Raw genomic sequence first — 51,094 nt, forward strand, 5'->3', positions numbered from 1 at the left:
CACTTACGATCAACACTTCAAAGTTGTTCTCGCTATCTGTAATCATGAAGTATATATTAACACACAAATGATCACACATATATTATTTAAATTGATATACTAATTAACTACATATACCATCATGCGTAAATATGTGTATATTTAAGGTTCGGACTAGCATGCATACATACCTATCGTGCGAACCTCGTCAATCTCCAATGCTGGCCAAGCAGAGTCATTGTGCTGTTCATTGTCTGCGCCACCTGTACCATCATCCATGTCATCAGCGGCCTGTGCCTCAGTATCATCCACATGTGTGCTGCTGTGTGGCGGCGGATCGAAATAGCTGTGCGGTAATAAACCTATTTATGTGAATCTGGGTGGCGGGGATAGCATATGCGGGGATGCGTTTGTGTCGCAGGGAGTAGGCTCATATCTCTGATACCCTAGCTGGGTAAGCCCCGTCGGACGGGATGGGTCAAGAAAAGCCGTGATATGATCAACCGAAGAGCTAGGAATGTCGTAGTCATAGTCGCCTCCCGCATGTGTATGCCCTTCCACATGTTGTGGAAGTATGGGTCGATACCCTGATTGCTGCTGAAGAAGCATAGCAGCTTCCTGCGCCTCACTATCGGTAAAGCCATGCTGCAATCTTGACCCAGAAGATTGTGCCTTCCGCCCTCTTGACTTCCCCCGAACACTCATTTCAACCTGCAAAATACAGCACACACTCAATTAGTTATGTGTATAGTGCATAGTGCAACCAAATTTCACCACAAAGTCCTAAGAAAAATTGACAATTAATGTACAAATAAATAACAAACCAATCAATATAAAATATTTAATTCAAAAAGTCTGACATACGCCTCAATTGGTGCAAAGCCGGGTCGGACATATTGGATGTCATCATGCGGATCGCACAACTGATTATTATTTAAAGTGAGTGGCTCACTCTCATGATAGTTGGCATGATCATCATCAGGCACTTGGCCCTGACCAACGTCGTATATGTTTCTTGGTTTAATCCTCACCGCACAAGCCCAATCTGGGTTCCTTTCATCTTTGACATAAAAAACTTGTTCCACTTGGGAAACTAGTACATACGGTTCATCACTAATCAGCTCCCCCTTATGGACAAGGTTTTTGAAGTTGACAAGTGTTATGTCATACTCGTCGACCTTGTATCCTCTGTCCCTTGTGGTGTCCGCCCAATCACACTTGAACATAACATACTTTGTCCTGTCGTAATACTCCACCTCGAGTATTTGAGTTACCTTCCCATAGTATGTTTCGCCATCAACAGTCGGCACACACACGCCACTATTCTGAGACCGCTTTCCAATATCATGCTCGACAGTGCAAAAAAACTTGCCATTGACCACATATTTGTTATATTGGACTGCTGAAACTATCGGCCCTCTACAATGCATTACTAGCTCGTCACCCATATCCTTCCTGCGTCGATCGTCCGAACAATCGACCTACGAGTCATATACAACGACGAAGTGTAATTAGTGCAATGAGGAAACATTATGAAATTCAGTAGGTGTGCATGACATTAGTCTTACGTAGTCACGGTACCAATCGCAGAATTAGTCAAAATGTTGAGTTTCCAACTGATCGTCCGTCATTCGCCCCCCATTTGTGGTTTGTATTATGGAATCCTTGTGCATCCTATATTTTGAAATGAAATCAATTAAACTTAATTCACAACGAACGTTGTTGCGGGATGTAACGACCTAGATTTTAAAACTCTTATTTAAATAATATTAAATATATTAAAAATATAATCGATAAATTAGAACAATGATATGTGGATTAATGATATTAAATAACTATTTAGTGTTAAAGGTATATTACATTGATTTTTGACCTCTTATGTATATTACTTCAATTCTAAAAATTTAGCTTCACTAATATGTTTAGGGCATAATCAAACCCAATCTAGTGAATAAATTATTTATATTGGTGTTTAGCGAAGTCATAAATTAATTTGAAGCTTTTTAGTTTTTTTAGCCTAAAAAGCAGTGTCTTAATTTTCATACTGTCTAAATGAGATTAAAACTGCTAAAGAAAGATACCAAGGCTAGCCACCTTTGTTGAAAGCTTAAAGTCTTCTAGTAATGATGATTATAGTAAATATCATGATTATAATGATTTAATAAGGCAAGTGGCCAAGTGGGAATGCAAATAGTTAAAGCCTAAGTTGAATTGGAAACTTTGTATAGGCCAAAAATAGACTCAAACGAACTCGGATGAAGTCGAACTAAAAATATAAAATGTTTGTCTCGGAGTCCTCTATCTACTCTCAAAATTTCATGTCAATCGGAGTAGGTTTGGACATTGAAAAATGGATCAGAATACACTGCCCTCATTTTGGACGAAAATACTATTTGGTATAGAGCATGAAATATGGACTAGGTTCATTCTTTTGGTTAAATCCATCTCAACCCTTAGATCAAAGGTTTAAAAATAAATCTTAACCATTCATTCTCTTATAAATAGAGCCTAAGCTATAGTCACTTTCACTTTCACTTAAGTTTTTACAATCTTAGAACAAGTAAAATTGTTTGCTCCTCCTTTCATTTTATTTCTTAGTTCTAGTCAAATACCATATAGCCTAGATCTTTCTTGTAGTGTTCAAGCGTTTTTCTAAAACTAGCTACCTAGAGAAGATTTGGTGGAGTTTTACTTCTAAAGGATTATTGGGTAAGTGTTTCTTGTATAAATATCATGATTTATTGCTTTTATTACTTGTCTTCATTTAATTGTTTAAAGACCCAATAAGCGTATAATGTAAAATAAAGTAATGGAACAAGTGAATTAATAATAAAGAGTTAGTGGACAAAATCAATTAAGGACTTATAATATTATCTATATATTATTTACTTTACAGTATTTACATTCAGTCATTTCTTTTATGTCATTTAAATTTCTGTTCATATTTCTGGCGGTAAGGACCATTTGATGTCATCCCCGAAATATGCATTATTTACATTCAGTTATTTCTTTTATGTCATTTAAATTTCTGTTCATATTTCTGGCGGTAAGGACCATTTGATCTCATCCCCGAAATATGCATTATTTACATTCAGTTATTTCTTTTATGTCATTTAAATTTCTGTTCATATTTCTGGCAGTAAGGACCATTTGATCTCATCCCTGAAATATGCATTATTTACATTCAGTTATTTCTTTTATGTCATTTAAATTTTAATTCATATTTTTGGCGGTGATCCCCAGAATATGAATTCAGTATTTACATTCAGTCATTTCTTTTATTATCATTTAAATATTGATTCATACTTTGGTAGGTACGGATCATTGGTCTCATCTCCAAAATATGAGTCATGTTTTATATATATTATTTATAATACTAGTTTGTATTTAGTGATACTGGCCATTAGCCTCGTCACTAAAAATGAATTCAGGCATAAAACTAGTTATAAGTAACTATCTTAGATTAATATAATAAAATGAGTAAGTAAAGATGAAGTGACGGATAATAAATAAATATAAAAAGATGAGGGTCTTTAAACAATGATATTATTGGAGAATGAACTAAGTATTGTTTGTATGTATGTATTATATGCAGAAGTGGAGCAGAATACTACACTAAGGAGAGTAAGTATGGATATACTTACTGAGTACTAGCTTTGTTTTATTGTTATAGAAATTCTTATTTTGTCTTATTGATATAATTTTGCAATACAACTGCTGCATAATGTGTTTAATAAAATAGGCTGATAAGATAGCCACCTTAAGAACAAGCTGGGTGGATTTCCGCGAGGAACTGTCGGAATCTCAGTGGATGGGGGTATATAACCGTCCAACAGGCCTAATATATAACTAAGCTGGGACGGTGTAGTTGCCAGCACTAAACAGGTAAACCTCTAAAGTGTGAGGGACATAACGGACGTAAGCGGGCTGAGAGCTCATGAGAAGAGGTCTGAAGAAAGATTATCATAAAACACAAACTAATTTGTCATTACGCTGCATTCACAACTCATTCATTATTATATATTTTAGTCTTTAATCTTATTTGTTCAAACTAGTCTTTTTAGTCTTTATATCTAGGAAAATAGATTACTCACTTGTTTGCCTATGTAAATATGATAACGTCATCTTTACATAGATCTTGATGCAGGGATAGAAAGTGAGGACGATGGTCCTTTTACTGGTTTTGATGGTTGATAGACCATCTGCTACAGGATTTATACTTACTCTATGGAGCAAGTCTCATTTATGTTAATCGCTTTTATTATGTATGGTGATGTGTGTAAACTTAATAGATATTACTATGTTAATTTAGGTGCCGTCTGTGGCATATATTTGGTACACCTAGTGTGTACATATGTTGTAATGAAAACCATGTTTCTATTTTATTTAATAATATATCACCTCGAGGTATTTCAGTCAGCTCAACTGTGTTGTGTAAGTTATTCCTAGGTCATAGAAAAAGAAAAAAATATACATACTCCACTGTAAGATTGTATTTTCTAAAGTTGCAGCGTCACGACTTCGATATTTGCTAGTTCAAATATCGGGGCGTTACACGGGATATGAGCATACATATCTTTATTACACAATACTCACGTCCGCAATTGGAGGAAGTCATTTGAGTTAAACAGAATGTAACGGTGAATCTGTGTCAACGTGAGTCGGTCGAGGATGGCTCGGGTTCCAGCCCCTTTAGGCCCATCCGGGTTTCGTTGCGGCCTATTGTAAAATGTCGGTGCGTTCTCTAAATACATCGAACAGAACGTCACCAACTCGGTTACTATGTAGCCCTCGGCAATGCAGCCCTCAGGAGCCGCTTTATTGCGAACACTAGATTTGAACACCCCGAGGTTCCTACATATCAAAACTAGTCAATTATTACATCTAATAGTTGTTTTTAAATAAATAAATGTCAAAGAAATTTTAGTTTTAAACTTTTAGGGGAAATGTTACCTCTCTGCCGGATACATCCACCTATATTGTACCGGTCCACCGAGTCGGCATTCACGAACAAGATGTACCACAACATGAACCATGCTGGTGAAAAAACTGGGGGGAAATATCTGTTCCATCTTACACAGAGTGATATAGATGCCAGACTCAAGTCGGGCCATATCCTCTTGGGTCAACGCCGTTGAACATATGCCTCTGAAGAATGCAGACATCTCAACTAGCGGTCTAACCACGTTACCGGGTAGTGATCCACGCAATGCAATCGGAAGAAGTTGTTGCATCAATACGTGATTGTCATGACTCTTCAAACCTGTTATCGTCCGGTCCTTAAGTTTTACACATCTAGAAATATTCGAGACATATCCGTCTGGCACCCTTACATTTCGAAGCACTTTTAGGAAACTAGTTTTATCCTCTTTCGACATCGTGTAGCTTGCATGAGGCATATAGACGTTTGTTTCATGCACATCCAAGGAGGCAGGTTGTACGGTACAAGCATTACAAGCCAAATACTGTGGGATGTGCTCATGTTCCCAAAATGATTAAATCCATCCGAGGCTAGGCCAAGTCTTAAGTTCCTACTGTCCGTTGCAAACTCCGAATGTAAATTGTCGAATGACTTCCATGCTTCGCCGTCGGCTGGATGCTTCAATACGCCGTCCTTAGTGCGGCCTTCTGCATGCCACCTCATATGGGATGCAGTATGCTCTGACATAAAAAGCCTCTGTAGTCGTGGTATGATGGGAAACCACCGCAAAACCTTGACCGGACGTCTCTTACTCGACGTTAAGGGGTGGCCATCCTCGTCCAAATGAATTTCGTCATTCCACTTAGATTTACCACATTTGGCACATGAATCTAAGTCCTTATTGCCCTTCCAGAACAACATACAATCATTGCGACATGCCGGAATCTTCTCATACCCGAGTCCCATGTCCCTTAGAAACCGTTTGGCCTCATATGTATTAATTGGCAGAGCTCCATCATCTACAGGCAGCAACTGATTGATTAGCTCGAGGAAACACGAGAATATCGTATTACTAACTCCACCCACACACTTCAAATTATACAGATGTACAGTAGCACTTAGCTTGCTATGTTTGGTCTTATCATGAAGCGGTTTGTCTGCCTCTTTAAGCAATTCCTTGTACTTTCGTACGTCATCTCCATCGGCTTCGTCATGCACAATGTCTTCTTCCTCTCCGTGCACCTCAACCCGATGCTCACTATTGTCATTTCTAACTTCGTGCATGCCTAATGCATCACGCAACATGGCGTGCATATTTCCACTCTGTTCAGTGTTTGCACCCGCAGCTGTTGCCGGACGTGATGAATTCGAGCCATCAACGGGAGCTCTAACAGGCCTCTCGCCATGATAAATCCAGAACGTGTATTGGGGCCACATTCCTTTCCCCCCTGTCAAATGGTCGTATACCAAATTTGGGGGGTGTCTCTTGTTATAGCGACATGTCTTACAGGGGCACAGAATAAGTTTGTCTGGAGTGTCACAGTTCCTAAATGCGAAGTCCACAAATGCTCTACATCCGTCTCTGTATTCCTTTGTACCCCTAGACTTCTTCATCCAACTCTTATCCATAGTGTTACTACGTACATTAGAAACATAAATATGTAAGAATTCCGCTAAACTTAAACATAAATATGTAAGAATTACGCTAAATTAGGGCCAATGGAGACCCTAACAGTGAATAAGTAAAACTAGGTTCATTACTTTTTTGTTATTCTTTTCTTTCCTTGTTATTTTTTTTTCTTGATTAAAATTTATATGAAGTAAATTTCCAAACCTTAAACCATATTATAATACAAAATTAAAACCATTTGTCATGGGTACCGTACTTAAAAAAGACATCTACGTTCGTTGTTTATTTAATAACATGTACTCTAATATAAAGTTGTAAAACCTAAACCAAATTATATTAAACAAATTGAAAAGGTTGTAATTTGTTAGGGGACTCTAAATAAAATAAATTTAAATTATGTTTTTGTCGCAATTATTTAAAAAATAAATAAAGTTACATAATTTCAACTTCATATGGGGACCCTAAATAAAATTCATCTAACTAGCTACCTAGGTAGGTTTGTTTTTTCTTTTCTTTTTTAGCATTATGTATTGTTTATTATTATTTTCTTTTCTTTTTTAGCATTATGTATTGTTTATTATTATTTGTATCAATTTTTTCAGAGAATATTTCAAACTAAATGATCATTTATATAATAAAAAAAACAACCCCTATATTTGTTTTTTCTTTTCTTTCTTAGCTAGGTTTGTAAAACATACACCAAATTAAAAAAAAAAAAAATTTAGCTAATTTCAAACTACTTACCTAAAGACGTGTCTATAAATATTTTGCATGCATGGTTATATTGAACAATCCTACATTTCTACGTACAAACATAAGACACTAAAAGCAATATATAATTCAACCAAATTAATAAGTTAATTAGCTAACAAAATAAATTGAACATATACATATACAATATTCTATAAACCCATACATTACAAGAATCAAATTTATATACATATACAAAATTGGAAATATGCATTACTGCAAAGAAAATTAAAAACTATCAATATATATTTTTTTTAAAAAAATATATATACATATATACCTGATCGATTGACGCAAAAAACGTGAGATAGAGGTGAGTTGGCGGCCAGAAATATGCTCGCCGGCAGAGAGAGAAGACGGTGGTGATGAGGTGGTGGCCTGCTCCAAAATCCGAATAAGAAGCTGGAAAATGTGAGAGAAATATTGATGAAAATGTGGCTGGAAAATGTTAGAAGAAGAGAGAAAATTTTGACTGGGAAGGTAGAAGAAGCTGCACTACGCGGGGAGAAGAAGCAGATTGATGGCCGGCCAAGGGAAAAAACAGGAGAGAAGGAGAAGAAGGAAAAAAAAGAGAAAAGCTGAGCGTGCGCGTGGTCCCGAGGCAGGTAGTAACGTGCCACATAGGCACGTTACTACAAGAGTAACGTGCCACATGTCGCATGTTACTCTTTTGTAACGTGCCTATGTGGCACGTTACCCTTTTGTAACGTGCCTATGTGGCACGTTACAATTTTTAGATAATATATATATATATAAATTAGTTGATATATATAAAGCCTTATATTAATATATACTTGCAAATTATTAAGCGTTATATCAATTAATTAAGTGCGTACTTAATTGATATATTATAAAGCATATAATACTTGCAATTATTAAGCATTTGTTATATTAAGCTTAGTAATTGATAATTAATTAATTATCAACTTATAAGTTGATATATATATCAACTTAATTATACATAATATTAAATATATATGTGTAATATTACGTATATTTCTACCATGCATATTCAGGGCATGCATCGGACAATTTCCTTAATTTGGTTAATTAATTGATAGTGCATATCCTGACTATATGAAATAAAGCATGGTGTTACTGTTATATAGCTGATAGCGTCTAGCATGCCTTTAGTGTTTTAGAGGCATATCTTAGCCATATCTTTTTTGGGTTTTGATCTTTCTTTGGGACTCACATGCAATCTAGATTATGATCTGTTAGTCACAAAATTCTAAGCCCTAATATTTTTTTCTCAAAGTTATTAATAATAGAATGAATTAATGTCAACAAAATTGTATGATTGTTTATACAATTGTATAAAAATTACAAGATTAATCTTGTTTACAAGTGTAATTACAAGATTACAATAGTATAAAAATTACACCTCTCATATAGCAAATAATGCAAAGAGTGCCTGAAAAAAAATTTTATTATCAAATTTCTGTAAAATTTTGTTTTTTTATTAAGTTAAAATAAATACCAAATGATAACGTGTTAAAATGACACGTTACCATATGGTAACGTGTCATTTTAACACGTTACCATTTGGCAACGTGTTAGAATGACACGTTACCATATGGTAACGTGTTAAACATACCACGTTACCAATAAACATAGTAACGTGTAGTATTTTAACACGTTACAATTTAGTGACGTGGCAAAAACTAATAAACAGTTGCCACGTCACTAAACCCTTGCTTTTTTGTAGTGATCGTAAGAAATTATGAGTTTATATAGATATTGATATTGGTCCCTGATTTTATAATAGATTATATTCTAATGGTATTATTTGGTGTTAATTAGTCAGATCGAATACTTAGAATATTAATTTGGGTTAATATATAATAATAGTAGCCAAGTTAATATAATAATATTGAGGATTATAATGATAGTTAATTAAACTAGTGATTTAGTAGAATAAGTCAAGAGATGTGGGTTTAATCATATTTATAGAATGTATATGTTAAGTTTGGAATTAATGTTTAGTGGGAGGATTAAAACCCAATTAGTGACAGTTTTTCCTATCAAACAAACCCATACCCCTTCAGCAACGCACCTAGGGCCGGCAATTTTGACACGACCCGCGAATCCGACACGAACACGATACGAAGTTAATAGGTATTGGGTTTGGGCTTACCGGGTTCGGGTCTTAATCGGATTTACCCGATTAAGACACGGTTATTTTCGTGTCTGGCGGGTTGACCCCGTGACCCGCCCGACCCATTTAAATTAAAAAAAAAACCTAAAGATTAAAGTTAACTGTAAAGAGTAAATAAGCCCTAAAATTCTAAATCACTATCGCAGGCAGCAGCGCCCCCCCCCCCCCCCCCCCAACACCTCTTTCTCCCTCTTGGCTCTCTCTCTCCCTCTATCGCAGCTTCCCAGGCACCAGGCAGCAGCCCCCCCAGCGCCTCCCTCTCCTTCGCGGCTCTCTCTCTCCCTCTATCGCAGCTTCGCAGAATCGCAGGCAGCAGCCCCCCCCCCCCCCGCGCCTCTCTCTCTCTCTCCCTCTATCGCAGCTTCACAAGCACCACCAAGCAGCAGCCCCCCCCAGCGCTCTCCCTCTCGGTTCTCTCTCTCTCTCTCATCTCTGCCAATGGCATTGGTATATTATTAATATTACATTATTTTTTCCATTTTTCATCAAGGGTATTTTAAACGGGTCATGTTGTGTGACCTGTTTAGAACACGGGTCGTGTCGGGTCATGTTGGATCGTGTCTACCCGATATGACCCAGTAATTTTAAACGGGTTAAGCGGGTCGTATCGGGTTACCCGGATATTTTCCGTGTTATAATCGTGTTTGACCCGCTAACCTGTTTAGCTAAATGGGTTGTGTTCGTGTCTAGGGTAATCGGGTCGCGAGTCTTAACAGGTCGTAATCGTGTCTACCTGATTACTCATTTTGCCAGCCCTAAACGCGCCCACCACTTCCCGTTATTTAAGTATTTTCTCTTTCTGTTTCTTTCTTCCTCTCCTCTCACGCGGCTTGTACCCACTAGCTTCTTTCCTCATTCATTCCTTTTCTTCTATCTCCTTCTTCCTCCTTATATTCATGATGAATCATAGGTTCCAATTTGGGCCAATTTTTTTTTCTTATTTTTTAATTTAAAAAATAATAAAATTAAAAATTAAACAAATTTTTGAAGCAATAATTTTTATTTTGATTTTTTTTGATTTGGTATTTTTAAAAAAAATAAAAATTGTACTTTTATTCACAATAATGACCAAGTTAACTTTTTTAATTTTTAATTTTGTTATTTTTTAAATTAAAAAATAAGAAAAAAGTTTCTGAAGTAAAATATAGTTTTTATTTAAAAAAGATAACAAAAATAAAAATTAGGGTTAAATACCAAATACCCCCCTAGGGTTTGGTAACTTTATTTTTACCCCTCTAGGGTTTTGATAAAGGACCAAGTTAGTCCCTCCGATAGTTGACCGTTAGGACTGACACATGGATCAATCAGATGTTGACACGTGGCACCTATTAAATTTTTTTTAAATTAATTTTTTTTTTTTTTTTTTTTTTTTTTTAAAAAAGAAAAAAGAAAAAAAAATTGGGGGTGGCTCTTGGCCATTTGGGGTTGGCTCGGCCACCCCCTATGGCCATGGGGGTGGCCCCATCTGGCTGGATGGGGGTGGCCATATGGGGGTGGCTCGGCCACCTCTTGGATCCTAAGGGGGTGGCCAAAACCACCCCCAATACCCACTGGGGGGTGGCTCGACCACCCGCATGGAGCCTTGGGGGTGGCTCGTGGGTACTAGGGGTGGTTTCGGCCACCCCCATGGCCAAAGGAGGTGGTCGAGCCACCCCTAAATGGCCAAGCCACCCCCAATTTTTTTTTTTTTTTTAAATACATTTTTTTTAATTTAAAAAAAAATAAAAAAAATTAAATAGGTGCCACGTGTCAACATCTGATTGGTCCACATGTCAGTCCTAACGATCAACTAACGGATGAACTAACTTGGTCTTTTATCAAAACCTAGGGGGGTCCTGTGATAAAAATGAAACCCCAAGGGGTAAAAATAAAGTTACCAAACCCCAGGGGGTATTTGGTATTTAACCCTAAAAATTATTGCTTGAATTATTTATTTATTTTTTAAATTAAAAAATAAGGCGCCCAAAGTTGGACAAAATACTTGGTCCTTTACCATTTTCCTATATTCTTATCCTCTCACCCATCCTTTGCAGCAAAACTAGAGTTAGAAAACAGAGAGAAAACTTGAGAGTGAGGGAGGGAGAGAACAGGAAAGAAAGCGAGAGAGACAGAGAAATGCTCAGAGTCAGAGACAGAGGGCGGAGATAGTGAGATGGAGAGAGAAATGACGGAGAGTGAGATTGAGACGAGGGAGACAGAGAACAGCGAACATGAGAGTGATAATGGAAGAAAGAATAAAAGAGAGCGTGAGATAGAGAGAGGAGCAGAATCTGAAGGAGAGAGAGAGTTTCTGTAAGAGGAACAGAGAAAGTGAAAGTGAGAGAGAGAGAGAGAGACTGAGAGATCAAGAAAGAGACCGTTCCGATTTGGCTCCGGTGAGCTTCTACCGGTGGTCTCTGAACTCCGATTTCCATTTCAGTAAGTATAAATCATATTTCCTTTGGTTTCGATTGGGTATATGATTTTGGGTATAATTTCTAATGTTTGAGGGGTTGTTCTTGAAATATTTTGAGGAATGAGTCGTCGTTGATTTTCCATTAAAATTGAAGAGAGTTTTGAGTGGTTTTATTGGTGAAAAACACTATGCCGACTCCAAAAACTTGTTTATCACAATTTATGCTGAATTAATACTATGAAGCAATAAACAATTCAATTACCCAAAATATATAAAGCAATAAAGAGGCAGACACAGATATTTTGGTTACGAAGAGGAAACCTGTTAGAAACTGATCTAAAAGTAAAACCTCTCCGGGGCAGTCAAACCTAGAAAATCACTATCAAAAGATTATCCAGAGATTACAGATACTAGGAACACTTACAACGCTTTGCAAGACCTTGGCTCTGTAAGATCGACAAGCCTACAACTCATCTCCTTGCTCACAATCTTCTTCAACGTGATTCTCCTTTATCGGACCCTTCCGATAGATTTCTCAACTATAGATTTATCAAAAGGAATAACTAAAACTCACCACATATGATCTCTCATAGCACAGCCTCCGACGAACTCTCTGGGGGCGAATATTCGTGCATCTCTCTTCTATAATGATGTATATATATCAGTACATCAAACCCTATACTTGGGCCCACTAAAAACATGTTTTTGTGCATAATAGGTATGGGGTGTCCGGACAGTTTAATGGGCTGTCCGGACAGGGCTTTAAGGAGCAGAAACAGAGTTTCTAGAGATGCGGTCCGGACCCGGGGAAGGCTTGTCCGGACAGGGCATGCAATGGGTGAAACAACATTTTGGAAATGCTGTCCAACCTTGATCAACGGTTCCGATCGATGGGCGTTTGTGGTTTGATTGAGCTGAAATTTTGTAAGGACATTCATAACACATGAATCTACAGTATGAACAGTGGATATTAGATTATGAGCATTCTATATCAGTGTTTGAGCCCGTGAACAGTAACCTCTGCATTTTATAACTGAATTAAGCCAACACAAGAACTAACAAACTCCCCCTTTGGCAATTCAGTGACAAAACTAAAATGCCAAGCCAATCCTATCATCTCCCCATATTTACTCCCCCTTTTTGTCACAGAATGACGAAAGGTCTTCATGTTTCCTGAAACACTTCACAAAATACATCAAGGCATACGTGGAAAAAGAATACATAAATAAAACTCATAATAAAAAAATGACGTAGAATGCAAGATCATAAAGAAACATCAGCAAAACTCCCCCTCTATGTATGACTCAATTATCAACAAGAAATTGGAAAAGCAAAACATGTTTCTCCCCCTCAAAAGTCAAATGAACACACATGATATACACATCAATGACTCATGTATTGCACAATTAATATTCCAAACATGCTCCAAATATGCAAAATATACATGAGACTAGAAATGGCAAGAAACTCATATTGCTTAACCCAAGTAAAGAAAAGTGTTCCATTCAACCCATGCTTGTGTGGTGTGTGTGTAAGGCATCCAAAGAGAAAAATTTTCAACTTACAAAATAAGGAGAAAGTTTCACCACCATGAGGTTTTGACAAGTATATCAAATCAAAAGTCAAACCTTATCATATTAGGGCCTAGCCACTCTCATCCTATACATTTACATTTTGCACATGTTTGACACATTGAAATAAATTCATTTTGGAATATGATCTTTTCATTTTATTTGTTTCATTATTTTGTTTATTTTTCTCTTTGAGAAAATGTCCTTAAACTTTTGGTGCTTATCACAAAAGAGAAAGCAGGAATTTTTAAGCCTTAGGTTCAACTAGCATATGGTCAATTTGAAAAATATGACTAGTCAAAAACCTCATATGGTTACCTAACAGACCTCACAAATAAAGTGAAACAAAACCTCAATTAAGCTTAAATGTGTACAAGAGAGTAAGCAAAGGCAAAATGTACCACATAAGCTTAGGCTTTAGGTAACCACAAGAACAAGTCCATTGAGCAAATTTTCATCTCATGCGTATTAAGAACATTTCAAGACACAATGAATTAAATCCATGAAAGAAACATGAGAAATTAATGGACTATCTAGGTGCATAAGAGAAAAGAAAGAAAAGAAAACAATCAAAGTAACATATTTTTGTCTTTCGAAAATTTTCACAAAAGAAATGCACACGAACGAAAATAAATGCAAAACAAAAAAAAAATGCAAAAAAAAAAAAAAAACAACATGCTTGAATTGAGATTACAACAGGCAATACATGAATGTCCTTTAGCATTAAACTTTCATCACATCTTATAGGTCCCACTACAACATAATGATTTGGTTTAATAATTACTTCTAGGTCTTCACAAGATATTACACATTCATGAACATTTGATTAGCAAGTAGACAAAAATCTTGGTGATCTGCACACAACATCTCATCTATAAGCCTTTCAAAGATTATGATATATGAATTTCTTGAAAAGTCCTTTATGAATATGCCTCATAACAAGAATCTCAAAACTAACATGTATACACTCTTCATACAAAAAGTGTAACAAAAAAAAATTGCAATGCATAAACTAGAAAGCAAAAAAAAAAAAAAAAAAAAAAAAATGCAAAGCAAAGAAAATAACATGCTCTAGGATATTCAAAAATAGGCAAAACACTCAATCCTAGGTCTGTTAATGACTCACCTAATTCTAGGAGAGATCACTACCACTCCCCCTCAATGGGTGAATGTTATAACCCTTCCTAACCCACTCTTGAACAATCTTAGGACTAGATTTATGACGCACAGGGGGTCTCAATTTAAAACAATTTGCCAAATGGGGAGTTTGTTAGTTCTTGTGTTGGCTTAATTCAATTCCAAAATGCGGAGGCTACTGTTCACAGGCTCAAACACTAATATAGAATTCTCAGAATCCAATCTCCTCTGTTCATAATGTAGATTCATGTGTCATGAACGTTCCTGCAAAATTTTAGCTCAATCGGACCACAAATGCCCATCGATCGGAACTGTTGATCAAGATTGGACAACATTTCCAAAATGATGTTTTCTCCCCACAGAAGGCCCTGTTCGGACCTCCAGAAGCCGGGTCCGGACCCAATATCCAGAGAACACACTTTGAAGGGCCTGTTCGGACCGTCAAAAGCCGGGTCCAAACACTATATATATCCAACAAGCTGTTTTTGAGGGGCATGTTCATACCGCCAAAAGTTGGGTCCGGACCCAATTTCCAGCAAGCCCATTTTGCATGGCCTGTTCGGACACATGACTTGGCTGTTCGGACACCACGTAGTTACGCATAGGTAACCCTAGCCGTGTCCGGACACCCACTTATCCCTGTCCTGACATGGCTGCTGAATTGCTGTTTTATTTTCTATTTAAACAAATTGTTTTGCTGAATAGACGTACGTATTTTTTAGAGCAAAAACAGAGAGCTTAGAGAGAGATATTGTTCTAGTTTATGTGAGTAAAGATTAAATACGTGAAGCCAATCGGAGTTCCGGTGAAAGGAAATCTTATAGAAGAATTGTGTCAGATGTTCTGAAAAGGGTTACTGCGGTAGAAGTCAAGTGGGTCGCTTGTCGTGTACAAGGAAGAGTAAATTGCAAAGGTTTTGTAATTCTTCTTGTATTCCTTATTCTTCTTATAGTGGATTGATTTCCTGGGTTTGGCTGCCTCGAAGAGGTTTCCTTTTTCGTAACCAAATATCTGTGTTCTTGATTTTCATTACGTATCTGTATTTGGTTGATTATTAACTGCTAGGTCAGATCTCATTCTGCTTAATATTTGTGAATCACCTAGACATTTGAATAGGTGTCGTTTGGAGTCGAATATAGGTTTTTCAATTGGTATCAAAGCGGGTTCACTCTGTGAAGGAATTATTTCCTAAGTGTGATCGAAGACTCCATATCAAATGTCTCATACTCTTGCTCCTAATTCCCTTCCCGTCTTTGACGGAACTAATTATACGCTTCGGAAAATACGTATGAGCGCATACTTTAAATCCATTAGCGTTTGACATATTGTTGAATCTGGATGGACTCGTCCAGACAAAGCAAGAGTTGAATGGACAACGGAGGAAAAGAATAGTGCTACTGCTAATGATAAAGCTATAAATGCTATTTACATATCTGTTTCAAATGAGGAATTTTCAAGAATTTCTAGATGTGAGATAGCTAAGGAAGCTTGGGAAACTTTAGAAATCACACATGAAGGAACTAAGGTTGTTAGAACTTCAAAAATTAAAATGTTGGTTTCTCAGTTTGAGGAGATTAGAATGTAAGAAGATGAAACATTTGATGAATTCTACTCAAAACTTAGTGTCATTAGAAACTCTACTATCAATTTAGGAAAGAAAATGGATGATGCTAAAGTTGTGAAGAAAATCTTAAGGTCTTTACCTGAGAGGTTTATACCTCAAATTGCTGCCATACAACAGAGCAAAGACCTAGACACAATGAGAGTAGAAGAACTTGCAGGTTCACTTCAGACTTTTAAACTAATTCTTCCTAAACACATGAACACCAAGAATATTGCTCTTAAGGCAAAAAATGTTAAGGTTGACTCTTGTGGTTTATCTGATGAGGATTCTTGAAATGAGGAAGAAATTGCTATGTTTGCCAAGAAGTTTAGGAAATTCTTTAGATCCAAGAAAGGAAATTTTAGAAATAGCAATTCACAATTTTCTGAGAAATCTAGAATTGAGAATGTTGAGAAAGGAAAGTCACCTAGAGGTATCAAGTGTCCTGAATGTGGAGGATATGGGCACATTCGTGTTGACTGTGCTAACTTGAGAAAGTCAAATGGCAAGGCATTTAATGTGACTCAAAGTGATGAGTCAGACAAGGATGATGCTGAACAGGGAGTTAATTACTTAGCATTTGGAGTTAGTTATGAGAGTGAGATTGAGAATGGTGAGTGTAATTCTTAAGATAAACAAGGTGTGTCAGATAATGATTCAGAAGAAGAAAATGATCTGTAAAATGCTTATAATAATCTCTTTGTGGAATGCACTAAACTGAAAAAGCTGAATAAGCAGCAATTGAAGAAACTCAAAGAGGTTAATCTTGAAAATGATTAACTTTCTGTCACCTTAACTGATTCTCTTGCTACTCATAATACTTTGATGTCTGAAAATCAAATGCTAATTGCCAAAGTGAAATCCTTAGAGAATGAACTGAATGAATCAAAGAATCATTTAACAAACTTCTCTAGTGAAAAGCTAAATCAAATGCTACATAATCAGAAACATTCATTTGATAGAACTGGATTGGGTTTTGATAAATCTGCTTTTTTATCTACTAATGTTGCTTCTTCTTCAAAGATGATTTTTGTGAAACTAGTGAACAAAGAAGATAGCTTGGCTGAAAAGAAGGTAATTTCTCCTCAAATTTTCAAAGGTGAAAAAGATAAGGGAACTCTAATTGATTCCTATATGTCTAGTTCTAAGTCAAGAAGTGTGCATATGTTAAGGAACCAACCTTCTCAAAGGTTTATTTCTACGTGTCATAACTGTGGTAAGATTGGACATATTCGTCCTAAGTGTTTTCAGTTTAACAGTCATGAGCCTAAAAGAGAATATTTCCATTCTAGAAATAGTTATGAGAAATTATTCAACATGATGAGAGACGTAGTAACACGGTTAAATGTCTTGGATAAGAGTCACACAGTTGTCCCTGATATGAAGAAAGTTTGGCTCAAGAAGATTAATACCATTCACCCATTGAGGGGGAGTGGTAATGGACTCACCTAGATTAAGTGGGCACATGACATGTCTGAAATTTATGCATATTTCATTTCTCTTTGGTATTCTGAGGCATTTTTTTGTGTGTGTTATTTTTGTGATATTTTTTTCTTTTCTCTCTTTCTTGTTCGGTGGTCAGTTTCTCATGTATTGTTCTAAAATGCATATTGTACATATGAGTGGGGTCAATAATTCTGCAATTTACATCTAATGATTCATATGTTTTATGATCTGCCTTGTTCTTCTTAATACTATTGAGGGAGTAAGAGTCAGTTTTTCGCATGTTCGAAGTTGTGCACTCTTTGCCCCCATTAAGTTTGTATTTTTGATATGTGTTTGGGAATTCAGGTCAAACATTTTTTTTTGGAAGATAGGTAATGTCCTTTCTATCCACTTGACCAACTCGTTAGTTGAACCTAGCTCCTAAAAATTCTGACATTTTCTTCAATTAAAAAAAAAAAAGAAAAAAAAAAGAAAGAAAGAGGGGGGGGCATAAAATATGCTCAAATGACTTATACTTGCTTCTATATGTCCATATAGAAAGAATCAGTGATCAAATCATTGCGGAAATAGATGGTTACTAAAGGACATGATGAAAAGCGAATGATTAGTCTCAGGGGGAGTGTATCGGATGAGGGACTCTAGGTCCTAACATTATAAGGTTTGATTGTGGCTTGAATAAGACTGGTTGTCTTTCATTTACTAAATGTCTGTCTAGATTTTCCTTCCACTGATGAAATCTTATGTAATGGGAGTTTTCACACACTACACCTTCGCATGAGTTTTCTGAGTTATTGCTTCCTTGGCCGAATTCACAGAAAAATAATGCTTCATGTATATGGTACATTTATGGTGTGTGTGTAGTATGTTGATCACTCCGGATTGTTAAGATATTCCTAAGGACGAGCATGCGGTGTTGGACATCAATACAAGTTTTTATTTATGGTCAAATTTTTTTTCACTTTTTTTTTGTTTGTGGTTTCAGTTTGAGGGGGAGAAATTTTTTTTTCATGATCTTGCATTTCACTCATTATGCATTCATAGCACCATAGATAGAACACCATAGATGATTTTGATTTTGATATACTTGTTGCATCTATAAATGATATTTGTTTGGTGTTCTAATAGATTTGATGAGCTATTCATGATTATATTCTATTCAAATCTGTTATATTATTGGTCATTGTTTATTCCTGTTCCACATATGCTTTGATGAATTTTGTGAGTGTTTCAGGAACCATGGAGACCTTTTGTCATTCTGTGACAAAAATGGGGACTAAATATAGAGAGATGATGGGATTGGCTTGGCATTTTGGTTTTGTCACCGAATTGCCAAATGGGGGAGTTTGTTAGTTCTTGTGTTGGCTTAATTCAGTTCCAAAATGAGGAGCCTACTGTTCACAGGCTCAAACACTGATATATAATTCTCAAAATCCAATCTCCTCCGTTCATAATGTAGATTCATGTGTCATGAACATCCCTGCAAAATTTCAGCTCAATCAGACCACAAATGCCCTTTGATCGGAGCTGTTGATCAAGACTGGACAACATTTCCAAAATGCTATTTTCTCCCCACAGAAGGCCCTGTCCGGACCTCCAGAAGCCGGGTCTGGACCCAATATCCAGAGAACACACTTTGAAGGGCCTGTCCGGACCGTCAGAAGCCGGGTCCGGACACTATATCCAGCAAGCTGTTTTTGAGGGGCATGTCCAGACCGCCAGAAGCTGGGTCCGGACATAATTTCCAGCAAGCCCATTTTGCATGGCCTGTTCGGACACATGACTTGGCTGTCCGGACACCACGTGGTTACGCATATGTAACCCTAGCCATGTCCGGACACCCACTTATCCCTGTCCTGACATGGCTGCTGAATTGCTGTTTTATTTTCTATTTAAACAAATTGTTTTGTCGAATAGACGTACGTATTTTTGAGAGCAAAAATAGAGAGCTTAGAGAGAGATATTGTTCTAGTTTATGTGAGTAAAGATTAAATACGTGAAGCCAATCGGAGTTCCGGTGAAAGGAAATCTTATAGAAGAATTGTGCCAGATGTTCTGAAAAGGGTTACTGCGGTAGATGTCAAGTGGGTCGCTTGTCGTGTACAAGGAAGAGTAAATTGCAAAAGTTTTGTAATTCTTCTTGTATTCCTTATTCTTCTTATAGTGGATTGATTTTCTGGGTTTGGCTGCCCCGGAGAGGTTTTACATTTAGAGAGTTCTCTAAATGGTTTCCTCTTCGTAACCAAATATCTGTGTTCTTGATTTTCATTACATATATGTATTTGGTTGATTATTAATTGTTAGGTCAGATCTTATTCTGCTTAATATTTGTGAATCACCTAAACATTTGAATAGGTGTCGTTTGGAGTTAAATATAGGTTTTTCAAATATGAATGTTTGGCAACATTGCTCTACAATAATAGAGCTGATGGAATTATAAAGAATGTGGCTTGTGCAGCACTGTTCATTGTTCCACACAAAAAACTTCTGCAGTTTAGTTTTTAGTTAGCCAAGGTGAGAGCAAAAGTTGAAGCGTCAGGATTTCTAGTTATTAACTGCTATTGTCTATAACCTGATCTATGCCTTCTCATTTGTAAAGTATAATGTGTGAAAAAAAGTTATAAGAAGTGCCCAAATCGGACCTGAAATGAGCTGAAATGTAATACTTCTCTCATGTTAATGTGTTCCAACTTTCCTGCCAAAATAAATTCTGAAAAATTTTATTGCATTTTTTTACAAAATTCAGTTGTTTCAACTATAGATCCAAGTACTCTAAGAGCACGTTGATACAGAAAGTGAAATGCAAGGCAAATGGTGATTCTATCTAATGCTTTCTTTGGTCCCCTTAAGCCCTTAAACAATATGATGAAACAAAAGACAAACTTGAAATATGAAATTACCATTTCCGGTTAGAATATTAATTAAGCTTTTTGGGATAAAATGGTGATTTAACATGGTATCAAAGCAAAAGTCTTGAGTTTGAACGTTGTATCCGTCATTCACCTTACATTTCAAAATAAATATTCCGCGTTTTGTTGTAAATTATACATTTTCCATCTTATTGGACTCCTCAGTCCTCTCACTTGTACAAACTTTTTTTACTGGGAAAATCATGGAAAGAAAAAGAAGAAAGAAGACGAAGAACATGAAGAACTAACACCTAGCTACACTTGAAGGTACGTAATGACACAAATGTTTCTATCCAAGGAAGGGTGACAACCTGCCTGGCTGCAATTATTGGCTCGTGGGCCCTGCATTAATTGGATATATATATATATATATATATATATATATATATATATATATATATATTTTCTTTTCAAAATATTTTCTTTTCAAAACAAAAATATTAACAAACAATCTGAAACAAAAAAACACTCACAAACAATAGTCATGTTAGAATACTTTTCAAACAAAAAAATAAAAAGCAGTAACAACCTTAATTTAGGAATGTACAAGGAAAAAGAACTGAAAGAAAAACTTGAGTTGACTTGACTTTAGAGGAACTTGTATCTAACAACTGGGGAGAGGGAGACAGGCGGCTCTGATCTTTTGGTGGAGCAGCAAACTGTATTTTGTCCAAGAAAGAGCAAAGCTCTCTGCTGCAGCGTTTCCTGGTGATCTACAGAGGCAAAACGAACTTTTATACTTCTCTCTACATCAGGCTGCAGGTGCAATCATTTTCTTTCTTTCTTTCTTGAGTTTATATTTTTTTTTATCCTCTGATATCACTTAGATTTGTAAGTTTTATCATATTCATATACAACACCATTTCTCTTAAAGGTCAAAGTTACTTGTGTTTTACTGCACTGGCCATTTCTGGTTATGGCACAACATGTTGAGAGTTGACCCAAAAGTTGACCTTGTTTTGGCAATTTTTATCTTTTCTTCTATTGGAATTTTGGTTTGTGCTAAGAGTGGAAATAATTCTTTTTTTTTTTTGATAAGTAAAATTTCAAGACAGCTAAGAGTGGAAATAATTCTTTAAATTGAAGCATTGAGATTTAAATGGGTATACTGCAAATTTAATTGATGTAGTAGAGAATGATCTGCAGAAGTAGAAAAAAAAAGAACATGCATACAAATAGCCTCTTTTCACTCTCTATCTCTTTCTTTTTAATAATTAATAAAAATACGCCAATAAGTGAAAGAAAAGAATAGAGAAGAAGGGCTGATGTGAGAGTTTGGCAATGTTTGTGCAATTTTCTCTTTTCTAATTTCCATTGTCAGGGCTTTGATCTTGCCCTTAAAGGTTGAATTCCCAGTTGCATGATGATCAGTGATGGGTGTACGAATTGAGTGAGGTAGACTATGGAGCCTATATGTTCTGAGCAAGTGGGCCCTCCAATCTCGACTGCTCGGAGCAAATGGGCACTTTATCCCCTTTCTAGGGAACTGTTCAAATTGCGTGCATTTGGAACAACCGAATTATAAGAGATTCACCTTTCATTAACAAACTTGAACTTTCCCCTAAAAAAAAAAAAAAAAAGAAGTAAAAGAACTACAAACAACCCATATCCTCCTATATTTACATCTTCTTTCCATTTTTGCACATGAATTTGAATAAAACTCAAGTACGTACCATGCACCCCCAAAGTCCTTAGCAGAGACACTCATGCAAGACGATGATCAAATCTATTTAAAGCTAGTGCTTTATCAGAGATACTTATCATTCTAAATTTTGTTTTTATATTGTCATTTATAAAAAGGTATATATAGATTGTGTCTTCAGTACTGATTCTCAACAATGGAATTTGTTGACACAGAAAGAAACCAAATGGCTAGCAATAATCATGCCTCATCCGACATAGAAAACCCTCAACAAGTTCCATTGGAAGATTCAATAGCAGGGGAGTTGGAAAGCTTGTCTTTCTTATCATCTGCATGTAGTATCTATAGAGTTCCTGAGCGACTACGTCATGTCAAGGAAAGAGCCTATACACCAAAGGTAGTCTCCATTGGACCCCTTCATCATGGTAGGAAAGGCTTAAAAGCCATGGAAGAGCAGAAAAAGAGATACCTGAGAGATTTTATTCGACGGAGCAATCAAAGCTTGGGGTCCTTTATCAGAGTTGTAAAGAAGGAGGAAGCAAGACTGCGTGGTTGTTATGCAGAAAGAAATCAATTTAGCAGTGATGAATTTGTCAAAATCATTCTAATGGATGCTGCCTTCATCTTTGGTGTCTTACTGAGGCTCAAATTCCCTAATGACCCGCAGGATGAAAATGACTGCATATTTAATAGGCCCTGGATGTTGCAAGATGTATGGCCTGACATGCTATTGCTTGAAAATCAGCTTCCATTCTTCATTCTTGAGGATCTTTTTGAACATGGCAATGTAAAAGTCTCATCCCATGGGCTCTCCATTTATGAGCTTTCACACAACTTCTTCAAAGATCTAATGCATTTGGAGGAAACAGAGGACAAATTGACGACAATCATCAGTTCTTCTAAAAAAGTTGAACACTTTGTGGACTTCCTAAGACACTTACATCTACCAGATTTGCAGCAGCAGCAGAAGCAAAAAGGCAAACTTCAAACACTAACCACCCCCAGCATGATGGAGCTACACCTTGCCGGAGTCGGGTTTGAAGTTGGGTCAAGCAGAAATTTATTTGACCTTCAATTCAGTAAAGCCAAAGGAATTCTGAAAATTCCAAAACTTATTATATGTGATGAGACAGAAGTCTCAATTCGTAATCTGCTGGCCTTTGAGCAATGCCATTATAGGGAGAATTACATAAATGATTATGTCGTCATCATGGATCGCCTTGTGAACACCCAGAAGGATGTTGACTTGTTGGTCAAGTATGGAATTTTTGAGAACAGGCTTGGGGACAGCAGTGAAGGGTCATTTCTTATTAACAAACTTGCTGATGGGGTTATTTTGGACTTCACTGAGTTCTATTTTGCTAGACTTTGTGAAGACCTCAACACTTACAGCAGAACCTCCTGGCACAAGTGGAAGGCCAATTTGAGACAAAATTATTTCAACACACCATGGGCCATTGTTTCTGTTATTGCAGGTGTTATTCTCCTTCTACTCACTTTGACACAAGCTGTGTGTGCTCTTATCTCCTTATAGTCTCCCAATTCGGATAGAAAGCAACATTGAAATTAATGTGACTATTTCACCACTCCATAGCAGTTATACTTCTTGTATGTGCTTTTGTCTGTAAGTTCAAATATTGGCATGGTTCTCTGCTTCTATTTGATAAAATATATATATATATATATATATGGTTGTACATGCACTTGTGAGGTTTGTGTCCTACATTGAGAAAGTATAAAGAATAAGAGTAGTTAATATACCTAAGTGGACCCAAGCCTATTAGCTTAAGCTTTTGGGCTAGAAATGGTGTCCTAATATGTATATTGACTTACTCTTGTTTGACTTCCCTTGGTGTTTGTCTCCCCAACAATTGGTATCAGAGCACATGGTTTAGCTTCTGCTGCTATTGATATGAGTGTCTTGGTTCGACGCGTTTGGTTTGACTCCGGTAAAAAAAGTGGTTTTCTCTTAGAGTACGCGTGATACTCTTGTATGTGGGGGAGTTTGGTCAATGTGGTGGAGACTCACAAGTGAAGGGAGATTTGTTGTACATGCACTTGCGAGGTTTGTGTCCCACATTGAGAAAGTTTAAAGAATAAGAGTGGTTAATATACCTAAGTGGACCCAAGCTTATTAGCTTGAGCTTTTGGGGTAGAAGTGGTGTCCTAATATGTATATTGACTTACTCTTGTTTGATATATAGTTCTTGTATGTGCTTATATCTGTGTAAGTTCTAATATTGGCATGGTTCTCTGCTTCTGCAGTCAAGAACTAGTTTTCTTCTGCAACAATTTGATAAGATATATATATATATATATATATATACTTCACGATTTCAAACTTTTTTTCTTCATAAATATTTAGTAAAACATAAAAGATTATATAACCTAATTTGTGTATTCGTAAATAAGATTAATGAAATTAACTTTAATATTGTTTATTTGATGCCCCGAATATTTATAATAATAAAAAGAAATGTATTTATCCACATTAGTCACTTTTATAAAACACCCGTTATTTAAAATGACTTAAATCATTAGTAGCGTGGGCTACCCGAGGTCGGACTCGGTCGAGCTGCTAGTGTTATGAACGGTAGCGTGCGATATCCTGGGCACTAATATTGTATTACAGGTGTCTCGGGATAATGCCAACCCTACCGAGAATGAGTAATATCTCAAGTAGACCATGTGAGGTTGAACTATGACACGATTCTCATATACAACATGTATTATACTTATATTTTAGCAAGACAATTCATTGGAGGACCCTCTCCTCACGTGTCTTTGCTCCAACTCCCCAAGTGGTTGTTCTTGAGGGAGTGAACTCCTTACCGATCACCATCGGTAGACTTTAGTTATAACGTTGATTGTGCAGTTGCATCACGATGGATTGAATCTCCTTCCAAAAATCTTCACACGAACAAGTTCTTGGAACAACACTCAAGAACTTTATGTAGTAGCACAACAAGATTTTGTGAGTAGTCTCTAAAAACTCTCTATGGAGTCTCTGAATTTCGTATTTCTGAGAGAGGTGGTAAAAGATTGAGGCAAAGCAATCTTTACATAGGTAATAGTGTATCCTGCGTGGCGACATTTGGACAAATAAGTTGGCCATCCGGACATGGCTAGGGATTTTCAAACCTAACCGCCTTTCACTTCCATAAGACATTATTAGGTGTCCGAACATCCTTCTTCCAAATTCGCCTTGCTTGAACCTATTAGGAGATAAAGTAGTTATGGAGTTTTTACCTAGAATACATTAATATACATATTACACTACTTTAGCCCAAAAACTTAAGCTAATAGGCTATGTACCACTTAAGTATATTAACTATTAGGAGAAATTTCAGTTTGACTCCTTGAACTTTCAGCCAATTTGACAAAGCGCCCCTCAACTTTCAAATTTCTCACTTTGGACCCCTCTGTTAGTTTTCAACATTAAACTCAAATGGTTTGACTTTTTATGCCCATTATACCCTTACCCAGTCTACTTGAAATTCCGAAAATGCCCAAAACTATAGCACCCACCCCCAGCCAAAATGAAATTGTTTTGGGCATTAAAATTATATATATTTTTTCTTTTAAAAAAAAAAGAAAAAGAAAATGCAAAATATTAAAAATATTAAAAAAGAAAAAAGAAACTGCCTAGCCCAAAACGGTGTCGTTTTGGGCATTACAATTGTTTTTTTTTTTTTTCTTTAAAAAGAAAAAGGGCAAATATATATATTTTTTTTAAAAAAAAACGAGGTGGCTCCAGCCACCTCCATGGCCGGTCTGGGGGTGGTGGAAAACGGTGTCGTTTTGGGCATTAAAATTGTTTTTTTTTTTTTTTTTTTTTTTTTTCTCTTTTTAAAAAAAGGGCAAATATTAAAAAAATAATAAAAAAAAAACTAAGAAAAATCGAGGTGGCTCCCCCCCCCCCCAATGGCCAAGGGGGTGGTCCGGCCACCCCCAAAAGGCCAAAAAAACAAAAGAAAAAAAAACCTAAAAAAAAGGGTTTTGGGGGTAGTCGGACCACCCCGAAGGGCCTGGGGGTGGTGTCGGCCACCCCCTACAGCCGGTATGGGGGTGACCGAAACCACCCCCAGGCCCTTGGGGGTGGTCTGGCCACTCCCAAAAGCCCAAAACCGTGAATGGTTTTTTTTTTTTTTTTTTTTTTGGTGGGGGGGGCAGCGCTTTTGGGGGTGGCCGGACCACCCTCTTGGCCATGAGGGTGTCTCTAGCCACCCCCTTGGCCAAAAATGGGGTGGCCCATGCCATTTTGGCCCAGGGGGTGGCTGGAGCCACTTCGATTTTTTTTTTTTTTTTTAAAAAAAAATTATAATTTTCATGCCCAAAATGACGTCGTTTTGTGTTGGGTGGGTGTTGTAGTTTTGGGGCCCAAAACAATGTAGTTTTAACATGGGGGTATAATGAGGATAAAAAGTCAAACCGTTTGAGTTTAACGTTAAAAACTAACAGAGGGGTCCGAAGTGATAGAAATTGAAAGTTCAGGGATCCAAAGTGAGAAATTTGAAAGTTCAGGGGGAATTTATAAAATCGGCTGGAAGTTCAGGTGGCCAAAGTGAAGTTTCCCCTAACTACTATTTTTCTTTATACTCTCTCAATGTGGGACTCAACACTCACAAGTGCACTCACAACAATCTCCCTCTCACTTGTGAGTCTTTTCGCATTGACTCAACTCTACCTCACTTGTGAGTCTTTTTACATTTTCAAAAGTGTTCAACTTCAAGAGTTGCGGAAGCGGACACAACTCCAAATCTGACACGTCCAGGCACCCGTCTTAGGAAGCTAACCATAGCTTTGGTACCACTTGTTGGTGGTCTTGGGCCTATCTCAACCCCAAAAGCTAACTCAAGAGGTGATGCTTTTCTTCACACTTATAAACCAATCATCAGTCCCTTCCACAATCAATGTGGGATAACCCCAACAATCCCTCCCTCACACATCAAGCCTTGGGTCAGAGTAGAGACAACACGTTTCTCCTGTGGACTGTTGCGTCGAGACTTGTTGGTTGAACCTAGGCTCTGATTCTAGTGTCTTGGGCCTCTCTCAACCCCAAAAGCTAGCTCAAGAGGTGATGCTTTCCCTTACACTTATAAATTGACTACCATCCCCTTCCACAATTGATGTAGAATAACCCCAACAATTTCCTCATCATACATCGGGCCCTAGGTTAGAGCAGAGGCAACCCGTTTCTCCCAAAAATGGGAAACACCTAGTCAAATTTGAGAGTGGTCAAAGTCAATAGTCAACTCTAGAGAAGTCAAAGTCAAAAGTCAACCAAACAAGGAAATGACGTGGCAGACAACCCAACGTGACTAGGGCTGATGTGTAACAGTGAGATGATGTGGCATGCACTGATTGACGTGGTAAAGTGATGATGTGGGCACTAGGGCTGATGTGGCCTTAGGGCTGACGTGGCGCTGTGAGAGGTTGACACGTGGTTGGCAGCAAGATGGGAATTCTTCTGGTGCATGTGGTGCACAAGCGATAGGGGCTGGCGGCGCTGGGCATGTGAAGCCCACCTGCAATCACTTTGACCGGCGCATGGCAGCGCGTCGGAGCTCCGATAGTGATAGTCAAGGCTGTTCTGGAATCGCCGGAGGAAGCTCTGTTGAGCGGCGGCCTATGGCGGAAGCAGCAGAGGCGGAATGACCGAAACTCTGGGCGGCGTGTGGAGGCACGTTAGAGATGATATGGCGGTGTTCTTGGCGGATATGGGACGACCGGCAGCTAATCTATGGAACAATCCGGCAACCTGGCTGATCAAACAGAAGTGGCAACGCGTGGATAAGACCGCTACAACTTCGGGTGGAGTGTGCAGTTGCTGGTGGTGATGGGTCTTCCACCAAATCGATGGATCTATACCTTGCAAGCTTGATTCTGGATTATTTATTTATTTATTTATTTTTTTTCAGATTGTGTTGCGTTGAAGGCATGGAAAAGACTAACAGGAAAGATGGAGAGTTTGGCGTGGACTGTTGGACCGAGACTTGTTGGTTGAACTTGGGCTCTAATACCAGTGTTGGGTGGTCTTAGGCCTCTTTTAACCCCAAAAGCTAGCTCAAGAGGTGAGGTTTTTCCTTACACTGATAAATTGACCACCAGCCCATTCTACAATCGACGTGGGATAATCCCGCCAATAGAACCAATTTAATTTCCGCCTAACTCAAATGCCAATTTGCATTTGAAATCCTTCACAATATCTAGACACTTTGAACTCGTATTTAGACATTAGAACAACCCAACAATTCCTATCCACAGCACCGTTTGGACATCCCAATAGACGAGACCTTTCTAGAACTCAGCCCGTCCGAACATCTCTTGACGTACACTGTTCAGACATTAGCCTAGCTAACCAGAGAGTGGCCGGGTGCCTGCTGCTTTATCTGGACAACTCAGGAAACAATGACTCTTTGGAACTGATCCAATTCGGACGTACACCATATATCCATGTTCGAAGATCAACCCTTGCACTTATCTTTTTGCAGCAGTTCTGATTGTTTAGATACATATATGTGGCAAACAGTATAATTATAATTGACGGCAGTTGAGGGATGGAGTGATTTTACACATCCACAAAGCCCAAGGACCAATTTTATCACTTTTGAAAACCTAGTAACTAATTTTATAAACTTCAAAAGCACTATATATGATCAATTTTGGATTTTAACCATTTATATTCACATGCCCCTACATTTCTCAAACCCTGATTCTACTCATGGAACAAAATACTGTAATAGTGGTAAACTATACTTATGCTCTTAGCCCTTTAACCTACTTATTCCCCTTTTGCTATTTCTTCCTTGCACTATTTTCTCTCAAAGGGAGGTAAATTTTAAGCTTATATATGGGGGTAAAGAATTAAATTGGATTCTTAGATCTAATTGTTGGGGAAGGTTTGGGCATATATCTTCCTTTTTCCTTTAATTCCTAGCTAGTTTCCAAGCAACAATATTTGTTCTAAATATCTCCTTGTTTCTATATGCATGTCAGATGCTTGTGTGCTTGGGCAAGAATGGGATCTTTCCTTCCCGTAGATCTATTAGCAAATTCCTTTTCTTAATCTGTCCAAAATTTGAGGAATATTGCAATTAGGTGGAAGTCAGAGGAGAGAGTAAGTGTAGTTTTCCTTGCTCCATGTACCATAATTAAGAGGATGTTGATCCAGAAAGTGAAATGCAAGGAAAGTGGGGATTCTTCGTGATGCTTTCTTTAAGTGAAATGCAAGGCAAATGGTGATTCTTGCTAATTATGCTTCTTTCTATGTTTAGAGGAACTTGTATCTTACAAGTGCCGATCTTAATTTACTTATAAAAAGAGAGGGAGCTCTGATCTTTTGATTGTGCCAGCAAAACTAGTAAAGATCGATCAAACTTCTCCATAGCAGGTGCAATACTTTTTTTTTTTTTTTTTCTTTTTAAGGTTAATACGTACCTTTCTATATATACTCTGACATTGCCTATGTTTATTTCTTTGTTAAGCTCAAAGTTGCCTATGTTTACTGTAGTTGTAGCATAAATTAACATGCAGGGGGTTGACCGAAAATTTGATTTTGTTTTGACATTTATTCTTTTAGAGTTTTGGTTTGTACTAATTAAGGATTGAAGTTTTTGTCGTTATGGAAATAAAAAAGTTTGTGGATTAATTAAGCCAAACCCAAAAGCTTACAGGTTAACCATGCATGGCCCGACCCCCTAGAAAAGTAAAATTATATAGCATCTTAAATTAACTTGACATGACACGTTTTTTAACCTTTTTAAGCTTACTCATTATTGTTCCTTAGAGCTTCCTTCATCAACGGTTTATCTTCTTTTAGTTTTCAGTTTCACTCTATGTCTCCCCTTCCCTCCACCCCCCCCCCCCCCCCCCCCCCCCCTTTTTTTTGCAAGCAAATTATAACACAAAAACATAAAAAATATATATTAGAGTATTAGCAGCATATACGACCCAACAATTTTTCTTAAATTTAAGAAACAAAACTACTTTTTAGTTCTCTATCTAAATACAACCCACAATAAATTTTCTAAATTTTCCCTATATCATTAAAAATAATATTTTTTTTTTTACTTTTACTTCTCTTTTTTCTATTCTAGAAAATTCTGTCCCTTTTCTCCCCGTCTCTATCTCTCTCTCCATTGATTTCTAGGTTTTGATATTTTTTTTGCTTGTTGATTTACCTTTCTTTTCAAGCTTTGAAATTTCGTGGTCGTTCAAGATGATTCCCACCTTCTCCTTCTCCGTTAGGGAAATTTTTTCCCACAACTTCTCCGGTTCCTCCTCCATAATTGATTTCGAGTGGTAAAATATTCAATGCTTTTGGGTTGATAATTTTGTGGATTTGTGATTTGTTCTTTTTGAGGAATTTATGGGTTTCATCATTTTGAAGATTTTGGTCTTCATTTTTTTTTTTTGTTCAGTTGTTCTTGACTGAGAATGGGGGAGGAAAGAACATGAGAGATATAGATCTGATTCCATGAGAGATAGAGAGAGAGGCGGAGAGGAAGATGGAAATGTTGTGAAGAAGAAGAAGAAGAGAGGAGGAAGAAAAGAAAGGGAAACATGAGAGGAGAGAGGAGAGAGAGTTGTGGTATTTTATCATTAAAATAAAGCGTTGGGAAGCTACAGTGTTTCCCAATGCATTGGGAAACACTGTAGCTACCCCTTGGGGTAAGTTAAATTTAGGACTTTTGATGTGGGTGTGTTTTTGTGGTTTTTTTTTCCTTAAACTTGGAGAAGTGAATGCTATATAGGGCATCTGTTGCTAGTGCTCTTACAAAGAACTAAAATTTGAAGGAGACTCGGTATTCAATAAGTCATCATCTTCTTCTTCTTCATCTCTTAATTGATCTAACTGAATTGTGTTATTTTAGCTCCTTGGTGCTTTAGTATTTTGGAGTAGGGATGTGATTACAAGCAAATGTCAAGTCTCATTCAAGATGTTGAACAGATATATATATATATATATGTGTGTGTGTGTGTGTGTGTGTGTGTGTGAGAGAGGGGGGGGGGGGGGAGAACATGGCGTTGATAATATTTTTATTAGCACATTATGGTAATTGTTGATGCAATTTTATTTGGCTAAACAAAACATAGAATCAATTACCTGTGATCAGCTGTTTGTCAAATAAAATTTTTTAACATGCATGTAAGTATATAAGTTCGTATTTTATTATTTTGCTTAACTTGTGCACATATTTTTGTCAACTTATAAGAAAAATAAGTTATATTAACTGCCCGCAAGAAAAAAAAAAATCATGGCTCTTCCACTGATTTAGCTGTGATTTTTCCATTGCCAAGGATGAATTCACATTTTGTGTCCATATATTTTTCAATTTTAAGATTATAATTCTAGTGTACTGAATGAATTATTCTTTATCAAACACTTGAAGTACTTTACCCGTAAAAACAAAATGAAAGACTTAAAAACAATCAATAACCTATATATACATAATCATTTTCTTTTTTGCATGTGAATTTGAGCAAAGTCAGAGTAATTAACACAAGACAATGCCCAAAACTATTGTTGTTACGTTTGAGGTTAAATTGGTTAATTATAATTTGTTTGTACGTTGTTACGCGCGTTGGAGGTTAATTATAATTTGTTGATTGTGTTATCAGCGATTAATCGTCAAAGTCTTGTTCAACAACAAAAATGGAAAGAAAGCAAATGAGCCATTTAATCGACATAGAAGACCCTCCTGTTCCATTGGTAGATTCAATGGGAAAGGAGTTTGAAAGCTTGTCTCCCTTATCCCCTGCATGTAGCATCTATAGAGTTCCTGACCGGCTACGTCTTGTCAAGCAAAAAGCCTACACACCAAAGATTGTCTCCATTGGCCCCCTACGTCATGGTGGTAGTAAAGCCTTCCAAGCCATGGAAGAACATAAAATGAGGTACCTGAAAGATTTCATTGGACGGACTGGGAAAACCTTGGAGTTCTTTATTGACGTTGTAAAGGAGAAGGAAGCAGAACTTCGTGCTTGTTATGCAGAAACCATTCAGTTTAATAGTGAAAAATTTGTCAAAATCATTCTGGTGGATGCTGCCTTCATCCTTGAGGTCTTACTCAAGTCCTTCAACAGTAAACTCCAAGATAAAAATGACCGCATATTCAACAAACCCTGGTTGATACAGGATGTTTGGACCGACATGCTTTTGCTTGAAAATCAGCTCCCCTTCTTCATTCTTGAGCATCTTTTCAACTCGTACAACAATGAGACAAAGACAATTACACTCAATCAGCTTACAGTGGTCTTTTTCCAAAACCGAATGGAGTCGCCGGGACTTAAATACAGATGGGAAGAAATCTTGTGTGGTGATTTCAAAATGGAACATTTTGTTGATCTCCTACGACACGTGCAATTTAAGCCTGATGGTGATGATGAGATGGAAACTCGTAGAAATATGAAACTTCGAACACTAACCACCCCCAGCGCGAGAGAGCTACAGGAGGCTGGAGTGTGGTTTAAGGTACGGAAAGACAGCAAAAATCTATTCGACATAAAATTCGAAAAAGGGAAACTAGAAATATCAAGTTTTATTTTAAGCGATGAGACAGAATACACAATCAGAAATTCGCTTGCATTTGAGCAATGCCATTGTAACGAGAACTACATAAATGACTATGTTATCCTCATAGGTCGCCTTGTTGAAACTCGCGAGGATATAGACTTATTGGTGAAGCAGGGGATTATTGAGAATAGGCTTAGCAACAGCCGAGAAGGGTCACTTCTGTTAAACAAGCTTGCCGATGGGGCTATTTTGGATGAGGATAACTTCTATTTTGCTAGTCTTTTTGAGGAGTTGAACAAATACTACAACACCTCATGGCACAGATGGAAGGCACACTTGAAACAAAGATATTTCAGAACGCCATGGGCTGGCGTTTCGCTTTTAGTAGCGTTTTTTCTTGTTATTCTCACTATCGTACAAACGGTGTGTTCTTTGGCTGCGTTTTTCCCGACACTTAATCCTTCTTCTAATTAGTTCAGATTATGTGTACTTGTTGTTGTGTTTATATTTGTGTGGGTAAAAATATTCTCACGCCTTCTAGTTCTGTCAAGAACAAGTTTTCTTTGTTTTTGTGAAATATATATTCTAGTGTGGGTGCATGTACCAACATTTTACCAGTACTTAAAATGATCTTCATTGAGTGCTAAATGCTAATAAATTAATCTGCATGCTTTAATCAAGTTAAGCTTCCATTTTGATGCTTCACAAATCTACACCTCGTCATAAAAAATGATGAATCTTGATATCAAACTTTTGGCCTCAAAAGTCACCACTAATGACTTTTAGCAACGACATGCAAGTTTCTGATAAATCCTCGCAAATACTGCAACCTTATTGCTCATTAGCGACAACTTTGAGTTGTTGTTGATATCTCCTTATCAGCGATGACTTTTGTAGTTGCTGATAATGTTTAAGGACGACATGCAAGTCTTTGTTGTAAATCCTCGCAAATACTTCAACCTTATTGCTCATTAGCGACAACTTTGAGTTGTTGATATCTCCTCGTCAGCGATGACTTTTGTCTTTGCTGATAATGTTTAAGGTTATTATTAATAGATTCAGAACCCAAAACGAGATGTAGTTGCTAATAATAAGTTATCAGCAATGATCTAAAGTTGTCACGAATATCTTATTATTATGAGAAATGATTCACGTCAATATTTTTCTCACATCATCCGACAAATTTAATAGATCAACCATTAGATTTGTGGGGTCCACCATTGAATTTGTGTGTAATCCATATAAGTCCACAAATCTAATAGTTGATTTGTAAGATGAAATCAGAAAAATATTGACGTGAATCATTTCTCTGTTATTAGTGACAACTTTAAGTCGTTACCTAGATTGGCCTAAAAGCCACCGACCTAATTGTGGACTAGGTCATAAGATAGGATCATGTAAGATAAATGAATTAATCACACGATTCACACTAGAAGCCTTCGCATCCATCTCTTCTCACTCATCATCATACATATTCTAGGGTTTCTCTGTCTTTTTCAATAACGCTTTGTAGACTCATTACTGAATCAAAAGATCTTTCATCGTTCTCTGCCAAAGAGGGAAGTTTTTCTTGTCATTGAACTTCTCCATTTCATACTTGGTATTTATGAAAAAATAAAGCCACTCAAAATCCGAAGGTCCATTACACCCAAAATGTCATCCTTAGACAAAAGCGATTCTTCCTCCAAGGAAAGAAAAAAAGTAAAAACCTTTATTTATTTTTAATTTATTTATTTTTTTTTTTTGGAACAAACAAAGACTATGGGCTCGTTTTGGTGTGCAATTTTTTATTTTTTATTTTTTGCATTCTTCTCAACTTTCTTTAAAATTGTGAATATCATGAAGAAAAAAGAGTTGAGATTATGTTTGGGTGGTTCAAATAATATAAATAAAATTTTAAAAAATATAATTAAAAAGTTTTAAAAAATATTACAAAAATCAAAAAGAAAAAAAAAATTGGGGTGGTTCAAGGGGTGGTCGGGCGACCCCCGAAACTGTGGGGGTCACCTTGTGATCCGTGCATTGACCTACCGTCTTGGGCTATCACCAAAACCCGTAGTGAGTCACCATCAGACCCAACGTGTGTCACTTGACTCACTATGTTTTTTTATTTTAAAAAAAAGGTAATTTTATGGTGGTATAAGAGTCATTATACTTATTTACAGTATGATTTAGCCCCAAACATTAACAGTAGGTGTGATATTACAATTTTTTTTTAATTTAATTTAATTTTAATTTTAATTTTTTTAAGTTGGATACACTAAATTTAGAGTTTTTCAAATTTGAGAGGGTGATTATAAAAGTGATGAAAATTCATGGGGGTTAAGTGAAGTTTCCCTTAACTCTTTATATTTACTCATCCCAATGCTTTTCTCAAACCCAAATTCTACTTAAATAACAAAATAATGTTATTGTGGTAAACAAAACTTAGGGTCCGTTTGAGTTTGCAAATTCAAAAAGTGGGATTTAAAAATATCAATTTTAAAATGTGATTTTTAAAATACAGTTAAGCGTTTGGCAAAATTATAGTTTGGCATTTAAAATTGCAATTTACTCTTTAGAATTGTGTGTTTTCAAAAAAGTACTTCCCTACTTGCGATTTAAAAACATAGATTTTCTATGTTTTTAAATCCTAATCTTTTAAAAACGCAATCATAAACAATTAATTTTCTGCGATTTGATTTAAAATCACATATTTTATCTATAAAATTACAATGCCAAGCGCACCCTTAGGCTCTAAGCCCATAAACTCATTTATTCTCCTTTCGCAACTTCTTCCTTTGTATTGTCTTTTAAAGGTGATAAATTTTAGACTTAGGGAGCTTGGAAAGGTAAAGAATTAAGTTGGATTCCTAGATTTAATTGGTGGGGAAGGTTTTGGTATCTTCCTTGTCCTTTCCTAGTTTCCAAGCAACACATTTGTTCTAAATATCTCCTTATTTCAATATGTCACATGCTTCTGGGGTTAGGCAAGAATAGGATCTTTCCCTCCCTTAGATCTATTACCAAATTCATTTTCTCATTCTCTCCAAAATTCAAAGCATAAAGTTTATCAAAAAAATCCTATTATTCATTTCCGCGAGTCTAGCTTCAATTAGGCTTCCCTTACTTTTTTGAGACGCGTTGTCAAATCTTAAACTTGATGTTGTACGTTGATACCACGCCGGTTTGATCTTTTTTTTTTTTTTTTTTTTTTTTGGAAAAACTATACTTATCCTACTTGAACTACTTTCCAATTTACAATATTCCCTTAAATTTTAAAAGGTAGCAATCGACCCTCTCAAACTACTAGATACATTCACTTTGCCCTTTCTTTTAGCATTTTACATTATCTTGAATTAATGGAAACTACAACACGTGACCCACAAATGACATATAGTGTCAATTATACCCTCTATTAGATGTGTGAAAATACAGTTATACCCTTAGACTAAAAAGATAATAAAAAGCTTCTTTGGCCAAGGAGACCCACGACCAAGCTAGCCATATAGGTCTCTAGCTGTGGAGACGGAGGGCTTGACCTTGGGTCTTTTTAATGTTTTCTTTAATGATGGGTATAATGGGAATTCTAAGTCGTGTGTATCGCGCATAAGTATTTTCGATTGGATTTAACAGAAAATCTTAACAGATAGGGCAAAGTGAAAGTACTAGGTAGTTAAAGGGGTCGAATATTGTAACATTTAAAAATTTGGAGAATATTGCGAATTTGGTAGAAGTTGGTGAGGGATTAGCGTAGTTTTCCCTTCTTTTAAAGTGATGATTCTTCATAATAATTTCTTTAGTTCCCTTGAGCCATTTAAGTGAAATGAAAGGAAAATTGTGATTCTTGCTAATGCTTTCTATGGTTCCTGTAAGCCTTTTGACAATAACACGAAACAAAATACAAATTCGAATTAAAAAAATTACCATCTCCAACCCTACATAATATTGCTGGAATATTATATATATACAATAATTTCCTGTATATGACTTCGAAACTTTATGTTATACTATTTGAACATATTTGAGAATTTATGGATGAAAATTTATAATATTCATTTTCTATCCAAGAAATTGTATTTTACAACTGGGGAGAGGGAGTCTCATCTTTAGATTCTTTACTTATAAAAAGAGTAATATTAAAGGCCAAAACATTCTATATATATAATGGTACAGCTCAACTCCATTTCGTGTAATATTAAAGACCAAAGGTGAAAGGTCGTCGTTTCAAAAGTGGCAAAAAACGAACTTCTCTATATGTAGAAGCAGCCTGCAGGTGCAATACTCTTTTCTTTTTTCTTTTGGGAAAAATATAAAAAAGACCCTCAAACTATCAGCCGTTTTCGATTTAGCCCCCTAATGCTCGAAAAGTGATAAAGTAGCCCCTCAAACTACCAAACTATTGCATTTTGGCCACTCCGTTAGCCAAAACCGTCAGTTTGGACGGAAACTGCAAAACGACGTTGTTTTGTTATGGGTAAGTTACTACAATTCCCTTTTATGAAAAATTTTTTTTTTTTTGGGAAAAATATAAAAAAGCCCCCCAAACTACCAACCGTTTTCATTTTAGCCCCCTAATGTTCATAAAGTGATAACGTAGCCCCCAACAAAACGACGTCGTTTTGCAGTTTCCGTCCAAACTGACGGTTTTGACTAACGGAGTGGCCAAAATGCAATAGTTTGGTAGTTTTGGGGGCTACTTTATCACTTTTGAAACATTCGGGGGCTAAATCCAAAACGGCTAATAGTTTGGGGGGCTTTTTTATATTTTTCCCTTTTCTTTTCTTTCTGTTTTGGGTTTATACCTTTCTATATACTCTGATCATATCGCTTATGTTTATTTGTTAAGCTCAAAGTTGCATGTGTACTGTAGTTGTAGCATAAACATGCAGGGAGTTCCTCCAAAATTTGATTTTGTTTTGACATTTATTCTTTTGGAGTACTTTTGATTTGTGTTAAGGATTGAAGTTTTTCTTGATATGGGGTAGAATTTAAATCGAAGTGTCAATGTGCATGAGAAAGTTTGCATGTTTGTGCAATTTTAACTATTATATCATTCCCATTAAGAAAAGAGAAAAAGAAAAATGACAGCTTCCGTTGGGAGTGTCCGTGAGCCGCCCCTCTATTAGGGTGTGGAGATGGCTGGTGGCCACCCCCGGGGTGGCTGCCAACCACACCCAACAAAGGGATGATTGTGCCATATATTTGTTTGTTTGTTTGTTTGTTTTTTATTATTATTAATTTTATGTCATTTTTGTTATTTATTTGAGGGAAAAACATAATTAAGTTTTAGATTTATAATTTTCTTAAATTCAGGTCTTAAATTGGTAAAATTCAAAACTAAGGTCCTAAAGGCACACCAAAAAAAAAAAAAAAACAATATAAAATATTTTCCTAAAATTTTAAAACCGAAAGTGTATATCCGGCATCCCCACAAATTATAAGTATAATTGGGTTTATTTAAGACAAGACTTTTGTGGAAGGCTCTAATATTCAATTGGAAAAAGTCCACGTATATATGTATTCCCTCAAACTATTATCAATTAAATTGACAATGTTTCTAGCCGTTCTCCAAACTTTTAATTGGGGCAATGTTTTCCTTTAAACTATCAAAAATTTGTCAATATCTTTCAATGACAAAAATACCATTGATAAATGTTTTTTAAAATATTCTAAAACTTATTATTATTATTATTATTTTGAAAAAAAAAAAAAAAATAGAATCAAGGAGGTGACCAAGCCACCTCTAATTGACTAACGGGTGGCTCGGTCACTCCAATTCTCACAATGTCAATTAAATAGTAGTTTGAGGAAATATAAACTTCTTTCAATTCAATTTAATGAAAGGGACAAAGAGATCAAGTATTTAGCATAGTGCTATAGATAGGGTGGATTGGGGGCAACGCCCGCCCAAGCCCAAAAAATACTTACATGGGCTCCCCTTAAAATAAAATAAATAAATAAATTCTTAAGTTCAAAAAAGATAAAAAATAAAAAATAAAAAATAAAAAATAAAAAAAGGTTGGGGGGGGGGGGGGGGGATTCTTACAACATAATTCTTGAAATAAAAAATAAAACGTTTTATGGATTTTTCAAGTCAAAACCAAAAGATTATGTATAGGCTAACTAGCTACCAAAATTTCGAAAGAAAAAAAAGAAAAAAATCCATACAATGGCCTCACCTCTTAAAAAAAATGAAACTATATAGAATGACCTCTTAAAACATGACATGCCATGTTTTCAAACTTTTTTAGTCTACCCATTATTGTTTCCCAGAGCTTCCTTCCCTTTTCAGTGATTCGATTCATTCTTTTCTTTTCGATTTCCCTCTTCGTGCTCCATTTTCTAACCCTTTTTTTTTTTGTGTGTGTGTAATCAAAGAATGCAAAAACCTAAAAGATACATATTACAGAAGACTAAAGTATGGAGAAGACACAATGTTCGATAAATCTTCTTCTTCTTCTAGTTTTAATCTTTTAATTGCTTCTCCTCCTCCTCAGCACAGGCTAAAGCCTGGATTGACAATCAACGCAAAACTTCATAAGTGTTAGGCTGCCTAGGTGCATTATTGTTTTGGTAAAGGCATGTGATTAAGTGAAAGTAAGTGTCAAGTACTCCCGATCCCGTTAATTATTTTTTTATAAACACATTATGTTGATTGTTGATGCAATAGTTTTGTTGTTTTTCTTCTTTTTTCTGTTTTTTTTTTTTTTTTTTTTTTTTTTTTTTTTTTTTTTTTTTGTAATTGGATAAACAAAACAAAGAATCGGTTACATCTTTAGTTGTTCGTCAAAGAAAAAATTCTAACATGGAAGTAAGGTTTTTTTTTTTTTTTTTTGCCTAACTTGTGCACAGATCTTTTTTCACCTATAAGAGTACCCTATGTATTAATCATTTTCTTTTTTGCATGTGAATTTGAGCAAAGTCAAAGCTCCAAAGCAATTAACACATGAACTCAAGCGCACCTGCGCTCGACAATAGCTCCTGAAGGCTCAAGCCCACTCGCGGTCACGCACCTACGAATCAGCGCTACTGCGCTCGAGCACATCTCCTAAGGTAGCACCAATAGACTGGTAATAGTTGAAAAATTTTGTCAAAAATTTATTTTTGGTCCTTTTTATGAGTTTTTAAATTTTAGTTTTATTTTTTATTTTTTTATTTTTCTGTGTTAGTCAGTTTTTTTAGTTTATTTTATTTAAAAATATATTAAAAAAAAAAAGTTTAATTTTTTATGTGCTAAAAAGTGAGAGTGATCATGGATTCTCAAGCTGAGATCAAAGACTTACGTGACAAATTAGAGCACTTGAAAGTATCTAGATCTACCCCGACCCATTTTTCTCACACTTACACACCACATAAACTATGTTCATACTGCTCCAATTCTTATCATAGTGATAATGATTGTCCATTCTAGGGACAATTTTCTAATTCTTCATATGAGCAGATGAACACTAATTTTTTTAGCTCGAGGTTTACTTCAAATTCCAGTTATTACAACCCGGATTTGAGCAACCATTATGATTTCTCGTGGCAAACTCAAGCTACAGGAAATTATGCTCACCAATTTGATGAATTGCACCATTCAGACTATCAGCAGTTCAATCATCAAGCTCAACCACCTGCATATCAAACCACCACTCAAGTGCCACAGCCGGCACCACAGACGTCACTAGAAGACATGATGAAAGCATTCGTGCAATCAACTGACAAGAATATCCAATAGCTAAAGAATTCCAATGTGAACTTGTCCCAAGCCATACAAAAGCTGACGAACTCCGCCATGAGCAATAGCAGAGACATACAAGAACTTAAGAACTTCACTCATCAAGCTATGTCAAGGTTGGAAGGACATATCGATCATTTAGTTGCTGAACTCAACAGAATAGAGGAAGAAGAGTTTCAAAGTCAACTGATGGGTGAAAGGCACTACATGATTGATGACGATGATTCCAAAAATTCTTATCATGAGCATGCCCAAGTCACCACCACACTTGAGAGTGAGGAAATTGTGGATAACATTGAGGAGGAAGAAAAATTTGAACAAGTTGAGCAAATTGAGCACTATGAGAACAGTGAGCCCCCAACAGATCCTAATCTGTCCAGTGACATGGAAGTAAGTACTGAAGCTCTTGCCAGCATCACTGTCCCTCTTGAGACACATCAAGAGTCACCTCATGTCAAGATATTCAAGGACTTGTGCACACAAGCATACAAATGTAGGAACCACTTTCCTAAGAAGATCCGTCAAAGCAAGCAAGTCTACATAAGATGACAAAACATCCTTCCAAAGAGCTATGAAGTTTTGAAGAAGAAAGGGTGGAAGGGATTGGTTGGACATCCGCATGATATGGGGAAGCACTGTAAAGTTTTCTCCTCTAGTTTATTTTCTACACTTCACTCCACAAATTCTTTCTTTACTTTTCAATTACATTTTGTTTTTTTATTTGTTTTTGTTTCTAACAGCAATTAATCTTTTGATGTTTGTTTCTAAAAAAATATTGCTGTTAGTTTTTGTTGATAAGTGTTTTTGTGTTTAAGTTTGGGGACGCCCTAGCCTTGTTCACACTCAGATTTTCTTACTTTCGGTAATGTATTTATATACTACACATTGAGGGCAATCTGTAATTCAAGTTTGGGGATATGGAAAAAAACTTTGTCTGTTTATTTTTGTTCTTATTGTTTACTTTTATTCTAATTTGTTTATTTTTATTTGTCTTTTTGTGTTAAAAAAAAATTGTACTATGTTGTTGTCAAGTTTGAGTTAAACTGTAACTGTGATTTGCATTTCATTAGTTTGCTTAAAGGGTTGAACACATCATTATGTGATTAGGAGTCTGAGTCCTTTGACTTATTTTTGGGATGTCGAATAATGAAATATGGTTGCCCATTTGCTTTCTTTCTCTATCAACAAATTCAGTTTTTGTTACCAAACAAGACTTTGACAATCATCACTATGATAACACAATCAACCTAATTCAAACATTAAAAAGGAAAATTTTGGAAGAAAAGTATATCAATAGTTTTGATAAATTTGGAATTTTAAAGAAATTTAGGGGTATAAAGGACTTTTACTCATTTGACTGTTTGATTTAACTACAAAATCCTAATGGAAGGGGCAAAGTTGAAGGAAATGAAAGTTGGATACATCAAAGTGAGAGTTTTTGAACAATGGGGGGGTGTCTGCAAAAACCGCAAAAGTATAGGGGGGTAAGTGAAGTTTCCCCTTTAACTTATTTAGGGTCCTCGTACCAAATGCATTTAAGTTTTGGGCTTCAATTTTGTGTTTGGGTTACTTGAAAATCAATTTATGTAAATATTAAGTTAAAAAAAAAAAAAAAAAAAAGGAAAGAAAAGAATAACAAAAAAGTAATGAACCTAGTTTTACTTATTCATTTTTAGGGTCCCCATGGGCCATACTAATGCATTTATGTTTAAGTTTAGGGTAATTCTTATATATTTATGTTTTTAATGTACGTAATAACACTATGGACAAGAGTTGGATGAAGAAGTCTAGGGGTATGAAGGAATACAGAGACAGATGTAGAGCATTTATGGACTTCGTAGCTAGAAATTGTGACACTCTAGACAAACTTATTGTGTGCCCTTGTAAGACGTGTCGTTGTAACATGAGACACCCCCTAGATTTGGTATACGACCACTTTACAGGAGGGAAAGGAATATGGCCCCAATATAAAGACTGGATTTATCATGGTGAGAGGCTTGTTCGAGCTCCCGTTGAAGGCTCGAATTTAGCATGTCTGGCCACAGCTACGAGTGTAAGCACTTAATAGGGTGGAAATATGCACGCCATGTTGCGTGATGCATTTAGCATGCACGAAGTCAGAGATGACAATAGTGAGCCTCGGTTGAGGTGCATGGAGAGGAAGAACACATTGTGCATGATGAAGCCGATGGAGGTGAAGTACGAAAGTACGAGGAATTGCTTAAAAAGGCAGACAAACCGCTTCATGATAAGACCAAACATAGCAAGCTGAGTGCTACTGTACATCAGTACAATTTGAAGTGTGTGGGTGGATTGAGTTAGTAACACGATATTCTCGTGTTTCCTCAAGCTAATCAATCAGTTGCTGCTTGCAAATGATGGAGCTTTGCCAGTTAATTCATATGAGGCCAAACGGTTTTTAAGGGACATAGGACTCGGGTATGAGAAGATTCCGGCTTGTCGCAATGATTGTATGTTGTTCTGGAAGGGCAATAAGGACTTAGATTCATGTGTTAAATGTGGAAAATCTAAGTGGAAGGATGAAATTCATTTGGATGAGGATGGCCACCCCATATCGTCGAGTAAGAGACGTCCGGTCAAGGTTTTGCGGTGGTTTTCCATCATACCACGATTATAGAGGTTTTTTATGTCAGAGCATATTGCACCCTATATGAGGTGGCATGCAGAAGGCCGCATTAAGGACGGCATATTGAGGCATCCAGCCGACGGCGAAGCATGGAAGTCATTCAACAATTTATATTCGGAGTTTTCAGTGGACAGTAGGAACGTAAGACTTGTCCTAACCTCAGATGGATTTAATCTTTTTGGGAACATGAGCACATCCTATAGTACTTGGCCTGTAATGCTTGTACCGTGCAACCTGTCTCCTTGGATGTGCATGAAACAAGCGTCTTACATATTATCCCTAATTATTCCAAGCCCAAGTTCACCTGGAATGGATATAGATGTCTATATGCAACCCTTAATTGAAGAATTACAGCAACTATAGAGTGTGGGAGTACGAACATTTGATGTCTCCCTGAAAAAGAATTTCATGCTCCAAGCAGAGCTGATGTGGACAATTAATGACTTCCCGACATACGTGAACTTGTCTGGGTAACCTACAAGAGGTGGAAAGGCATACCCTTGCTATATGCATGCAATAAGGTCTAGATGGTTAAAACATGGAAATAAATTTTGCTTTATGGGGCATAGGCGATACTTGCCCATGGATCATCCGTGAAGGCGGAATAAAAGGACATTTGACGGTAACCAAGAACTAGAATGTGCCCCCAATGTGCCAGATGGAGATGAAATCCAAAAACAGTTAGAAGAGATGGTATTTGGGGATGAGAGCGCCGGTAAGTCAGTTAACATTGATAATTCACATGCAAAGAGGAAGATGACTGATAATGTATTGTGGAAGAAGAAAAATATTTTCTTTTGGTTGCCATACTGGAAGGATAATTTATTACGGCACAACTTTGATGTCATGCACATGGAGAAAAATGTGATAGACAATATAATTGTCACAATACTCGACATTAAGGGGAAAACAAATGACAACCTTCAAGCCTGTAAAGACTTGCAAGAAATGGGTTTGAGACATATACTTCATCCTTTCACGGGTGATGATGGGAGAATTTATGTGCCTCATGCTTGCCACACGATGTCGAAAGAGGATAAAACTAATTTTCTAAAAGTGCTTCGAAATATAAGTGTACCAGACGGATATGCCTCAAACATTTCTCGATGTGTAAAACTTAAGGATCGAACGATATCGGGTTTGAAAAGTCATGACAGTCACGTATTGATTGAACAGCTTCTCCGGATTGCATTGCGTGGATTACTGCCCGGTAAAGTGGTTAGACCTCTGGTTAAGATGTCTGCATTTTTCAGGGGCATATGTTCAACGGCGTTGACCTAAGAGGATATGGCCCGACTTGAAGCTGACATCTATATCACTCTGTGCAAGATGGAATAGATATTCCCCCTCAGTTTTTTCACCAGCATACTTCATGTTGTGGTGCATCTTGTCCGTGAATGCCGACTCGGTGGACCAGTACAATACAGGTGGATGTATTTGGCAGATAGGTAAAATTTTCGCGTAAAAAATTAAAATTATAATTTTGTTGCCCTTTATTTATTTAAAAACAATTATTAGATGTAATGATTGACTAGTTTTGATATATAGGAGCCTCAGAGGGTTCAAATCTACTATGTGCAATAAAGCGGCTCCTGAGGGCTGCTTGAGGAGGGCTACATAGCAACGGAGTTGGTGATGTTTTATTCGATGTATTTAAAGAACACACTGACATTTCATAATAGGCCACAACAAAACCCGAATGGGCCTAAAGGGGCGGGAACCTGAGTCGTCCTTGACCGACTCACGTTAACACAGATTCACCGTTACATTGTGTTTAATACAAATGAGTTCCTCCAATTGAGGACGTGAGTATTGTGTAATCAAGATATGCATGTTCATATCATGCAACACTATTAGTTGTGAATTATAATTAATTAATTTTATTTCAAAATGTAGGATGCACAAAAATTCAATAAAGCAAACTGCAAACAGGGGGTGAACGACGGACGATCAGTTGGAAACCCAACATTTTGAGCAATTTTTCGATTGGTACCGTGACTACGTAAGACTAATGTCATGCACACCTTCTAAATTCCAAAATATTTCCTCATCGCACTAACTACACTTCATCATTGTATATGACTCGTAGGTCGATTGTTTGGACGATCGATGCATGAAGGATATTGGTGGCAAACTAGTAATGCATTGTAAAGGGTCGATGGTCTCAGCAGTCCAATATAACAGATATGTGGTCAACGGCAAGTTCTTTTGCACTGTCGCACATGATGTAGGAAAGAGGTCTCAGAATAGTGGCGTGCGTGTACCGACTGTTGATGGCAAAACATACTACGAGAAGGTAACTCAAATACTTGAGGTGGAGTATTATGACAAGACGAAGTATGTTATGTTCAAGTGTGATTGGGCAGACAACACAAGGGATAGGGGATACAAGGTGGACGAATATGGCCTAACGCTTGTCAACTTTAAAAACCTTGTCCATAGGGGGGAGCTAATTAGTGATGAGCCGTATGTACTAGTTTTCCAAGTGGAACAAGTTTTTTACGTCGAAGATGAAAGGAACCCAGATTGAGCTTGGACGGTGATGACTAAACCTAGAAACATATACTACGTTGGTCAGGGTCAAGCGCCTCATGATGATCATGCCAACTATCACGAGAGTGAGCCACTCATTTTAAACAATAATCAGCAGTACGATCCGCATGATGACATCTAATACGTCCGACTTGGCTCAGCACCAATCGAAGCGTATGTCATTCCATACAAATTAAATATTGTATATTAATTGATTTGTTGTTATTTATTTGTACGTTGATTGTCAATTTTTCTTCATATAAGCGGTGAATATTTCTTACACTATACACATAACTAATTGGGTGCGTGCTGTATTTCGCATGTTGATATGAGTACTTGGGAGAAGACAAGAGAACAGAGGACACAATCTTCTGGGTCGAGATTACATCATGACCTTATGGACAGTGAGTCATAAGAAGCTGCTATGCTTCTTCGGCAGCAACCAGGGTATCGATCGATACTTCCAGAGCATGTGGAAAGGCAGACACCTGTGAGAGACGATTATATCTTCGACATTCCCGGCTTTTCGATTGATATAGGCCAAGTACTCCATGACCAATCCCGTCCGATAGGCCTTACCTAGGTAGAGTATCGATATGAGCCTAGTCCTCGCGACCCTAATGACTCCATGCGTTTGCCATCCCCGCCACCCACATTGACCCAGATGGGTATATTGCCGCACGGCTATTTTGATCGGCCACCACACAGCAGCGCACGTGTGGATGATAGTGAGACACAGGCCACTGATGACATGGATGTTGGGACAGGTGACACGCACAATCAACAGCACAATGACCCTGCTTGGCCAGTATTGACTATCAACCAGGTTCGCACGATAGGTATGTATGTATGCTATTCAGAACCATAAATATGTACATATTTACGCATGATGGTGCATGTAGTTAATTAGTACATAAATTCAAATAATATATGTTTCACCATTTGTGTGTTAATTAAACATCATTGCATATAGCCAGGATAACTTTGAAGTGTTGACCGTAAATGACTCACACAAGTTGTGGGACATTCTCGATGGAAAAATGATCGTCATGGAGTATAATGGCCCGTGGCAGCCCGTAGAACTAAGCGGCTCAAAATTTAGACGGATTATGGGCAAGACTGTCAAGAGCGGGTCCTTTATCAGGCTATTCGACAACTGGAAGGAGGTACCAAAAAATACGAAGGAGGATTTTTTTGAGTCATTGATGGTAAGTGTAGATTAGATGTTCTTAATTTATGATATGTAGCATTTGTATATTAAATTTTGTAAAACAACCAACGCTTTAATATCCTAGTTTTTAACTGATGCAGAATCACTTCTACATCATGCCTGAGTCGGATATGACAGAAATAAAAAAGGATGCGTTCAGAGACATGGGCGAAAAGCTGAAGCTTTTGAGGCACAAGTTAAGGAAAAAGCTCATGATTTAGAGCGGCGATACTCCTGCGACAATGGCGGCGAGGATGGGCCAGACAATTGCAAAGTACAACCCTGCAGATGTGGAAAAATTGTTGGTGAAATGGTGTGATCCCGCTTATCAAGTAGGTCACTTTAAACTATTTGTGTTTCGTTAATTGTAATTGTTCGGTGGCTTAGCTATTAATAACGTTTACATGTTGTGTTCGTAGGAATATGCTCACATGAAAGACATATGAGCCCGGAATCAAATACCACATTACACCGGCTCGAAGAGCTATGCAAGGGTGGCACATGAGGACGTACTACTCTAATTTACCATAACTATATGTATATGTCATATATTATGTAGTATATATACTAACGTTTTATTGATGGTTTGAACTTATTGCAGGTAATTACTTTGGGCAAGGCTGCTATGCGAGCGAGGGCTTACATCAAGACCCATAGAAAGAAAGATGGTAGCTGCCCAAATCCGGTGGTCGTAGAGAGAATTGTAAGTGCCTTACACCTTGTCATGAATTTTTATTTATGTATTAACTTATTGAGTCTTAACAATTATATATATAACAATGATCATGTACATGCATGAATTGAGGAGTTATTGAAAACTGACCCCGCGGAACTGGTAGATGGGCCTCAGGGTACGATTAGGTGGACACCGAATAACGCTTATGCCCTGGCGCACGGTAATAAGCCTAAGTATGCGGGTCGTGTTCGAGGGGTCAGCAAGAATATTCTGCCTGCACACGGCACCATCCACTCATACTATACACCGTCCCAGGCACGGTCACAGAACCCTGGTGGCTCGATGGTCTCCCGTGCTGAATTTGAAAGAGCCATTGAAGCTGAGAAGGAGAAGCACAAGGAGCAAATGGATGCGATGCTGGAGCAGCAGAGGGAGGAGATTACTGCGGCGGTGACCGCGCAGGTGGCTCAACAGATGGCTTCTTAGATGGCGGCATATTAGGCCCGGTTTCACAGCCTTGAGGGGTTGAGACGTATGAGCTCCGAGCCGGAGGTGAAGACTATCAGGGCTCCTCAAGACGCGAAGTCCCTAGCCCGAGTGATTGTGAGATCCTCAGTTGATAGCCAAGGCAACACTATATTCTTATTGTTTCTATTTTAGTAACACGATTATCTTACGAGATGACTATCATTTTAATGGCTAGTAATTTTGTTTGGTAAATAAACTTTGTTCGTATCTAACACAATTGTATATAACACAATTGCAACGTACTATGTGTAGATGACGTAAGAGTAGAAGCCGAGGACGATGATTACAGTGAAATTCAACACCCGACGCCGGCTGGACAGAAGTCTCGTTTGTCAAGACATTATACCCGTCGTTCAGCAACCCCGTGAGTATATATATAATCGAGTATCTTATATATATACTTAACTCAAAATAATCTACTACTTGTTGTTCTTGATTGGTTTTGTTGTGGTTGGAGCTTTGCATATTTAATCTTACCATATTTGTTGAAGCCACCTCATTGAATAAATTTATATGTAGATATATATGTGTTTGTGCATAGGTCGTGCAAATATATATGTTGAGGTTGTTTATGTGACAAACATTCGATTTTTTCTCATTTACTTGGACGTTGTTCATCTCTTAGGACTTGATAAGATTCTATCACACGTGTCAATTTGCTGATTGATTGTTTATTTTATCATTTGCAGTTAGTGTGGAGAAGTCGGGAGATAATGATCATGATGATGTTCACTCGGATTTCGTCGGACTAGTGTTTGTTTGATAGTTTTTTGTGTATAATTTAACTTATTTAAGGCTTAAGTTTTTTGTATTCGTGTATAATGTAAGTTGTATTGTATTTTACTATTTCTTATGTTGATGTGTATATATTTAGAGTTGGATTATTTGTGGTAGTTGGATTATTTATATATATAGTTGAATTACTATATTTTGATTGATGTTGGATTATTGGATTAGTTGAATTATATAATGTAACTCATATATCAGGTGCCGACCGGAGAAAATTCTATTATAACGACCGGAGAAAAAGAGAAAAAAAAAAAAAAAATTCCTGCCACAAATGGTGACGTGTCAATTATGACACGTTACCATTAACGTTACAAAAAGATGGTAACGTGTCAGAATATGACACGTTACTAAATTTCAAGTAGTTACGATCAATTTTTTAACCCGTCAAACACGTTACCATATACACGTTACTAAACTTCAGTAACATGTTAACACCATATACACGTTACTAACGGTCCGTGACAAAAAAAAAAAAAATTCTTGTAGTGCCTGTTCAGACATTAGCCTAACCAGAGAATTGGTGTTCGCTACTCTACCCAGACAAATCAGGAAGCAATGACTCCCTGGAACTGATCCAGTTTGGACACCATATGTCCATGCATGTTCGAAGGTCAACCCTTGTACTTGTCTTTTTGCAGTAGTTCTTCATAATCCTCAACCGATCGAAGACATAAGTACAAATTAAGCTACCCAATCCCCGAAAAACATAAAACTAGGAGGAAGTTGCATGTAGAAATTAATCTGATTGTTTAGATACATGTATGTGGCAAACAGTATAATTATAATTGACGGCAGTTGAGGGATGGAGTGATTTTACACATACACAAAGCCAAAAGGACCAATTTTATCACTTTTGAAAACCTAGTAACTAATTTTATAAACTTCAAAAGCACTATGATCAATTTTATATTTTAACCATTTATATTCACATGCCCCCTACATTTCTCAAACCCAGATTCTACCCATGGAACAAAATACTGTAATAGTGGTAAACTAAACTTATGCTCTTAGCCCTTTATAACCTATTTATTCCCCTTTTAATTTGCTATTTCTTCCTTGCACTATTTTCTCTCAAAGGGAGGTAAATTATAAGCTTATGGGGCTTGTAAAGGTAAATAATTAAATTGGATTCTTAGATCTAATTGGTGGGGAAGGTTTTGGCATATATCTTCCTTTTCCTTTAATTCCTAGCTAGTTTCCAAGCAACAATATTTGTTCTAAATATCTCCTTATTTCTATATGCATTTCAGATGCTTGTGCGCTTGGGCCAAGAATGTGATCTTTCCTTCCCCTAGATCTATTAGCAAATTCCTTTACTTAATCTCTCCAAAATTTGAGGAATATTGCAATTAGGTGAAAGTCAGAGGAGAGTAAGTGTAGTTTTCCTTGCTCCATGTACCATAATTAAGAGGATGCATGTTGATCCAGAAAGTGAAATGCAAGGAAAGTGGTGATTCTTCGTGATATGCTTTCTTCAAGTGAAATGCAAGGCAAATGGTGATTCTTGCTAATTATGCTTTCTATGTTTAGTGTTTAGAGGAACTTGTATCTTACAAGTGCCGACCTTTACTTATAAAAAGAGAGGGAGCTCTGATCTTTTGGTTGTGCCAGCAAAACTAGCTAGTCAAGATCGATCAAACTTCTCCATAGCAGGTGCAATACTTTTTTTTTTTTTTTTTTTTTTTTTTTTTTTTTTTAAGGTTAATACGTACCTTTCTATATATACTCTGACATTTGCCTACGTTTATTTATTTGTTAAGCTCAAAGTTGCCTTTGTTTAGTGTAGTTGTAGCATAAATTAATTAACATGCAGGGGGTTGACCGAAAATTTGATTTTGTTTTGACATTTAATTTATTCTTTTAGAGTTTTGGTTTGCACTAATTAATTAAGGATTGAAGTTTTTGTCGTTATGGAAATAAAAAAAGTTTGTGGATTAATTAAGCCAAACCCAAAAGCTTACAGGTTAACCACCAAAATTTCCAAAGAAAATAAATCCATACCGTTGCCCAACCCCTTAGAAAAGTAAAATTATATAGCATCTTAAATTAACTTGACATGACACGTTTTTACACTTTTTTAAGCTTACTTATTATTGTTCCTTAGAGCTTCCTTCTCTCTTCGTCAACGGTTTATCTTCTTTTAGTTTTCTGTTTCTCTCTGTGCCTTACCACCTTTTTTTATTTATTTTTTATTTTATTTTTTATTTTCAAGCAAATTATAACACAAATACGTATTAGAGCATTAGCAGTAGATACTCAACAATTTTCCTTAAATTTAAGAAACAAAACTATCTTTTAGTTCCTTATCTAAATACACCGTACAATAATTTCCCTAAATCTTCCCTATATCATT

At 36.7% G+C, this 51,094-nt stretch overlaps 3 protein-coding genes across 3 annotated transcripts; 2 read left to right on the top strand and 1 right to left on the bottom strand.

The window, feature by feature from the left end:
- Positions 1 to 4,571: 4,571 nt before the first annotated feature.
- LOC148583590 (uncharacterized) lies at positions 4,572 to 5,357 on the bottom strand. The gene is made up of 2 exons (XM_088510459.1): positions 4,933 to 5,357; positions 4,572 to 4,833 (listed from the first exon to the last, which is right to left on the bottom strand). The coding sequence occupies exons 1-2, from the start codon at positions 5,355 to 5,357 to the stop codon at positions 4,572 to 4,574; spliced, it is 687 nt and encodes a 228-aa protein (XP_088366585.1).
- Positions 5,358 to 21,155: 15,798 nt separating this feature from the next.
- On the top strand, positions 21,156 to 23,778 carry LOC132190374 (UPF0481 protein At3g47200). Its single transcript, XM_059605347.2, has 2 exons — positions 21,156 to 21,258; positions 22,354 to 23,778. The coding sequence occupies exon 2, from the start codon at positions 22,365 to 22,367 to the stop codon at positions 23,670 to 23,672; it is 1,308 nt and encodes a 435-aa protein (XP_059461330.2). The 5' UTR covers positions 21,156 to 21,258; positions 22,354 to 22,364; the 3' UTR covers positions 23,673 to 23,778.
- An 8,033-nt stretch (positions 23,779 to 31,811) lies between these two features.
- On the top strand, positions 31,812 to 33,131 carry LOC132190720 (UPF0481 protein At3g47200-like). The gene has a single exon (XM_059605769.2). The coding sequence runs from the start codon at positions 31,812 to 31,814 to the stop codon at positions 33,129 to 33,131; it is 1,320 nt and encodes a 439-aa protein (XP_059461752.2).
- The last annotated feature ends 17,963 nt before the right edge of the window (positions 33,132 to 51,094 follow it).

This window comes from Corylus avellana, chromosome 9, assembly GCF_965113065.1.
Source record: "Corylus avellana chromosome 9, dhCorAvel1.hap1.2, whole genome shotgun sequence".
Taxonomy (NCBI): Eukaryota; Viridiplantae; Streptophyta; class Magnoliopsida; order Fagales; family Betulaceae; genus Corylus; species Corylus avellana.

Coding starts and splice junctions, on each gene's coding strand:
- LOC148583590 (XM_088510459.1), bottom strand. CDS start 5,357: ATGTCGAAAGAGGATAAAACTAGTTTCCTAAAAGTGCTTCGAAATGTA. Junction 4,834..4,932: donor TGGATGTATCCGGCAGAGAG/GTAACATTTCCC, acceptor TTTGATATGTAG/GAACCTCGGGGTGTTCAAAT.
- LOC132190374 (XM_059605347.2), top strand. CDS start 22,365: ATGGCTAGCAATAATCATGCCTCATCCGACATAGAAAACCCTCAACAA.
- LOC132190720 (XM_059605769.2), top strand. CDS start 31,812: ATGAGCCATTTAATCGACATAGAAGACCCTCCTGTTCCATTGGTAGAT.